The following is a 70,698-nucleotide window of genomic DNA, read 5'->3' as shown; positions in this document are numbered from 1 at the left end:
AGGAGGGTGGGGACAGGAAATCTTGGTGTAGACATGGTGGCGGTCATATGGGATAAACCTAGAAGGTAGAGATCTTTGCATTGCACGGCATGCCCCCCAGAAAGCATCCACCCCAGCAGAAGCACTAGGCAACAAGGTGGACAAAATTACTTATGACAACATCTGGCCTTTATCACTGGCCACACAAGTGCTGGCATGAGGGTCACATGAGGTGAGCCTGCTTGCAAGAAAGGACACTGTGTGTGAGACTCACCTAGCAAAGGGCACGTAGCTGCTGAAACTATGGAATTCCCAGCTTGCCAGTGACAGAGTCGATCCTAAGAAGCATTTCTTTAGGAGACCACCCACCCGCTGGTGGTAAACTGATTAAATCAATCCCCTTTTACATCAGAAGGGAAAAGCAGTCCATCCTGATTAGAAATGATATGTATTGTGCATGTGAATTTACCTTTCTCACCTTCAGGGGCTTAGCCATCTCCACTCTGTGAGGGGCTTTGGAATATTTGTTCCTCCATTACAAGAATGGACTAACATTAATTCAATTAACTCAGTAACATTAACTCAGGGAGGACCCATTTTACAACAAGAGAGGGGAATGGGTCCTGCCCAGTACATCCACTGTTCTGATCACAAGCCATACCATCCCAGAAACAGCTGGCCTGTGGAAGCATCAGGAGGAGCTGGTAATGTGACAGGTGATACCATCCACCAGGAGCCTAAACTGTACAAAGATGGGACACCAGGCTCCAGGAAGAAGTGCACATTTTAGTGCCATGTCTCCAACAAGAACATGATAAGAGTCTTGGCCAAGGTGCAAATGGAGGGGTTCCTCGCTGTCACCCCCAGGGACCCACTTAGGGAGTCTGACCTCCTGTCCCTGAAACTCTGGGCTTTGTAGGTTTGGAGGTCTTCATTAAGAGAGAACACTTCACGCAGGGGCTCATGAGAAGAAAGTTCACCTTAGATTCTGTGCCAATGGAGCTGCGGACAAGAAGAATCTCTCTTCTAGCAGGTATAATAATGGCCTGAGACCAAGGGGAAGATAGGGGGATGTTGTCACCGAGTGGCATGCAGGTGACACACTTGGATGTGTCTAGGTGCCCATTGCCAACACTGGATGGTGAATGAACACGCACAGCAGCCTCGGCCTCAGCAGCACATACCCTCAGGGATGAGAGTCTGGCTCATGCTAACGAGCCAACAGGTGCCAGTTGAAGATGAGGAGCCTACAGTGGACGGTGGGAGTGGGAGATACCCAGAGTGGCTGCCAAATCAGCCTCTCTCTGGAGTTGGGGGGCTGCTCCTGTACCCTAGAATGCCCCCCGCCATGTTCCTCTTAGACAGGGCCTTTCACTGGGATCTTAGTGGGGCTTCTCTCAGGACAGGAAGGACTTTCTTCCAGGGGAACAAACCTTGTCATATGTGCCACTCATACCCTTGAGGATAAAGATGTATCGCAGTGCTTTCTAGCAGATGGCCCTGCAGGTATCACCTCACCCGAAACCACCACCTGTCCCAGACCGTGCCCCCACCTGAAGCAGCTACGTCCAGGAATGACCAGCAGGGATCTGAAGAAACTGGCTGAGATGACCCAGCCTGGGCCGCCACTGAAGGGGTGCTGTCCAGACCCCTAGGGCATTGTCAGCCCTCCACAGCCCCGACCTCTGCTGGCCCAGCTCTTGCACCGTCTCTGCCTCCAGATGTACTGACCTGAATGCACAGTAGGAAATGTTTGTACAGTAGTCCCTACATCAGAGGCTACGACTTCAAACTCCCATTTTCTTTTTTTTAATGTATGGGTTTTGTTTGTTTGTTTGTTGTTTGGTTTGCTCTTTAATACCTAGAGTAAAATATAAGTACCAAAATAAAGTAGAAAGAGTCTAGTAGAAAAAGAAAAAAAAATAGTTTAATATCTTTTTCTTAATTCCACATTTTGGCCTATTCCAATCCATTCTTGCTCCAAGTAGGTTCGTGCAAGATCTTTACCAAGGTAGATCCTGAGTTTATCGATATTAAAAGTGATAATCTATTATTTTAAATTGTCACATCCTTCTTAAAATAAAAGCATCATCATTCATTCGTGTTCCGAATCACTTGTATGAGAACGAGGTAATTTTCGCTCTTCTATGCTAAGTCATTCCATGAAAAATCATGACAAAATCACTTGTCCAAGGAGTAACATATTCAGCAGTTTTAAATGATGATAAACTATGAAAAGGTAAAAACCAGATGCTCTATAATATGCATGTTTATACCCACAAATAAATCTAAATGCATGAGTAGACTCTCAGCCGCTTTCTGAAGAGCTGTCCTTAAAAGGCTGTTTTCTCATTAGATCTAAGATTTCTCTTGTGTTGAGTTAAGAGACATGGCTACTCATGACCAAATGTGCATGCCTAGGGTCCCTTTGCACTTTAATAAAATTGGCCATTTAAATGGAAATATATCAAAGGAGAACATTATAAAGGATTTCACTCACACTTTTTTTTTCAAATAATATCCCATTTACACCACCACATATCCAAAACCTTCTGTTAAAATTAGAAGTGTAATAGTTGAGTCCATTAATGAAGAGCTTTGTCTTCTGAGGGCTGTCAGGATAAGTAAAATAACAGTAGGCATAGAAGACATACAGGCTTGATGAAGTCTCCTTTATAATCCGTGAGCTACGGTCTTGCAACCTTTTGACAAAAAGTAATTACTTCCTTTATTTTGCCCAAGGGCTAAATTTCTAACAACAACAAAAAAGGAAATAAAAATTACGGAATGCATGTTGAGTTAAATGCATAAATGGAAAGGAAGGCATTACTACTAAACAGTCATATAAACTCAAACCGAGATTAATTGCTTACTTATATGCTAAAACGCAGAATAGGGATCCCTGGGTGGCGCAGCGGTTTGGCGCCTGCCTTTGGCCCAGGGCACGATCCTGGAGACCCGGGATCGAATCCCACATCAGGCTCCCAGTGCATGGAGCCTGCTTCTCCCTCTGCCTGTGTCTCTGCCTCTCTCTCTCTCTCTCTCTCTCTCTCTCTGTGACTATCATAAATAAATAAAAAAAAATTTAAAAAAATAAAAATAAATAAATAAATAAAACGCAGAATAAAGAGAAGTGTTTTCTTTCCATCTACATTGCTGCTTTAAATTATAGCAAACATGTCCAAACATTATGTTGTTTTAAGAATTATGAATAATTCAGTTTGACTCACAATGATTAAAGATTTGAAATGAAAAAGAGAGAAGTTCTATTTACTGATAAGTAGATTTTTATTGCAGCAAACATTATTGTCTGAAATAAATATGTACGCCGTGTGTGGGATTTCTAGTTCCAGAGTTTATGAAAAAAATTCTAACTTCTGATTGCAAATAGGGTTTGTTTAGGAATCTGGTACACATGTGGTGTTGCGATGGTCGCTGGCCCTCTGGGGGTGAATGGAGGAGCATCACAAACAGGAGTGTGGAGAGAAGAAATGTGTTTCACTCTGCTTGCCTCACTTGACACTGATGTCACAGACCAGTGGCCAGGAGGTCACACAATATAACTCTGAGCTTCACGGGTACCCCAGTAGAATAAACTTTACACAGCTGGGTAATTTCATCCACTAATCCTCTGAGATCATGGATCCAGAAAAAAGACTCCGGGTCCAGATTAGATCTTCTAGAAATTGAGCAGAGACAAGACAGAAAGGCTCTGTCTTTCTGACCACCCCGAGATGGGATATGTCACCATCTCGAAACTGAGAAAATGAATTGGAGGCATGAAAACCCACTGAAGAGGAAGACCCTGGGCAGAAGGAAGCAAACCAGGTGTCGGTGTACTTTCTGGAAAGCTCAGTTTAGAAAGCGAATGAGGAAAGGGATCTTCGGAGGTGGGCATGTGGTGATGTAATATGCAGGCTGGGTCCATAGGAGAAAGGACAGCCGAGCATTGTAAATGGGCAACACGAAGCCTAGTGGGGCCTCATGCCCCTGGTGTGTCAGTTGGCGTGCTGGGGATGGAAGTGGGATTGGAGCCACGCCACGTGACCCTTGAGGATTTTTCCAGAACGTAGATGCTTGGAGACCGACCACAAATATCTAATATTTGTGTCACTGTGGTTCCAGAAGGAGAGGAAATAGAAGAGGGGCCTTGGAAACAGTCAATGGTTAAATCTTGGCAAATTTTGACAAGACACATAAACTAACAGATTCAAGAGCTGTGGGCAGCCAAACAGGGTAAATCTGTGCCAAGATATCATGATTAATTTTTTTTTGAAAATGAAAGAAAGATTTAAAATCTTGAAAGAAATCACAGAAAAATCCTATAGGTGAACAGCAATTAAAATGACCATAGTGTCCTAGGGATCCCTGGGTGGCGCAGCGGTTTAGCGCCTGCCTTTGGCCCAGGGCGCGATCCTGGAGACCCGGGATCGAATCCCACGTCGGGCTCCCCGTGCATGGAGCCTGCTTCTCCCTCTGTCTGTGTCTCTGCCTCTCTCTCTCTCTCTCTGTGTGACTATCATAAATAAATAAAAATTATTAAAAAAATGACCATAGAGTCCTGATCAGAATCTAAATATTCCATGAGTCAAAGAGGAAGTCTCACGGTGAGTTCAAAAATACATTGACTATGGGGCACCTGGGTGGCTCAGGCGGGTAAGCATCTGGTTCTTGATCTCAGCTCAGGTCTTGACCTGTAAGAGACAAAGAGACAACATCAATTCACTACACTTCATCAAAAGTAAACACTTTTATGCTTCAAGTGACTGTTGATAGGATAGAAAAACAGCTACAGAGTAAAGGAAATCCTTGTGAACCATATACCTGGCAAAGGATTAGTATCTAAAGCATGTGAAGAATCTCAAAGCTCAACAGTAAAACAAATTCCAAGTAGAAAATGGGTAAGAGGTATTTCACCCAAAGGGTACATGGAAGGCAAATGACACGAAAAAATGTTGGGCAGCCCTGGTGGCGCAGCGGTTTAGCGCCGCCTGCAGCCCTGGGGTGTGATCTGGAGACCCTGGATCGAGTCCCGCATCGGGCTCTCTGCATGGGGCCTGCTTCTCCCTATGCCTGTGTCTCTGCCTCTCTCTCTCTCTCTCTGCATCTCTATGAATAAATAAATAAAATCTTTAAAAAAAAAAGAAAAGAAAAAATGTTCGACACCATCAGCCTTCAGGGAAATGCAGATTAAAATAATCAGGAGCCACCCCAGTGCACCAATGAGAATGGCTAACGTGACAAATAGTGATGGTTCCAAATGCCGGTGGGTATGCAGAGAAATGGGATCCCAGAAACGCTGTTTATCAGAAGTGGTACAGCCGCTCTGCAAAACAGCCAGGCAATTTAAAGCACAAGGCATGCCCCTACCCTAGGACCCAGTCCATCCAACCAGGGCTCTTGTTCCTCAAGAAACCAAGACATAGACCAGCAGAAATCTATGCAAGTATTTACGACAGCTTTGTTCACAGCAGCCCTAACTGGGAACAGCCCAGCTGCCTTTCAATGATGAGCAGGTAAACAGAAGGTCGTACATCAGCTCCGAGGGGCACTGCTTAGCAGCACGTAGGACTAAGCCAGTAATGCACGCCATGACGTGGATGGACCTTTAGAGACTTGCTCTGAGGGAAGGAAGGAAGGAAGGAAGGAAGGAAGGAAGGAGGGAGGGAGGGAGGGAGGGAAGGAAGGAAGGAAGGAAGGAGGAGGAAAGAAGGAAGGAAGGAGGGAAGGAAGGAAGGAAGGAAGAGGAAGGAAGGAAGGAATAGGAAGGAAGGAAGAAAGGAAGGAAGGAAAGAAGGAAGGAAGAAGGGAAGGAAGGAAGGAAGAAGGGAAGGAAGGAAGGAAAGGGGAAAAATCCATCCCCCAAATGCCTGCAGGTCTTCCCATCCCATTAAGGCTCCTGAGTGAGGAGACCATGGGAAAGGAGCCAGGATTCCGCGGCCCCAAGGGGTCAAGGAGCAGGGAGGGGAGGAAGACAGGTGCGTGGTGATAATGTCCTGCTTCTGGACTGCGTCAGTACCTACGGCCTCGTGGAGGTGTTGTGCAGGAGAGCCGCAGGAGGTCACGGGCGGGGGAGATGGGGAGTGAGCACACGGAGCCTCCACGTAGTGTTTCTTACAACCGTATGTGCTCTGTAATGCTCTCAAAATAGAGAGCTTAATTTAAAAAAAGTGCTGTCTCTTCCCAGGAGCAATTTAAACTCCCACTAGGAATATGATGAGCGCCTTTACTCCCACTGTCATCAGCAGCGGGTATTGCCAATCTACGCCTTACTTTTTGCCAACCATCAATCTCTATTATTACATATTTATATTTCTCCTTCATTTGCTTGTTCTTGCTTTTGCCTTTTATTTAAAAAAAATTGAGAGATTTTTGTTTTATTTATTTGAGAGACAGAGAGAGAGACAGAGCACAAGTAGATGGAAGGAGAGAGGGAGAGGGAGAAGCGGGCTCCTCGCTGAGCAGGTGTCGGGCTCGATCCCAGGACCCTGAGATTGTGATCTGAGCCAAAGGCAGATGCTTAGGCGACTGAGTCACTCAGGCACCCAAAAACGTTCTTAATATCCAACATACTTATGCATCTGATTTTCTTTTTATGTAATAGATTTATAAAATGCTTTTCGTGGTAAGATTTGATTTCTTTTTTAAGATTTGATTTTTCAATCAAAATATGTTTGATCAAAATTACATGTGATAAATACTCGCTTAGATACATGGTGTCTGGCTCTTAGTCATGGTTGGGAAATAATGCCCTAGAAACATTAACAATCCCAATCTAGACACATTTTAAATTGTATTGCAGTGGCACCCCGGGGTCCCTCCCAACGAAAATGTCTGTCATCGGGAAAGCAGACATAGCCCTTGCCCAATACACTGCATGTTTTTGGAAAATCATTTATATTTAAGCTCTCAGTCTTAATGTCCACAAACGAAAACTGAGAATAAGGACAGCACCTGTTCCCTACGTCTGTGGGAGGAATCAATGCGAAAAGCCTTCCAAAATGCTTCAGATCCTGCTTCACGCTTGCAAAGCTCTCGGCAAGCATGTGCTGTGCCACCAAGGCCTGCCGGGCCGAGCGAGGACCGTCCTGACTTCAGGTCGGGACTCCACGCAGCCTGGCCTGCACACGGTGCCCACGCTGATGCCCGCGGACTGCCGGCCCGTCCCAGGTCGACTGCAGCTCATCGCCCAGGGGTCTCCCCGATTCCCTCTCCAGTCTGCTTACTGCGGGTTCACTCCCGTCCTCGGCCTCCTGGGAACCTGCGTGTCCACCACCTGCATCCCGGGCCATGTCCTCCTCCGGGCCCGGCGGCCCACACCATCCGGGCCCGGCGGCCCACACCCGCCAGCCGGCCCTTCCCAGGTGGCCGCCACCTGCACCTGTCCCTGCCCCGCCTGCTGCACAGGTGCCCGCACCTGGCCCGGCTGCAGCACGGGATGCTCCGGCCTGCGACCCCACCAGCTTCCCGGCTGCACCTGCCCAGCACAGCCCGCTCCCTGCTCTCTGGGATCTACGTGGAAGTCAGTGTCACGGGGCTCAGATGGCTCACAGGCCCCTTCTGAATTCATGACTTCCTTTCTAAGCATTTGTTGAATTCCATCTTCCCATCCCTAATTAGTGCCCCCCAATACTCTTTCCACATGTGCAGAATTGTTTGCGGTTAAGGTTTTCTGAGGTTGAAGAGTTTTCCTATTGTCCTCCCTATTCAATATACCATAAATTCAGTAAGTTTTGTCTTCGGTGAATAACATATTACTTTGTTCTCCTTTAAACTCAGTGAGATGGTTGTGGGGAAGTCTCCAAGCAAATAGCAGAAGCTGAGACTTGAAAGATTACTTCTAGGTAACTAGGTCAAAGAGCCCATTATGGGAAGGGGCGAGGGTGCGCTCCCGAGGGAGCAGCATGCACGCAGACCCCATGGTAGGAAACGGTGTAACTCATTCAAGAAATAGAAGGGCCACGGGACTGTCCCATGAGAGCAAAGCCAGCACCAAGAGTCAGCTGAGACAAGGCTGAACAGATGGCTCAATTCCATTTAGGGCATGTGAGTCCTGCGGAGGACATCAGTACCCATTCAGGGATGGAGCAGGGCGACTGAGGAGTACGCAGAAATGCAAGATGATGAGGTCTTCATCCTGATGTGGACTCTGGCAAGCGTGGCCAGGAAGCCAAGGCAGGGGTCGCACAGTAGACGCATCCAGGGATGAACGTTGTTAAGAGTCTGTTGTCTGGTGTGTCAAAACGGAGAGAATAGAATCCGGTGGAAAGTCAGAATGCAAAATGGAAAGTCCTTTGTAATGAACCGGATGCTGCGGTGGGCAAGAGGGAGAACCGTTCTTCACATCTGAGGTACAGAAGTGACTCAATAAAACAGAAAGCCCTCAAGAGGACCCGAGTTGGGAGGGAAGATGAGGCATTTGGCTGTGGAGAGGGTGCACTGGAAGGAAGCTTCAGGATAAGTGACTGATATCAATCAATGAATTCCTTTTTTCTTAATCCAGCTTGACTTACGTGCTCGGGTTGTATTTCTGTGTGACGCACCACCCCAGAGTCCGGACAGTGAAACAGCAACACTAGTCGTGCTCACAGACTCCGAGTCAGGAAGCCAGGGGGCTGCAGCAGGGTGGCTTGCTTCACACCCACAATGCCTAGGGTCTCGGGCCCAAAGAAAGCCCAGAAGTTGGGGTCCCGGACCCCTCCAGGGGCACATGGGCTGGAGGGACTCAAGAATGGCCTTCCTGCCTTTATAGAAGCCTATAGTCACACGGGCGGGCCTCGGGACACTGGGACATCTTTTCTCTGGCTTTCAGGCCAAGTGCTAGGATCCCAGGGACCAGGTGCCCCCTGCATCACCATCTCTGTCATAGGCCCAGGAGTCAGACAGCATCTCATAACATTTCTTTTCCAGAGACTCACGAGCCCTCTGTCCCAGCTCCGCTGCCGGAGGCACAGCCCTCACTTCTTGGTTGAGGAGCATCAAGGCCATGTCGCCGAGGACCAGGAGAGATGGAAGGTGCTGCAGGCATCTGTGGGAACCACCAGGGGCCACTTTGCTTCTGTGCCTCTTGCAGCCAGAGCCTGGGCAGCCGGAAGGGCAGTGTCTCCTCTCGCACATCTTTTGTTTGGCGCCGTCCAAGACGCTCTCTTTCATACCAACGAAACAGGTGTTTGCAGAAACGCCGAGCCTGTCCTCTCTCCCTTTCTGGTTTGTTTCTTGTTCTTTTTCAACTGTGTATCACACGGTGCAATTTATAGGAAAGAAGCATAGGACAGAACATCGGCAAAAAGTAAACATGCAAAGAACTCATGTAAAATATTTCAATCTAGAGCGAATCGCTACGGATAATTTGATGGACATTGGACCTTTGAGAGATCCCTTCTCGGGCTTCCTTCTGAAGTCAAATTCGGTTTCCTGCAGTGGTTACATCCTTCTCCTCTCCTTCAGCGGTAGGTGAATAGTCATGCGTGTCATTAAAATGGCTTCATGAATACGATTTTTAAATAACATGTGGTCAGAGACCTACAACAAGAAGAGTTCCTTACATACAGCATTAAAACCATAAAGAGGGAATCGGTCAAATGCAGAGAGAAACACCTCTTGCACGCAACGCATGAACGGAGAGGGACGTCCAATCCCGGCGGCTTGGTGACCGGATCATGGAGAGGATGAGAATTGAACTTGCTTCCTTTCCTGCAGGTGCAAGAAGGGGTCACGCTGTGTCCGAATGCTGGTGGTTGATTTTGGAGACACAGGGGATCGTCCCTTCTGTTTCTTTATTTCAACCATCAGAAATACACACATTTAGTACCTTTGTTTTCTGAAAGAAGCCATAAAGTGAATATCCACTTTTTTTCTAGAAATCATCCATAATAATGAAACAGTTGCATGAGCCAATCTATGCCGCTGATGTGCTTTTGTTACATCTGATTTCTCTCCCAAGGTTTCCCTCTGAGCGAAGTGCAGAAACAATACCTCAGTCCCAATATCCCTAAAGCCTACATGGCCTCAAGGTGAAATCTGTTGCAATCTGTCAGAGGCGTATTTTTCTTCTTGCTGTAAAAAAAAAAAATCCAAACATTACATTTTTCAAATCTTTAGAAAATACATTAAATAATTTAAAAAACCCTCTAAATATGAATTGGGGAAAAAAAAAGTTCTTGATCACAAACAGAAACCTGCTCTTGAGAAATACGGGAAATTCATTTTAACTAGAAGAATGTTAATTTATTTTCATTGGAAGAAAAAAGCAAAAAAAAAAAAAAAAGAAAAGAAAAAAGCATTCAATTTATTTAAGGAAAGTATCTTCCAAAGAATTTAACGAACACAGTAATGGAATCGCTTAAGATTTCAACGTATTGGGGTTATTAGGGGTTGAGTGGCGACCCCCACAATCCTTATACAGGAGTTCCAACCCCCTGAGAGCTCAGAGATGAACTTGTTTGGAAACAGGGTCATGGCAGGTAGAGACCCAGGCAGAGGGAGAAGCAGGCTCCATGCAGGGAGCCCGACGCGGGACTGGATCCCAGGACCCCGGGGTCACTCCCTGAGCCAAAGGCAGGCATCTGCTCAACCACAGAGCCACCTGGGCATCCCAATTTTACATCTTTCTAAAGGGGCTTCCCTTGGTCAGAATCAGAGACCCTGCAGGGTCCAGCCAGACCCCAAGAAGTGAGCAAATCAAAGGGGAAAGTAAGGTCATTAGAGACCGAAAGCTGACGAGACCGGACCGCGCTGGGTCTCGCGCTGAGCCTGCAGGATGACCCACCTTTCCCGCACCCAGTGCAGCACCGAAGGCGGCGGGACAGATGCAGCGTGGGGGTGGCTTCGCCTCCATCTTTCTTGTTTCTCTTGCTCCCTTCCGTGGGCCGATGTCGGGGAGCACCAGCTCCCCGTTCCCCGTGGGCATCGCGAGCACAGGGAAGCAAGCCCCCCAGTCTCAGTCGCCTGCTTCCCCCAGTACCTGGGTGGTAAGTCCTTGGATCAGGCGACCCCCACTTGAGCCGAGCGCTGGAAGGAACACGGGGGACGAGGCCGGGCCAAGGTGACCCAGGAGGATGGAGGCGGCCTGGTCAGCCCCAAGCTATCCCTGGATCGGTGGCCCCCGCCTGCACCAGCACAGTCACCTGGGGCGGGGGCTCCTTCCCTGGGTCCTCTGACCCTTCTAACGACCAGACCCTCTTCGGAGGGAGCAACAGGCTGGTGCAGGGAGGACAGAGACACGATGGGCCCCAGTGCTGTGGTGGGGCCACTTCCGCGCCTGCCAGGGAGAGGGCCCGGCTGGCCCGAAAGGCCTGCGAGGTCCCTGGGCCTCTCCTGGGGGCACGGGGTGCAGGGACCAGCGGGCTGTCTGGGTTTGGGTGATGCTGAACCCTTTGGGCAGGTTGTCCCTTGGCCCCTGGGGCTGTCCCCATTCCCAAGTTACGGCCTGGCTGTGTCCATCCCCCAGCTCCTGCGTGTGGGGACGGGAGCCAAGGACAGGCAGCAGGTGCAGGAGGACGGGCCCCAGTGCAGGAGGGCGGAGCATCACCCAGATGCCGTGACTGCGGGGTGAGCACTGTGGGACTGAGGATCCAGTGCCCATGGGCTGCCGTCCTCCCCGGACACCCGGTGGCCTGTGTGCAGCTGCTCCCACTCAGAGGACACCCCTCTGCCTGAACCCCACCACCCATGGCTTTCCTGACAGCATCTGCCCCCGCGCGGGACCTGCTTGTGGCCCCGGGCCTGCTGGTCACCCGAGGAGGGGCCCCTGCCTGTGCAGGCCCAGCCCCCTGGTGGGACAAGGACACTGAGATGGCAGGTGGGCGCCCCAAGCAAGAGGGCGCTCAGGGGAGGCTGGGGCAGGGGCAGCTGCTGCTCTCAGGGCCGCAATAGGTGTACCGCACCCAGCACGATGCTTCTCGGCCCTGGCATGGAGGCGGCACGAGGTTCCTGGGTCCTCTCGGGAGCATCTGTGTCCTGTGAGCCCAAGGGGACCCGCCTCCACGTCCCCGGAGGCAGTTCCTCAGCCTAGTCCCTGCGGGGCCCCCAACCCCGGGCTGCGGCAGCTTGGGCAGCCTGTCCCCTGCCAGCCCCGCACTCTGACAGGCAGCCCGGAGGGGGCCGCACCATCGTGCCCTTGAACACGAACTCAGCTCCGATCTCTTCCTCCCTGCGCTGCTGACCTGTGCAAGCAGCAACTCACGATTCTTTTTCTTTCTGGAATTGTTTCTTAAACTTCTGCTTCTGCCCACCAGGCCCCCTTTACCTAAGTTTAGCAAAGCTGAAAAGGAACCTGGAGCAATATCGTTTTCAACTGAATAAATTCTTGGTGCATAATGGTGACACTTTCTATGGTTTGTACGTGTCTCTAAGTGTGTGTGTGTCCAAGTCACATGCGCGTGCATGTGGGTGTGCGAATGTAGCACGGTCACGGCCGCGATACCGTGCCCTTTACCCGCTGGGTGAACGGACTAATCAGCAGGTGGTGTTGTCTGGAGAAAATGAAACATCGCTTGGTCGCAGAAAGACCCTAGAGCCAGGAGGTGTGTCCTCTGGAGCAATCCCCTCCACAGGCCCAGAGGGGCCCGGCTCCAGGCCCGCGGTCCCCACGACCCCTCCTCCTTCCCTGGGACACGAGGCCACACTGCCCGCTGCTTGCTCAGCATCGCCTCAGGGCGCAGGAGCACCTGTCCCCGCCTCACGCACCACCCGGGGCCCCAGCACCACTGAGGACACTTGTCCAGAGATTTGGCCCCATCATCCGTTTGCTGAGCCTCTGTGTGTGTTGTGCCACCAACTCCTCTGGATCGACGATGCCCAAAGGAACGTGATCCGCACCCCCGCTCCCTGCATGGCCCGGGTGGGGACCGCCTCCAGTTCTTGGTCCCCGCGGAGACTCACCGGGCACCGGGCGCCGACTGCCACCACGGGGCTGTAGGGGAGATCTGTCAGGGTTAGGGGGAGATCTCATAGTCTCCCATTTTTATTAACAGTCTTTCATTTCTATCGATTTTTTTTATTCTGTGAATACCAAAATCACTTCAACATGAGCCGGAATCCAGTCTCACTACGATAGACAAAGCACAGCAAAGTCTCCAAAGACCCCAACTGTGTGTGACGTGCCTTACGCACAAAACGACCGTCGTCGGGTCCATCCGTGGAAAAACTGAATAGTAGGTGTTTTCCACCTCTTTGGGATCCTCATTCATTCCTACACCGCAGTTTGAGAATTTCAGTCATGCTGTGACTTTTCTTTCACAGCCTAGGCGGCCTGTATCGGCAGCTGACGCCCGCCGCACTCCACGGGGCGACCCGGCCCAGCAGTCCTTAGCACGGTCACCCCTCTTGCTATTGGTCCAATATTTGTTGAGATACCTGCTCTGCCCTGCGGAGGAGATGCATTTTCCGAATCCGGGACGAGAGCAGTAAAGGAAACGGACACATCGTTCTCTTTGGGGAGACAAGGAGCAGATCGTAAAATTGTAGTTTATAGCACGTTGCAGGGCAATGACTACGATGTGCAAAAATAAAGGAAATAGAAAGAAAAGGAAAGACGGGAAATGGTCGCAATGGGCCTCTGCGCTGATGAGAGTGGTCAGACCCTCCCGGGCGGCAGGGAGTGGCAGGTCGAGGGCCACCCCAGGCCCTGGCCCAGAGGAGCCACCTGCGGGAAGCCCCGGGGAGGGGACCTGCCTCCTGGGGGCAGCCGAGCGGAGGGGGGGCATTGGTTGACGCCGTGAAGAAGCCACTTTTGTTGTGAGGGACGGAGGCCAGTGCAGAGTTCTTAATGGACAAGCCGGGGGCTTCCGTCACGCTCATAAAGCGATGGTGACCCGTGGCGTCCCTTGGGAAGTTTTATGAACATCAGTCGGGACCTTAGTTCTAGGCCACCAACGCGACCTGAGATATTCCGCGGACGTAAACTGGGTGACCCCGGCCCCGGGAAGCTGTCTATCTGGTGGGCGAGCCGGTGTGTGTGTCAACCAGGAGCACTTCTCGAGGGACCGCTGCGTGTTGGGCATCCTGGGGAGCGCGTGTGCTGAAGCCCGGGCGTGTCACCTCCGTGCAGTCACGGGGACCCGTGTATGATCCGCATAGACTCAGGCATCTGGAGGGATGACTGACATCCCGCTGCGGTCTGGTCTCTGGTTGTGCGTGTGAGCATCGTTACGGTCTCCTCCCCACGTCACGCACACCCGCACACACCGCACACTCGCACAGACCCAGCGCACTCCTCTCTGTGAAACAGGGCCTCGTGCGAGGCGACGGGGAAGAGCACGCACAAAGCACCAGCACTTACCCGCTTGAGGAGGCGGGGCTGAGGCCGCGTGCAAGGAGTCGGGACACATTTCTTGGGGACCGTGGCTCCCGTGCAGGGATGGAGGGACGGTAACCAAGGTGAAGCTGGTGAGGGGGTGCAGGTCTTTACCTCGAGGCTGGAGGGGCCACACAACCCGGAGCCCTGTTCCCGGAGGCGACAGCCGACAGGTGGCACCAGACAGCCCGGACCTTGCCAGTGGGCGCCCACGGGAGAGGCGGGCAGCAACCACGGAGGATGCCGTCCGGGAGGCTTTCCTGCTCGCGCTGCTGCTGCTCAGAGAGCTGGACAGCCCTGCCCGCCCTCGAGGCTGTGCGCCCCCCCAGCGGCAGGAGGAAACCCTTGCGGCCACGGGGTGCTCTTTCCCTTGATGGTGCTGCTGCTTTGTCCCGCGTCTTCACCCACCCAAGCTCACCCACCGCGCACGTTAAAAATGGGCCACACAGTTCTCTCTCGATCACATCTTAATAAAGATGTTAATTAAAATGAGAAGCATATCCGAGCCCAGCATCCGACGTGCACAAATAACGACGAGCTCAAAACCGGCCACCACTGTCAACGTGCGTGAACGGGTGCGAAGGGCAAATTCCTTGGTGCAGTGACTATGGATCTGACCTGAGCAAAGTCACTTGGTTGGTGTTTAAAGGGGAAATGCCTTATTTCTGGTGTATTTCTGATTTTAAAAAAAACTGTTTTACACTGATTTATAGTAAATAAGGGGTTAGGAAATAATCACACTGGGCATATGTATAGGATTTAGAGCAAATGGTTCATTAGGTCTGTTTCACTGGAAAAAAAAAGAATCGATGCCCCCGAACAATGAACAAAGTCTGCAAAATAGTACAGACTATTTGACAGGAACACTGAAATCTCCCTGGGTAACTGGTGATTGCAGCAGTGAGGATCCACAGACGCCACCAGCCCAGCGGCGGACGATCAGAAACAAGCGTCATGTGCTGTTTTTGTCCTGTGCTGTCTCCCATGACATCGCAATTTGTCAAATTGGAGAGTTTCAATGCCTTAAATTATGTCTCATGGCCAAAGATTTGGGGGCTGTTGTTTAATCTGAATCCAACCTGTCTTGTCAACAGTAAGAAAAGCCCATACTTGTGTCAAATCATCCCAGTGAAACCCACCAGGTATCTGCTGAAGCGCAATATACATATTTGTGGGTTTGACGCATACTTCACAATTAGCATCGGTCATTTTTTTTATATATTTTTATTAGAGTTCCATTTGCCAATGTATAGCATAACACCCAGTGCTCATCCCATCAAGTGACCCCTCAGTGCCTGTCACCCAGTCACCCCACCCCCTGCCCTCCTCCCCTTCCCCCACCCCTAGTTCGTTTCCCGGAGTTAGGAGTCTCTCATGTTCTGTCTCCCTTTCTGATATCCCCACACATTTTCTCTCCTTTCCCCTTTATTCCTTTCCACTATTTTTTATATTCCCCAAGTGAATGAGAACATATAATCTTTATCCATCTCCAATTGACTTATTTCACTCAGCATAATACCCTCCAGGTCCATCCACGTCGAAGCAAATGGTGGGTATTTGTCGTTTCTAATGGCTGAGGAATATCCCACTGTACACAGAGACCACAGCTTCTCTATCCATCATCTGTCGATGGACACCGAGGCTCCTTCCACAGTGTGGCTATTGTGGACATTGCTGCTAGAATCATCGGGGTGCAGGGGTCCCAGCATTTCACTGCATCTGTATCTTTGGGGTAAATCCCCAGCAGTGCAATGGCTGGGTCATAGGGCAGGTCTATTTTTAACTCTTTGAGGAACCTCCACACAGTTTTCCAGAGTGGCCGCACCAGGTCACATTCCCACCCACAGTGCAGGAGGGTTCCCCTTTCTCCACAACCTCGCCAACATTTGTGGTGTCCTGCCTTGTCAATTTTCCCCATTCTCACTGGGGTGAGGTGGGATCTCATTGTGGTTTTGATTTGTATTTCCCTGATGGCAAGTGATGTGGAGCATTTTCTCATGTGTGTGTTGGCCACGTCTATGTCTTCCTCTGTGAGATTTCTGTTCATGTCTTTTGTCCATTTCCTGAATGGGTTGTTTGTTTCTTTGCTTTTGAGTTTAATAAGTTCTTTCTAGATCTTGGGAAGGCAAAAAAACATTTTTTTTTTGACAGTAAGTTTATCACCCCGTGGACACAGGCAGCGTAGTGCATGGACAGATGCGCACGCCACTGGGGACGGCTCCCACCCGGCCAGGCTGCTCACAGCATCACCTCGGAGAAAACTCGTTTTGTGCGTAAGGCACGTCACACACAGTTGGGGTCTTTGGAGACTTTGCTGTGCTTTGTCTATCGTAGTGAGACTGGATTCCGGCTCATGCTGAAGTGATTTTGGTATTCACAGAATAAAAAAAATCGATAGAAATGAAAGACTGTTAATAAAAATGGGAGACTATGAGATCTCCCCCTAACCCTGACAGATCTCCCCTACAGCCCCGTGGTGGCAGTCGGCGCCCGGTGCCCGGTGAGTCTCCGCAGGGACCAAGAACCGGAGGCGGTCCCCACCCGGGCTGTGCAGGGAGCTGGGGTTCGGATCACGTTCCTTTGGGCATCGTCGACCCAGAGGAGTTTGGCGGCACGACACACACAGAGGCTCAGCAAACAGATGATGGGGTCAAAGCCTCGGACAAGTGTCCTCGGAGGAGCTGGGGTCCCGGGTGGTGCGTGAGGCGGGGACAGGTGCTCCGGCGCCCTGAGGCGATGCTGAGCAAGCAGCGGGCAGCACGGCCTCGTGTCCCAGGGAAGGAGGAGGGGTCGTGGGGGCTGCGGGCCTGGAGCCGGGCCCCTCTGGGCCTGTGGAGGGGATTGCTCCAGAGGACACACCTCCTGGCTCTAGGGTCTTTCTGCAACCAAGCGATGTTTCATTTTCTCCAGACAACACCACCTGCTGATTAGTCCGTTCACCCAGCGGGTAAAGGGCACGGTATCGCGGCCATGACCGTGCTACATTCGCACACCCACATGCACACGCGTGTGACTTGGACACACACACACTTAGAGACACGTACAAACCATAGAAAGTGTCACCATTATGCACCAAGAATATATTCAGTTGAAAACGATATTGCTCCAGGTTCCTTTTCAGCTTTGCTAAACTTAGGTAAAGGGGGCCTGGTGGGCAGAAGCAGAAGTTTAAGAAACAATTCCAGAAAGAAAAGAATCAGGAGCTGCTGCTTGCACTGGTCAGCAGCGCAGGGAGGAAGAGATCGGAGCTGAGTTCGTGTTCAAGGGCACGATGGTGCGGCCCCCTCCGGGCTGCCTGTGGGAGCGCGGGGCTGGCGGGGGGCAGGCCGCCCAAGCTGCCGCAGCCCGGGGTTGGGGGCCCCGCAGGGACTAGGCCAGGGAACGGCCTCCGGGGACGTGGAGGCGGGTCCCGTGGGGCTCACAGGAAACAGGTGCTCCCGAAAGGACCCGGGAACCTCGTGCCGCCTCCATGCCAGGGCCGAGAAGCATCGTGCTGGGTGCGGGACACCTATCGCAGCCCTGAGAGTGGCGACTGCCCTTGCCCCACGTTCCAGGGGTCGCTCGGGGCGGACCAGGCCGCCTCCATCCTCCTGGGTCACCTTGGCCCGGCCTCGTCCCCCATGTTCCTTCCAGCACTCAGCTCTAGTGGGGGTCGCCTGATCCAAGGTCTTACCACCCAGGTACTCGGGGAGGCAGGCGACTGAGACTGGGGGGCTTCCCTGTGCTCGCGATGCCTGCGGGGAACGGGGAGCTGGTGCTCCCCGACATCGGCCCACGGAAGGGAGCAAGAGAAACAAGGAAGATGGAGGCGAAGCCACCCCAACCCTGCATCTGTCCCGCCACTGTGGGTGCTGCACTGGGTGCGGGAAAGGTGGGTCATCCTGCAGGCTCAGCGCGAGACCCAGCGCGGTCCGGTCTCGTCAGCTTTCGGTCTCTAATGACCTTACTTTCCCCTTTGATTTGCTCACTTCTTGGGGTCTGGCTGGACCCTGCAGGGTCTCTGATTCTGACCAAGGGAAGCCCCTTTAGAAAGATGTAAAATTGGGATGCCCAGGTGGCTCTGTGGTTGAGCAGATGCCTGCCTTTGGCTCAGGGAGTGACCCCGGGGTCCTGGGATCCAGTCCCGCGTCGGGCTCCCTGCATGGAGCCTGCTTCTCCCTCTGCCTGGGTCTCTACCTGCCATGACCCTGTTTCCAAACAAGTTCATCTCTGAGCTCTCAGGGGGTTGGAACTCCTGTATAAGGATTGTGGGGGACGCCACTCAACCCCTAACAACCCCAATACGTTGAAATCTTAAGCGATTCCCTTTCTGTGTTCATTAAATTCTTTGGAAGTTACTTTCCTTAAAGAAATTGAATGCTCTTTTCTTTTCTTTTCTTTTCTTTTTTTTCTTTTGTTTTTTTTCTTCTAAATTAACATTCTTCTAGTTAAAATGAATTTCCCATATTTCTCAAGAGCAGGTTTCTGTTTGTGATCAAGAACTTTTTCTTCCCCAATTCATATTTAGAGGGTTTTTTAAATTATTATTTAATGTATTTTCTAAAGATTTGAAAAGTGTAATGTTTGGATTTTTTTTTTTTTTTACAGCAAGATGAAAAATACGCCTCTGACAGATTGCAACAGATTTCACCTTGAGGCCATGTAGGCTTTAGGGATATTGGGACTGAGGTATTGTTTCTGCACTTCGCTCAGAGGGAAACCTTGGGAGAGAAATCAGATGTAACAAAAGCACATCAGCGGCATAGATTGGCTCATGCAACTGTTTCATTATTATGGATGATTTCTAGAAAAAAAGTGGATATTCACTTTATGGCTTCTTTCAGAAAACAAAGGTACTAAATGTGTGTATTTCTGATGGTTGAAATAAAGAAACAGAAGGGACGATCCCCTGTGTCTCCAAAATCAACCACCAGCATTCGGACACAGCGTGACCCCTTCTTGCACCTGCAGGAAAGGAAGCAAGTTCAATTCTCATCCTCCCCATGATCCGGTCACCAAGCCGCCGGGATTGGACGTCCCTCTCCGTTCATGCGTTGCGTGCAAGAGGTGTTTCTCTCTGCATCTGACCGATTCCCTCTTTATGGTTTTAATGCTGTATGTAAGGAACTCTTCTTGTTGTAGGTCTCTGACCACATGTTATTTAAAAATCGTATTCATGAAGCCATTTTAATGACACGCATGACTATTCACCTACCGCTGAAGGAGAGGAGAAGGATGTAACCACTGCAGGAAACCGAATTTGACTTCAGAAGGAAGCCCGAGAAGGGATCTCTCAAAGGTCCAATGTCCATCAAATTGTCCGCAGCGATTCGCTCTAGATTGAAATATTTTACATGAGTTCTTTGCATGTTTACTTTTTGCCGATGTTCTGTCCTATGCTTCTTTCCTATAAATTGCACCGTGTGATACACAGTTGAAAAAGAACAAGAAACAAACCAGAAGGGGAGAGAGGACAGGCTCGGCGTTTCTGCAAACACCTGTTTCGTTGGTATGAAAGAGAGCGTCTTGGACGGCGCCAAACAAAAGATGTGCGAGAGGAGACACTGCCCTTCCGGCTGCCCAGGCTCTGGCTGCAAGAGGCACAGAAGCAAAGTGGCCCCTGGTGGTTCCCACAGATCCTGCAGCACCTTCCATCTCTCCTGGTCCTCGGCGACATGGCCTTGATGCTCCTCAACCAAGAAGTGAGGGCTGTGCCTCCGGCAGCGGAGCTGGGACAGAGGGCTCGTGAGTCTCTGGAAAAGAAATGTTATGGGATACTGTCTGACTCCTGGGCCTATGACAGAGATGGCGATGCAGGGGGCACCTGGTCCCTGGGATCCTAGCACTTGGCCTGAAAGCCAGAGAAAAGATGTCCCAGTGTCCCGAGGCCCGCCCGTGTGACTATAGGCTTCTATAAAGGCAGGAAGGCCATTCTTGAGTCCCTCCAGCCCATGTGCCCCTGGAGGGGGTCCGGGACCCCAACTTCTGGGCTTTCTTTGGGCCCGAGACCCTAGGCATTGTGGGTTTGAAGCAAGCCACCCTGCTGCAGCCCCCTGGCTTCCTGACACGGAGTCTGTGAGCACGACTAGTGTTGCTGTTTCACTGTCCGGACTCCGGGGTGGTGTGTCACACAGAAATACAACCCGAGCACGTAAGTCAAGCTGGATTAAGAAAAAAGGAATTCATTGATTGATATCAGTCACTTATCCTGAAGCTTCCTTCCAGTGCACCCTCTCCACAGCCAAATGCCTCATCTTCCCTCCCAACTCGGGTCCTCTTGAGGGCTTTCTGTTTTATTGAGTCACTTCTGTACCTCAGATGTGAAGAACGGTTCTCCCTCTTGCCCACCGCAGCATCCGGTTCATTACAAAGGACTTTCCATTTTGCATTCTGACTTTCCACCGGATTCTATTCTCTCCGTTTTGACACACCAGACAACAGACTCTTAACGACGTTCATCCCTGGGTGCGTCTACTGTGTGACCCCTGCCTTGGCTTCCTGGCCACGCTTGCCAGAGTCCACATCAGGATGAAGACCTCATCATCTTGCATTTCTGCATACTCCTTAGTCGCCCTGCTCCATCCCCGGATGGGTACTGACGTCCTCCGCAGGACTCACATGCCCTAAATGGAATCGAGCCATCTGTTCAGCCTTGTCTCAGCTGACTCTTGGTGTTGGCTTTGCTCTCATGGGACAGTCCCGTGGCCTTTCTATTTCTTGAATGTGTTACACCATTTCCTACCATGGGGTCTGCGTGCATGCTGCTCCCTCGGGAGCGCTCCCTCGCCCCTTCCCATAATGGCTCTTTGACCTAGTTACCTAGAAGTAATCTTTCAAGTCTCAGTTTCTGCTATTTGCTTGGAGACTTCCCCACAACCATCTCACTGAGTTTAAAGGAGAACAAAGTAATATTTTTCAGTGAAGACAAAACTTACTGAAACAGGATAAATACAGCTTATTTTACGAAAGAAGGCTTTTCTTAGGGAAAAGGAAAAGTGCACTGACATATACGTGAAACCCACAAAAGAATGCAGTTATTTTGAAGTCGGAGAGAAAATAGGCACCCTTGATGTTGATTGGCTTGCAAGAGGAGGAATGTCTTTCATCAATACTTAACAGCCCACGTGGACCAGACCCCTTTTCTTTGAATCTGATAAATGCTGCTGATAGAATTCATTTGGATGAGACTTCTAAAGTAGATATAGGAACATATGCAAGTGTCCTGTGGCACTCAGTTGCGACAGCGCCTTGCGGTGTGGACGCTGTCCCACTTCCACCACGGGCGCTGACGCCTGCCACCTTGTTCCTCTGCACCAGGAGATGACAGGTGGACAGCTCTCCTGGGCTGCCGTGCTACCTGCCGCCACAACCAGCAGGAGACTCAGCGCCATCGGCCTACAACTTCAGGACCAGGGTACCTGACGTTTAGTCTAGATCCTGAGCATTCGTGTGGCAAAATGAACTTTCATGTGCCCAATCCTGGGTTGGCACTTTCATATATATCATTTAATCATTGCAAAAATCTGGGAGGAAGGGGATATGGACCTTATGCGTGAGAGCCACTCGGATCCACTCTGTTATTTGGCAAGTGCTTATCAACTGGCCCTCGTGTTCACGTAAAGCGCGGGAGACAGAGGGTGCACGTGATTCCTTCACTGAATTTACAACAACCCAACAAGATCAATTAAGAATATCCATTAAGATAAGCCTGCTAGGTGCTTAAATATAGGGATCTGGAGGAGACATCATTACATGTGGTTTAAGAGGTTTCTAGTATCAATTGATATGTCAAAGGACATAACTATGAAAAGTCTTAAAGGATGATATGATTCTAACTAGTAGATTACTTCATCGGTGGTGCTGGATGACGCTCTCTGGTCCCGGGTCCTTGTTGCCCTTGCCTCGTGTATCTCTTGTTCTGTCTGGGTCCGCCCCAGAGTGGGCACTCCCTTGATTTGGGACCCTTGTGGTTACATGCAGAACAGTTTATGAATTTCTGTTCACAGTCATGAGTGGCAGGTATTTTTTTTACTATATTGTTACTATTTTTTTGCTTTCCTGAAGTAGCAAAAGTATCTTGACTGCCTGTCTTATTTATCACCCAAAAAAAGAAACATGGATGTCACATCTTTGTTTTCTTTTTCACATTTGTTTAAACTCTGGGTGTCTTTTTCAACTCTGTGATGTTTTCCATCCAAATGAGGACAGAAACGTGACGAGGTAGCATTTATCGAACAGCAGGCGTGCCTGGCTCCTTCCCCTGCCTGCGTGTGGCCACCTCCCAGACAATCCCGGGAGCGCTGCTGTTTAACCAGAATCATGGGAGAGTGCCCTCGGTGCTCCAGAACCCACGTTCTGTGATTTTGTGTGATTTCCCTCGGAGAGGGTCATAATGTCTCCCGGGATGGTCCCGCCCACATGGCACAACTCTTTAAATCCAGGGTCGCCCACCATAACCTTTCACGGATTCCCTTTCTGGTAGCCCACAGAAACATAGAAAGGCAAGCTTGACCTCTCTGGGAACTCAAATGCACTCTCTTTACATGCAAGCAGGATGCAGACCGTCCTAGGGCACAGAATTTCACCTCGTCTGTCTGACTTTTGGGATGCCTGACCTAGCCTGAGCACTCTGTAACACATCAATCCTTCGGGTTAGACACAAAGATGGGAACTGTGTGTATGTAGTTATTGTCTCATTCAACATCTTAATTTACCAGATTTTTATTATTGTGTGTGTGTGAAAGGCTTTTTGCTAAATGCCGCAGTGGGTCAGAGGGCAACGGGCATTCTGTCACCCTTCCGTGCACTCGCACTTTTCTGAGTAGAAAAGTGTATGTTTTGATGTCCTTTGTTTGCAATACACACATCTCCCTTTTTCCAAGTCGGGTTTAAACGTGGATGAAAGGGATCCCTGGGTGGCGCAGCAGTTTAGTGCCTGCCTTTGGCCCAGGGTGCGATCCTGGAGACCCGGGATCGAATCCCACATCGGCTCCCGGTGCATGGAGCCTGCTTCTCCCTCTGCCTATGTCTCAGCCTCTCTCTCTCTCTGTGTGTGTGACTATCATAAATAAATAAAAATTAAAAAAAATAAACGTGTATGAAAGATGGTTTCTCCTTTAAAGAGCTTAAAGGTGTCTTGCACATGGGCAGGAGAGGTGAGAGCCACACTTCTTGGGGGGTCACAGGCTGGGATTGGGAGGACATCCCAGAGGAAGCGCAATCTGAACGGGCTCTTGGCCCAGGACACAGAGACAGAAGAGGCCTCGCATCCATCCAAGCCCCAAACCAGCCACTTATCCTCTCCACGTCTCCATGTGTAGACAGGAGCCCCTGGACACAACAGTTCCCAGAAGTGCTGGGGAAATGAAAAAGAATCCAAAGAGTGCCGAGTGCTGTCGTTGTGAGGTCAAGCAAATGTGGCTGGAGGAAGCAGGGTGCTCCCGACGGGGATGAGAGGTGCTTCCTGGGTGAGCCAGTGGAGAACCCCAGGCTGTGCCCCGCATTCAGCGAGAGGAGCATGTTCTTCAGTGGTAGACTGGGGGCCAAGGTCTCACGTGCATCACAGAGTCTGTCTCTTTCTCATTTTTTTCTTTAAGATTTTATTTATTTATTCATGGGAGACACACACACACACACACACACAGAGAGAGAGAGAGAGAGAGAGGCAGAGACACAGGCAAAGGGAGAAGTAGGCTCCATGGAGGGAGCCCCACGTGGGACTCGATCCCGGGTCTCCAGTATCAGGCCCTGGGCTGAAGGCGGAAGTAAACTGCTGAGCCACCCGGGGTGCCCTCTTTCTCAGATTTTAATCAGATTAATATAATACATTGCTTTAAATTCGTTAGTTTGTCAGGACTTGGACTGTCGACCAACACTGAAAAGTAACTGTGTGCCATTCACAGGAAGGTGGAAGCACCTCAAGTGTCCGCCCACAGATGAATGTATAAACAAAACATGGTCTATCCCTACCATGGAAGCTCTGACAGCTAGAATTGGATAAAATGGCATATTTGGTGTTGTTTATATTTTACCATATTTAAAAATCTCTCCCCCCCCCAATGATGCAATGGTTAACATGGACAACAAGGTAGTTATTCTTCTCCTAGCTTCTGAAAATGTGCGGGTTGATAGACACCAGGATAAAATTAGGGACCTCCGAAGGTGCTCTGTCTCCCATTTGATAAAGGTTATAAAAAAGAGGGGAGAAAAGATCCATCCATGAGTGTTCCCCAAACTTTCCTGACTTACCATTTGAGAATTTATTTTCCTCTGTGCATAGATTTGTTCTAGGCCATTCTGGGGCTATTATTTTGCTTATGTGATAAAGATCCTCTTCTTTGGTGATGAGTTAACAGTAGCATTTCTCTCAAGGCTGCTACACCTCCCTTTCTTTATATAAAAGGAGAAGCAAGTGCTTGCAGAAGGAACCCATTTCTAGTGAATTTAGGTAAAGATACAAATATGAAAGCTTTGAATGCAGATTCTAGTTTTACCAAAAAGTCTGCACAGAATAGAGAATCCAGAAGTGGACTCTCAACTTTATGGTAAACTAATATTCGATCAAGGAGGAAAGACTATCCACTGGAAAAAAGACAGTCTCTTCAATAAATGGTGCTGGGAAAATTGGACATCCACTTTCTTGCACCATACACAATGATAAACTCAAAATGGATGAAAGATCTCAATGTGAGACAAGATTCCATCAAAATCCTAGAGGAGAACACAGGCAACACCCTTTTCGAACTTGGCCACAGCAACTTCTTGCAAGATACATCCGTGAAGGCAAGAGAAACAAAAGCAAAAATGAACTATTGGGACTTCATCAAGATAAGAAGCCTCTGCACAGCAAAGGATACAGTCAACAAAACTAAAAGACAACCTGCAGAATGGGAGAAGATATTTGCAAATGACGTATCAGATAAAGGGCTAGTTTCCAAGATCTATAAAGAACTTATTAAACTCAACACCCAAGAAACAAACAATCCAATCATGAAATGGGCAAAACACATGAAGAGAAATCTCACAGAGGAAGACATAGACATGGCCAACATGCACATGAGAAAATGCTCCGCATCATTTGCCATCAGGGAAATACAAATCAAAACCACAATGAGATCCCACCTTATCCCAGTGAGAATGGGGAAAATTGACAAGGCAGGAAACCACAAATGTTGGAGAGGATGAAGAGAAAAGGGAACCCTCCTGCACTGTTGTTGGGAATGTGACCTGGTGCAGCCACTCTGGAAAACTCTGTGGAGGTTCCTCAAAGGGTTAAAAATAGATCTGCCCTACCCAGCAATTGCACTGCTGGGGCATTACCCCAAAGATACAGATGCAATGAAATGCCGGGGCACCTGCACCCCAATGTTTCTAGCAGCAATGGCCACAATAGCCAAACTGTGGAAGGAGCCTCGGTGTCCATCGACAGATGACGGATAAAGAAGCTGTGGTCTCTGTATACAGTGGGATATTCCTCAGCCATTAGAAATGACAAATACCCACCATTTGCCTCGATGTGGATGGACCTGGAGCGTATTATGCTGAGTGAAATAAGTCAATCAGAGAACAAACAGTATATGGTATCATTCATTTGGGGAATATAAAAAATAGTGAAAGGGAATAAAGGGGAAAGGACAGAAAATGCGTGGAAAATATCAGGGAGGGAGACAGAATATGAGAGGCTCCTAACTCTGGGAAATGAACTAGGGGTGGTGAAGGGTAGGAGGGCAGGGGGTGGGGGTGAGTGGGTGACGGGGACTGAGGGGGGCACTTGATGGGATGAGCACTGGGTGTTATTCTATATGTTGGCAAATTGAACACCAATAAAAAATAAATTTATATAAAAAAAGTCTGAAAAAATCCCTCTCAACCATCATCTTTGCCTTTATTACCAAACGAAGAGGTAAAAAACAACAACAACAACAACAACAACAAAAACAAAAAGAACAACAAAAAGCAAAAAGAACAACAACAAAAAACTCATCTTTATTCCCTGAAACATCAAGTCATTCTTATTGCTGAAAACCACTTTGCCGTGCAAGGACAAGACCCTGGACGTCCTTCTAAATCACTCTTAAACTACCGTTAAGGACGGTGGCCAGGACCGAGGAGGGGGATGTGTTCCTTGTTGCAAACATTGTCCTTTGCCATTGGAGGGAAGAAGCATGTGTGCGCCATCGGGGAAACCCGGCCTGCGCTTCCTGCCCACGGTCGGTCTGTCCTCCCGTAAAATGCCTCCATATCAGCTCCCAAGTCAGCGAGGAGCCACCAGGGCGGTCAGCTACGGCAGGAGGAAACACGCAGAAGTGGAGTCAATAAGTGTCCTCTGCTTTATATTCATCATCCTCTGTCATCCTCGCAGGGATTTCCCAAGGCAGGTCGTCTGAGACAAGGGACAGCTGAGCTTGTCTCACGTGCGTCCAAAGCACCGGAGCCCCTGGTTGAACCGAGGTGTGAGGGGGCCCAGGGAAAGTCCCCGCCTAGCATCTTCCCGGGAGACCAGCATCGTGGGACGGCCACGGGGTCCCTGGAGGGATCCTGCAGCTCGCGCTCCTGATCTCCTGCACCCTCGGTCCGAGGTGCGGGTGTGCGACAGCTGCCCTGGGCCAGAGACCAGCCTAGAGCCCTGATCTCTCGCTGCCTCCGCCGGGACTAATACAGTATCGGTGAACAGTACAAAGATGGGGACATTTCATCCCTAAAGAGAACTTCTCAAAATTCGTATTCGTAATATCTGTCCTCTGGCCGTGTTGTCATTCCAATTCCATGCTGACGCCGGGGAATGGTGTGACCTGGGGCTTGTATCCACACGCCCCTGCCACCAAGTCTGAGTAGCTGCTGGTAGGCTTGGGGGGGCGTTGGGTTCTCCCACGATGTCCTCTTTATAAGGTGGACGTGCGTGGAGTAGCTCGATGTTTGAAAAGGATGCAAATCCCATCCTGAGTATGCATTTGACTCCCAGGGGCGCATGTAAGAGTCGGGCTTTCCTCTCTGGGGTCGTGTGAACCCGAGGAGGGAAGCGGGGGCTCTCTTGGGAAGAAGCTGGGCTGACCACCAGAAATCAGTGGGTCCACAGAACACTCCTCGGGCGGGACGTGAATTAAAACGGGGTCTTGTAGAAACATCACCTCTCTCTTTCCAGAAGACTTCCTGGCCGAGCCCTTGCTACCCTCCTGTTCACTGTTCTCCCATCACCGAGGCTCCCGTGGGAGGGGGATTCCTCTTGCCCTGCAGTCCTCTTGGGAATGGACGTACCGAACGCCAAGATGCCTACAGCTAAAGACACGACTGTCCATTTGTCATCCCCGTCCGTCCACCGCCGGAAATGGAACCCCTCATCAAGCGCCATGAATGCTCAGAGGGCAAAACTCACGACCCGGCTGTGGTCCCACAGTCGTGGAAAATGTGCACTGAGCTGTGAGAATTGCCAGAAGTCTTGTGTTTCTGTTTTCTTTCATTGTGTTTTTTCTTTTGCTCTTCTCTGAACCCAGCCATTGGGGACATTGTGGCATTTTATCAAACGTGCCATCACTAAATCTTACATTTCAACATTCTTATATTCTCTAACCTTCCAACAAGTTGGGGAAAGAGCTCTCAAAGTATGGATTTTCAGGTGGTAAATACACGGAATCTCCGAGACTCAAAGAGAAATGCATGTTTACAATTTGCGGTTTTGACGGGAAGTGGTGTTTTCTGATTTGGTTCTCATCGTGCTGCCGCATTGCAAATGACATAATGATACTGAATCTGAGCACAGGCACTTGTAATGATAGGATGCGAGGGAATCATAGAAAGACGGTCCCCTGTTGCAAGGAAGTGTTGTGCCTCCGCTGCAGCTGGAGAGGGCAGTTGGCAATTTGCAACCTCTTCGCGGCTGAAGATGTTTAACAGATAAGATGGGATCGCTTCCCCAGGTGAGCTCCAGGTGGAGAAAATACTTGGCTTCCCATTCCTTCGAGAGGGAGGAAATGGCAAAAAAAGAAAACGCTGAGAGAGAGACAGACAATAAATCAAAAGCTAAATGACACCCGAGAATGGATGTTGAGTCCTTAGGAGCCCAAACATCAGCACTGCCTCATTAGGCACATGCAAGGGGACATGCAGCGGAATTAGCGCAGCCGCACAGGCTCTTCCAGGCAGCAGCCTGGGCTGGTGGTGCCTTCATTCAGCGAGGAGGGAGCCGCCGGCCCGGGCAGGAGCTGTGCCCGCCACTGGGAGGACGGGGATGTGGGGACAAGGTGTCACCCTCAAGGGCTCGCCTGGGAGAAGAGCGAGAGCACAGAGCATCCCGTCCGCGGGGGGGCGAGTGGCCTTCGAGACGGCCTTCCTTTAAAATCCCTCGGTTAAGGACATCGCAGCAAAGAACCGTGGATAATCCGCAGAGGAGAAATGAGCGTGACGTGGGTCCAGCCTTCGATCTCCAGGGTCGGTCGGCGGGACCCGGGGCAGCGGCCCAGGGAGGTGCAGGCGTGGGAGCTCCCCGGGGCAGGAGGGGCCCACACCCTCGAGCTCGGGCACCGGCGGGGCTTAGCCCGGGGACGTGCCGGGCCACTCAGGAGAGGAGCACGTGGGCCCGGGGCTCCTGGAGGCATCAGGCTGCTCTCGGCAGGTGTGTCCACTAGGGTCTGCTCCACCTGCAGGGGCCCACGATGCCGGGGGACCCTGTGGCCAGCACGGCCGCCCGCCGTCCCGAAATGGAGCCGCAGCTCAAGGCCTCTGTGGGACGAGGACATGGAGGCAGAGACGGTGCAGTTTCCATGGTGAGCCGTGGGCACCTGCCGGCGCGGCTGCATCGGGGCCTTTCCCGGGACGTGGGGCCCCCTCAGCACCAGGAGCTGGGGCGCCCAGTGGCTCAGTGCGGGAATCGTCTGCCTTGGGCTCAGGCCGTGACCTCAGAGTCCTGGGATCGAGCCCCGCGCCCCGCGCAGCGGAAGGTCTGCTTCTCCCTCTGCCCTCCCTGCCCCCTGCTCATGCTTGGTCTCTGCCAAATAAATATATAAAATCTTAAAAAAAAAAAAAAAGAAGAAAGAAGCCAGAAGCTTTTTATTCCTTTCAAGCAAGTTTTAACTGCGCGGATAGCCCCAAAGCCTTGCCGCAGGATTGTGTCCTCAGCGCACATCAGCCTGTCCCGCCACCACGTGGGATGTCCCATCTGCAGCACCATCCTGCTCCTCCCGCCCCAACTTTCTGCCCCGCATACAGTGATAGAGAGCAGCAAGGGCGCAGGCCTCTAAGCGGGGCACAGTGGGGGGGGGGCCCTTCCTGCTGCTTCTTCAGCTCCCGGGGGGTGGGGACATTTGTATGTCACACCCCACATTATTGCCTGATTTTTTCCTAATTAAAAAAAAAGATCGAAGGAGGGGAAGATGGCAGAGGAGTAGGGTCCCCAAATCACCTGTTCCCACCAAATTACCTAGATAACCTTCAAATCATCCTGAAAATCTACGAATTAGGCCTGAGACTTAAAGAGAGACAAGCTGGAGTGCTACAGTGAGAAGAGTTCGGCTTCTATCAAGGTAGGAAGACGGGGAAAAAGAAATAAAGAAACAAAAGGCCTCCAAGGGGGAGGGGCCCCACAAGGAGCCGGGCTGAGGCCGGGGCGAGTGTCCCCAGGACAGGAGAGCCCCGTCCCGGAGGAGCAGGAGCTGCACCAACCTTCCCGGGAGGAAAGGGGCTCGCAGGGAGTTAGAGCAAGACCCAGGAGGTCGGGGATGCCCTCGGACTCCCTGAGACACTAACAGACACCTGCGCCCCGGGAGAGTGCGCTGAGCTCCCTAAGGGCTGCAGCACGCAGGGCGGGACCCAGAGCAGCTCCGAGGGGCTCGGGGGCGGCTCCGCGGAGGGGGCCGCGGGGCGGGAGCAGCTGGGGGGGGCAGGGCAGAGGAAGAGGCTCCAGGGAGAGGGCTGCGGGGGCGGGAGCAGCTCAGAGGGGCTCAGGCGGTGTCTCCGCGGAGGGGGCTGTGGGGCAGGAGCAGCTGGCTGGGGGGCTTGGGCCGGAGGAAGAGGCTCCGGGGAGGAGGCTTCGGGGCGGGAGCAGCTTGGAGGGGCTCGGGCGGAGGAAGAGGCTCCGTGGAGGGGGCTGCGGAACGGAAGCAGCTTGGAGGGGCTCAGGCGGAGGAAGACGCTCCGCGGAGGGGGCTGCGAAACGGAAACAGCTTGGAGGGGCTCGGGCGGAGGAAGAGGCTCCAGGGAGGCGGCTGCAGGGCGGGAGCAGCTCAGAGGGGCTGGGGGCGGCTCCGCGGAGGGAACTGCGAGGCAGGAGCAGCTCGGAGGGGCTCGGGCAGAGGAAGAGGCTCCGGGGAGGGGGCTACGGGGCGGGAGCAGCTTAGAGGGGCTCCGGCGGAGGAAGAGGCTCTGCGGAGGGGGCTGCGGAGCGGGAGCAGCTAGGGGGGGCTCGGGCGGTGGTTCCGCGGAGGGGGCTGCGCAGCGGTGCAACTTGGAGGGGCTCGGGCAGAGGAAGAGGCTCCGGGGAGGGGGCTGCGGGGCGGGAGCAGCTCTGAGGGGCTGGGGGCGGCTCAGCGGAGGGGGCTGCAGGGCGGGAGCAGCTCGGCATCTTGAGCAGAGGAAGAGGCTCCACGGAGGGGGCTGCGGAGCGGGAGCAGCTGGGGGGGCTCCGGCGGCGGCCTCGCGGAGGGGGCTGCGCGGCGGGAGCAGCTTGGAGGGGCTCGGGCGGAGGAAGAGGCTCCGGAGAGGGGTGTGCGGGGCGGGAGCAGCTCGGCGGGGGCTCGGGTGGTGGCTCCGCGGAGGGGGCTGCATGGAGGGAGCAGCTTGGAGGGGCTAGGGCAGAGGAAGAGGCTCCGCGGAGGGGTCTGCGGGGCGGGAGCGCAAATCCAACAGCGCAGGCCCCACAGCACAGGGCGCCAGGACACAGCCCGGGATCTGGCCTCCCCCGGGACAGGCAGAGGCCCGGAGGGCCCAGGACAGCGAGGACGCTCCTGCCCCAGGCTGAGCAGATCAGCGGCCCCGCCCTGGAGCCTCAAGGCCCTGCAGACCAAGAGCTTTGTAGTTACTGCAGGAGCTGACTCCAGGGCTCCAGACCTGCTTCCGCCACTGCGGTTGTTACTCCAGGGGCCTCACGGGGTAAACAACCCCCACTGAGCCCTGCACCAGGCAGGGGGCAGAGCAGCTCCCCCAAGTGCTAACACCTGAGAATCAGCACAACAGGCCCCTCCCCCAGAAGACCAGCTAGACGGACAACTTCCAGGGGAATTCAAGGGACTTAAAGTATACAGAATCAGAAGATACTACCCCGTGGTTTTGTTTTGCTTTGTTTTGTTTTCTTTTGTTTTGCTTTTTTTAAATTTTTTTTATTTATTTATGATAGTCACAGAGAGAGAGAGAGGCAGAGACACAGGCAGAGGGAGAAGCATGCTCCATGCACCGGGAGCCCGATGTGGGATTCGATCCCGGGTCTCCAGGATCGGGCCCTGGGCCAAAGGCAGGCGCCAAACTGCTGTGCCACCCAGGGATCCCTTGTTTTGCTTTTTGATTTCTGTTTGCTTCCCCCACCTTTTTTTCCCTTTATTCCTTTTTCTTTCTTTTTTTTCTTTTTTCTTTTTCTCTTTTCTTTCCTTCTTTCTCTCCTCTCTTTTTCTCCTTTTCCCAATACAACTTGTTTTTGGCCACTCTGCACTGAGCAAAATGACTAGAAGGAAAAACTCACCTCGAAAGAATCAGAAACAGTCCTCTCTCCCACAGAGTTACAAAATCTGGATTACAATTCAATGTCAGAAAGCCAGTTGTCAGAGAGCTGGAGAAAAGACAGCAAATAGATCCTACACCCAGCAGAAGAAGAGGGTTAAAAACGATTTGAGCAGAACTCAATGAAATAGAGACCAGAAAAACTGTGCGACTGATCAACAAAATCAGGAGTTGGTTCTTTGAAAGAATTAGTAAGATAAACCATTAGCCAGCCTTATTAAAAAGAAGAGAGAAAAGCCTCAAATTAATAAAATCATGAATGACAAAGGGGAGATCACTACCAACACCAAGGAAATACAAACGATTTTAAAAACTTATTATGGGCAGCCATATGCCAATAAATTAGGCAATCTAGAAGAAATGGACAGATTTCTGGAAAACCACGATTAACCAAACCTGGAACAGGAAGAAATAGAAAACCTGAACAGGCCGATAACCAGGGAGGAAATTGAAGCAGTCATCAAAACCCTCCAAAGACACAAAAGTCCAGGGCCAGATGGCTTCCCTGAGGAATTCTATCAAACGCTTAACGAAGACACCGTACCTATTCTACTACAGCTGTTTAAAAGACAGAAAGAGATGGAGTACTTCCAAACTTCTTCTATGAGGCCAGCATCACCTTAATTCCAAAACCCAACAAAGACCCCACTCAGAAGGAGAATTAGAGACCAATATCCCTGATGAACATGGATGCAAAAATTCTCAACAGGATACTAGCCAATAGAGGCCAACAATATATTAAGAAGATGATTCAAAATGACCAAGTGGGATTTATACCCGGGATGCAATGCTGGTTCAACACACGTAAAACAATCAATGTGACTGACCATATCAGCAAGAGAAAAAACAAGAACCATCTGACCCTCTCAATAGAGGCAGAGAAAGCATTTGACAAAATAGAGCATCCGTTCCTGATCAAAACTCTTCAGAGTGTAGGGAGAGAGGGAATATTCTTCAGCATCTTAAAAGCCATCTACGAGAAGCCCACAGCAACTTTCTCAATGGGGAAGCACTGGGAGCCTTTCCCCTAAGATCAGGAACAGGACAGGGATGTCCACTCTCACCACTGCTATTCAACATAGCACTAGAAGTCCTAGCCTCAGCCATCAGGCAACAAAAAGGAATAAAAGGCGTTCAAATTGGCAAAGAAAAATTCAAACTCTCCCTCTTCGCAGATGACATGATACTTTACATAGAAAACCCAAAAGAGTCCACCCCAAGATTGCTAGAACTCATACAGCAATTTGGCAGTGTGGCAGGATACAAAATCAATGCCCAGAAGTCAGTGGCATTTCTGTACACTAACAACGAGACTGAAGAAAGAGAAATTAAGGAGTCAATCCCATTTACAATTGCACCCAAAAGCATAAGATACCTAGGAATCAACCTAACCAAAGAGGTAAAGGATCTATACCCTAAAAACTACAGAACGCTTCTGAAAGAAATGGAGGAAGACACAAAGAGATGGAAAAATATTCCATGCTCATGGATTGGAAGAATTAATGTTGTGAAAATGCCAATGCTACCCAGGGCAATTTACACATTCAATGCAATCCCTATCAAAATACCATGGACTTTCTTCAGAGAGTTGATACAAATCATCTTAAGATATGTGTGGAATCAGAAAACACCCCGAATAGCCAGGGGGATATTGAAAAAGAAAACCATATCTGGGGGCATCACAATGCCAGATTTCAGGTTGTACTACAAAGCTGTGGTCATCAAGACAGTGTGGTCCTGACACAAAAACAGACACATAGATCAATGGAACAGAAGAGAGAATCCAGAAGTGGACCCTCAACTTTATGGTCAACTAACATTCTACAAAGCAGGAAAGACTACCCACTGGAAAAAAAGACAGTCTCTTCAATAAATGGTGCTGGGAACACTGGACATCCACATGCAGAAGAATGAAACTGGATCATTCTCTTACATCATACACAAAGATAAACTCAAAATGATGTAAGATCTAAATGTGAGACAAGATTCCATCAAAATCCTAGAGGAGAACACAGGCAACACCCTTTTTGAACTCGGCCACAGTAACTTCTTGCAAGATACATCCATGACGGCAAGAGAAACAAAAGGAGAAATGAACTATTGGGACTTCATCAAGATAAGAAGCTTCTGCACAGCAAAACTGAAAGACAACCTACAGAACGGGAGAAGATATTTGCAAATGACACACCAGATAAAGGGTTAGAAACCAAGATCTATAAAGAACTTATTAAACTCAAAAGCAAAGAAACAACCAATCCAATCATGAATTGAGCAAAAGACATGAACAGAAATCTCACAGAGGGAGACATAGACATGGCCACCAAGCACATAAGAAAATGCTCCACATCACTGGCCATCAGGGAAATACAAATCAAAACCACCATGAGATCCCACCTCACACCAGTGAGAATGGAGAACATTAACAAGGCAGGAAACAACAATTTTTTGTCTGCTTTTTATTTAAAAAATGACCATGATTCTTTGGGAGGTGATACAAGATTGCTTTCCAGTCAGATCATAATTTCCACAATTTCTGTAATAACTATAAATTTGAAAGTTTCTCACTCTCCCCACCCCAATTCACTTTTGGCACCTGTGTGTGAAATGTCACTTCCAAAAAAAGGGGGAAAATATGCTGAATACTGGGTTTTCATCACACAGTACTCCTTTCGTGAGGAAAAATGTTCTGGTTGCTAAATTGAGAATATTGATACAAGAATGCTTAACAATATCTCATCAGTAAAAGCCTTTTTCTAACCAACTCTATGGCTGTCTCAGAAGAAAATTACATAGAAATAGCAGCCAATTCCTAGAGGTAAAAAGGCAATGGCTTATCTTCTCCTTTTCCACTTCTCCTAATTTTACATTTAGAATTAGAGCAAATCTATGAGAGGTAGCAGAAGGTCTGGCACAGGCTCTGGCTTCATGATTTGAAAATACAATTTCAACTCATCACATTCTTCAGAAGAACTCATTATACTTAAAAGAAACACACAAAGAGGCTCTCTTCACCTCTGCATGCAGAGGTTGACCAGAAGGACATACATTGGTTACCAACAGAGAAGGATGAGCCTACGATCTGGCAATTAGGAGATGGTGTATCCAAAGATATAGTCTTGACCTGGTTAGAAAACTGTGTCATTTGTAAAGTATATTACTCTTGAGTCTTCACTTACTTGCTAAAAAGAAGCTTCTACACAAAAATCAGGATGCTACAGGAGAGAAATAGCTAACACAGGCTATAGTTGGCTAATATTTAAATACAAAGAATTCAACTTTCATTTTTCATATGTGTGAAGGGTTTGTGAGCTTGTTACTGACCTATTTGGCCCAATTCATATTTATTTTTATTTTATCCACCGTGCTTCAGATCCATGGGGTATTGCCAAAAAACTTATCCCAAAAATCTCTCAGTTTTTATTAGAGCTTAATGGATTTATTTGAATACTTCTGTTAAGCTGATAAGAGTTAGGGAGAGTCTTATCCTACTCCCTTCCCCAAACCTAATTAGACATTTTTATTTCAAAACAAAAGATGGTGATATTATAAAACTAGGGAGGGAAATAAGATGCTATGACAGTACACTTCTTTTTAGTTAACACTTATTTCTTACCTATAGCACTACGTATGTGATAAAACTTTTGGGAAGGAGAAGGGAAGAAGGAAATTCCAAAGCCTCCCAACAAAGTAGCCATTCCAATGCATGGACAAGGGCTTATTTCTCCTGCCAGCCACTGATTCACAAATATTTTCCCCTTTTAAAGAAGTATGTGTGAATGAGGTTGGGGAGAGCAAGGAACACATCAAGGCGTCAACTATACTCTTCTCTTAATGAGCCCGCCCTGTGTCCTTAGTGGCGACTGACTTCATCCGCCATCTTGGCTTTCACGGTAAGCAACATCTTTCTTTAAAACTTTTCTTGTTCTTGCTGCTTTTCTTGCCGTTCTTGTCTTTGTTCTCGGACATGTTTTTGGCTCTGATTTCTCTCATTAGGTCAAAGAATACCTTGTCCACATTGGCTCGCGTTTTAGCTGATGTCTCCACGTACTGCACACCCCACTCCTCTGCTTTAGTCCTTGCCTCTTCGATGGGCACCTGCCTCCGCTCCTCTAGGTCGGACTTGTTTCCCATGACAAGCAATGGACTTGCCTTTTTTTTTTCTGGACCACATATCCATAATGGACATACAGTGCCCAAGGCCCTCAGATGCAAGAAAATATCGTCCTTGTCTATGCTATACACCAACCAAGTAACAACTGCTGCCACATCCTGGGCTCTCCTGGAAAGAGAGGTTCCTATAGACACTGGCGTGTGACCGTCCACATCCAGCTGTCCATTGAGCCTTGGGAGGCATAGCTACTGAGGTCTCCTCAATGCAGGAGAGAGTCGAACTTGAGGCCGCGGGCTTATCCCACCTGCAGGGGAGGTCTCCCCTGTTCTTCCTCAGTCCCTTGCTGGATGCCACCATACCAGAGAAGGTCAGCCCTCCCCAGTCCCCTTGGCTATGTAGGGAGCCCCCATGACATCAACTGAGTGAACTGCAATGGAGTTTGTCTACTTTATGGATGGTATGAGCACCATGCTACAGGGGGGGAGCTCATGTGGAATATTTATGTCCCTAATAAAGGACACAACCCACCCAACAGTCAGCAGTAGAAGCCAAGCTTTAGGCTGCCATTTAGCTCTGGATGCCCTGGTCAGCAAATGGTTCCATCAGCACCTCTTACAAACTCTTGGGCCACTGTCTAAGAGTTGTTCCTTTTAGGGTAAGGAACTCAGGGCACTCTTGCCTCAGAGATACCCCAAATATAAATCAAAATCACAGATGTCCCCACATGCAGTAAGGCCACAATGCAAGGCCTCCCTGGGACACCACTTGTCCTCCTTGGTGTTCCAACATTACAGATCGTGGCCAGACACTCATTTTGCTTCTCAGGATACATAATGCTGGCCCTACAGGAGGGACTCAATAAGTAAAATCCCACCTCCCCTGGAGACCACAAGCAGCCAGTGGAACTGAGAGGCACACACTGGTCTCCTCAAACAACTCCTATTTAAGCTTCAAGGTGTCAAACGGGCCTCCAGTGGAGGCCATCAGGGGCCTTGACAACACAGAGTTTCAAGACAAAAGGATGCACGTGCAGTTATCCACAAGCCGACTTCGGACTGCCCCTGGGATGGGAGACCAGAGTGGCTGCTATCGGCGTGGGAAAGAGGGGCACTGGTCCAAAGAGTGTCCAGTAGATCGCACAGGTCGTGTGGCAGACTTTACTGAGCAGCATAACGGACAGTATGGAGCAGTGCGCACGCCGTACACCCTGGGCTGCGGGGAACCCACGTGTTACAACGATGCATATGGAGCATCGACTCTTAGAAGCGCTACCGGGTCCGCTCTTATGAGGCAGTGGCGGCGGCAGCAGCAGCCTCTGCGTACAACTGCGCGGAGCAGTCCATGTCCCATCTGCCTCACGACCAGAGCACAGCTGGGACCAGTCACCCCAACCCCACTTCTGTTGATCCCTACGACAGACACCTGTTGCCGAGCTCAGGGGCTGCTGCCACTTCGGCTCTGTGGCTGCTGCCGCTGCCAACACCTCGTCCTACTATGGAAGGGACAGGAGCCCCCTTCGTCGTGCCACAGCTGTGCTCCCCACGGTTATGGGCCAGAGAGTGAGCTGCCGCAGGCCTCAGCAGCTGCACGGATTCTCTGTATGGCATGGCCCAGTGTGAGCGGGAGCACATGTGGACCGAGCACGGTGCTCAGCCTTTTGAAACTGGAGGTAGGATCATTGCGGACTGAACCCTGGGCTGCGGTCATATATGAGAACCTGCTCCGCGCGTCCCCTTGCCACGATGTTTCCATTGCTTCGTGTTTGAGTAAACAAAGGAGTTTGTGACCAACTGTGTTTTCTTTCTTAATTTAATTCTTATAAGTTGACTTTTCTTTCCTCTTGATACTAGTCCCTGTAGCCTTTCACTCCGTTCCTTATATTCTCAGCCTCTGAGCAGCCCTAGGTAAGGATTATGCTGGCATCCCCTTTTTCCTGTACCGTGGATCCCCCTCTTATCTTGCTTTCCTTAGGAATTGAGCCCTTCTCCCTGTCTACCTGCAACATCTCCTTTCCCTTTAAAATGACCATGTAGTGGCACGAGACCTTTTACTCTTCTGTTAGCTCTGGGCCCTAACGTTGAGGCTAATCTTCTGAAACTGCTAGGACCATTGGGGTTTTGGGGGTGGAGGTTGTTGTTTTGTTTGTTTTGCTTTATGTCTGACCTGTGATCGTGGTACAGCATTAGCTGAAATTTAGCCTCGTTTTATTTCACTCCTCCCACTTTTTAAAAAATATTTTGACAAATAAACGTTTCTAACACTTAAAAAAAAGTGAGAGAAAGAGGGAGAGTACGAGCAGGGGGAAAGGCAGAAGGAGAGACAAAGCGTTCCAAGCAGCCTTCTTGCCGAACATGCAAAGCTTGGCATCTGGCTTTATCCGACAACCAAGAGATCATGACCTGAGCCAAGATCAAGCGGGATGCGTAACCGACTGAGCCACTCAGATTTTATTGATTTATCCATGAAAGACACAGAGAGAGACAGAGACACTGGCAGAGGGAGAAGCAGGCTCCATGCAGGAAGCCCAATGTGGGACTCGATCCGGGTCTCAAGGATCACGCCCTGGGCCGAAGGCAGGTGCTCAACCACTGAGCTACCCAGGAGAGGAAAAAAGGGGTTTCTGAGGCAGAGCAGCATAAAGAGACACAAGGAGACATGAAATTATATGGCTTGCTCACACAACGCTGGTAGTGAAGTATGGCTGAAACCTCAAAGGCTGCAGATGGAGTGCTAATATGTTTTCAATGACGCATTTACAAGTTTTGACTTATTCTATAGTCAAAGAGTGAGTTATGAGCAGACGACATGATTCTTTCTGTATTTGTATTCAAATTAAAAGGGAATGGAAGAAAAAAATAGGGAGATTACTGTCTCTCTAATTTATTTGTTACTCCTTGCTGTTTCTTAAACTTCAGAATAGAATTACTACCATCATTTTTTTTACAGTTTTTTTAATGTCTTTTATTTTTAATTCTTTTAAGTAATCTCTCTGCCCAACATAGGGCTTGAATTCATGACCCTGAGATAGATAGAGTTGCATGCCCTACCAACTGAGCCAGCCAGGAGCTCCATTATTCATTGATCATCTTCATAACTACAACTTTTTATATTCTTTGTTTTCCTCATCATCACTTAGCTGCTTTGTTTTCTTTGCAGCCTGTTCCACTAAGGAGCAGTTGGTGGCCTCTCTTATTCTTTAACTTGAACAAACAGAAGGAGTAGCAATGTAAAAGGGTCCAGGGCCAACTTGACTTCAAATTCTTCCTCATTTCCAATGTGTCTTACAAGACCTCTCTTTTTGTTTCATTCTCTAGGATTAGAAGAAAGCCTTTGTTGTAATTTTAGTTAGCCTTATTAATGACACCTTTCCTTTATTTCAAATATTTGAGAATGTTTATATTATATGTAGGGATGAAGTTGAAGCCCACTGTTTGGGAGCCAAGACTGTATAGGAAAGACAGTATATAATACTTTGTGATATGAATGATTTATCTATCTCAGATTTCAGGTTACTGTTAACACTATTCTAAAAAGACAGTATCCATATATAGAAACATTTCTTATTGATAATGTTTTATGTAACTAAGTATTATGAAGATGAGTCCTTTTTGGTTTGATCTTTTTCCCAAATTAGGAATGAGTATTAAGATTTAGCATCAAGTTTATGATATATTTGAATTTTTGCTCCATGCATGCAACTTAATTTTTGTAAGTTAATACTGAGTTTTATAATATTAAAAACGGGTGTCAGCCTCACATGCCCAGCTGGTGACAATGTGGGAAGCTAGTAGGGATGGGTCAGCTTAGAGCAAGTTAAGTACTGCATGAATGTATTCCAATTCAAAAGAAGAAAAACCATTCTGTCTGCCAAACAAAATATATTCTGAAGGCTGGCTGTTTTGTAATACTTGATCTGAAATTTTTGGGGTCTGAAATTTATAAAAGAATTAAATTATAAAATGCTAAATGGCTTGCCTTTATTATGAAGTAATCAGTTACTTTATTTTTTTATTTATTTATGATAGTCACACAGAGAGAGAGAGACAGAGAGAGAGAGAGGCAGAGACCTAGGCAGAGGGAGAAGCAGGCTCCATGCACCGGGAGCCTGATGTGGGATTCGATCCCGGGTCTCCAGGATCGCGCCCTGGGCCAAAGGCAGGTGCCAAACCGCTGCACAACCCAGGGATCCCAATCTGTTACTTTAAAATCAAAAGAGAAGAAGAACTGGGGGTGGTGGAAGGGGAGGAGGGCGGGGGGTGGGAGTGAATGGGTGACGGGCACTGGGGGTTATTCTGTATGTTAGTAAATTGAACGCCAATAAAAAATTAAAAAAAAAAGAAATAAAGCAAATATCATGAAACCTAGTTATTACAAATTGCCATCTGTATTTATAATAACATTGGTAGCTATTTTTTTCTAATAAGATGAGTGGAATTTCCTTGATTATAGGTTTATTTTTATTATTTTCTATTTTGAAACGGCCAATATGCTTATGAGTAAGATTTGTGTGGTCAGCTTCTGTTCTTTCATAAACTTCAGATAAAAATCATTTTAGCTGTAACCAAAACCTGAAGTCTTTAAAAAATGGCAGATGTTAATTTAAAAACAGCATATACTAATTTAGTTTGCTGTGTGATTATGGTCTAATGGAAGTTTCATAAGCTTTCTTTTCCCCTAACTCAGAAAAGTATATGTCAGAGTTTTGGAGTATGTCCTTAGCCAAGAATTTTATCCACTTAACATATGTTTACAAACTTATATAAAGCAAAAACGAATGTAGGTAACTATAGTGAGCAAGAAATATAGTTTTGCTCATATTATCTGATGTTTGCCAAAAGAAGAATAAAAGATGTATGAATTAAATCATACAGAGAAAAATACACGTTTGAGGAAATTCAACAAGAAACAGATATCCCTGAAAGAGAACTTGGTAGAGCCCTGCAGTCCCTCGCCTGTGGTAAACCAACACAGCGGGTTCTTACAAAAGAACCCAAGTCCAAGGGAACAGAAAATGGCCACAGATTCACAGTTAATGATCAGTTCACATCCAAAGTACACAGAGTCAAGACTCAAACAGTTGCTGCCAAACAAGGTGAATCTGACCCAGAAAGGAAAGAAACGAGGCAGAAAGTAGATGACGACAGGAAACATGAGATCGAAGCTGCTATCCTGCGGATAACGAAATCCAGAAAGAAGATGCAGCACAGTGTGTTAGTAGCAGAGGTAACTCAGCAGGTGAAGGCTCGATTCTTCCCAAGTACAGTTGTTATTAAGAAACATATAGAAGGACTTATTGAAAGAGAATATTTGGCACGAACACCTGAGGATTGCAAAGTATACACATATGTAGCATAAAATGCGTTCAGAAATTTGATTTATCCTTGGACTGTACTCTTCGCATGGACTGAGAAGTTCTTTTAAATCATTAAATATTAAGACGACCATCTCTTCTATTAAATTACAGCACATGTTCTAGACCATTCAGATCAAGCCTTTACTCCCTTTGAGAGTTTTCAACATCAATTGATTGAGCTTCAGGCTTTACAGAGTTTATCCCTGTAGAGATCAAATTTTTTTTTTCTGGTTCTTCAAAATTTTATTAACAAAACCAGGGAGAGGGGAGGCAACAGTGAGCAAACTGCACAGTCCCACCCAGGCACAGAGAATGGAGAGACAGAGGGACAGACAAGGACAGAAGAAAATCCTGAGACCCTCTGATACCGGCAGCGGGGTAGTCAAATGGTGGGTGGGCACAGGGAGAAACTCAGGGACCACTGGAGAAACAGATGAATGGCAGAGCAGCCAAACGGGGGATTCGGGCGGCTCCCGGGCCTGGAATGCAGAACGTGGGGACTTCGGGGCCAGTGAGGCTCAGCGGTCAGCACTGGAGCGCGGCTCGGGAGTGAGCGGGTCATGCTGGATCGTGAGGTGCAGCGTCAGGGCCAGTGATCCTGCCCGTCAGTCCCAGCCGTGCGAACGGTGCGTTCCTGCTCAAACAGCTCGTCCGGCTTGTACCACGCGTGCACACGCTCCAGGGCCACTCCAGCAGCCGCAACCTCTCCCAGCAGTAATGCGGGTACACTGGCGTTTGGGCAGGAGGCAGAAGTCACCCGCGAGCTAAAGACATCACGCACAAGAGGACACCCACATACCTCATCAGCTGGCACTTCGGGGTCCCGGGAGTGCTCGGGGCACAGCACCTGGAGCCGTTTACAGTATGTCTTGCTCTGAGGGTTGTAGACATCACAGAAGAGTCGTGTAGCTCCCTCAATGTGTGTGGGGTACGTGGACCCAAAGGACGTCTGGCTCTCGTACTTGGCAGCAGCGCTCCATGTGGCGCAAGGCAACACGTGGGTTGATAGGGTGCCCGCAGGAGATGCAGAAGATCTGCAGGTCCGTGTCATCACTGTCACCCTCATTGCTTTTCCAAACAAGGGCCTGTTCTGGGATTGTGGGTGGACATGAAATGGGGACACTTGTCGGCCCATTTCATAGAAGCCTCCAGAGCTCTGCTACTATCGGCGGGTCCACCCCCCAGGCTTCCTTGGCCTCCCACCTTCCCCTCCAGCCTTGCCACACTTTCAGTGTGGGCTGCGGGGGCTGCTTCCGTACCCCTGTGGGGGCAGTGGGGTGAGTGGGGTCACCGTGGATCCACAGCTGTTCTGAGGGATGGATGCCTGGTGTGGGAACGCTTCCCTGATGCCACATCTTCCAACCTCCCCCAGCCCATGAGGCAGCTTGTGGATTCGACTGGCCTTGCCATCTGCCCCGGGCAGGAGGCCAGGCTTGCCTTTGCTCCAGCCCCAAGTGGCCAGGACAGAGGCAGCCTTGGCCGCCCCACTTTGTCGCGGACAGGCCTCTGACCTGTTCACATCCACTCTCTCCGGGGAAGCTGAGGGGAGCCGTATAGAATCCTTGTTCCATTGCATCATTACTGGAGTCTTGGGGCAGCTGCTAAAACCACTCGGTTTTAGTATTCCATGCGGGGAGTGGGGCAGTGTCCCATGGTGGGCTGGCCTGGGACCTTGTGCTGTGCTCCGTTCTGTCACCCAGTCACTGTAGATATTTTCTACCTTCCTGCATAACTCAGGTTCCAGGGTACGTGATCTGTTCTCGGTTCCCTTAATAAACAAAGTCAGTCCTCCAAAAAAAAAAAAAGAAAGAAAGAAATATGATCATCTCCTTTTTTTTCCCCCAACAATACCAGCCTTTGAGTTCTTTATTAAGCACCAGATTTTCACATGTGTCACTATAGGAGGGAGGCTTCAGATTCAACCAGACTCTGGCCCGTAGTCAGGAGAGATGTGGTGTGCTGAGGTATTCCTGTGTCTAGAAACAGGCACATGGCTTCAAGAGCAGCAGAAGTTGACTATGGGCATCATCGTCTTCCTTGAGAGAGTAAAGGTAAGTGTCGTTCAACCCAGGGAACTGAGGCTCCATCCCCAGGGGGAGGGCTTGGAGAGGTGGCCATAATGTCTTCAGGGATGCTGCCCTGAAGCATCCAAAGATGACATCCCATAGGCTTTAGAGAGCAGATCAAGAAGCTGCTTCTTTTCATCTTCTGGGAGGAAACTAAACTTTGCCGCATTGATGTTCAGTCTCTTAAACTCCTCCTCGGCAAAGTCCATGCCCTCTTTGGGCATCTGGTAATCCGTTCCAGGGTGGACTTGAAGATGAGTGGGTCATCCGTGTTGAGGGAGTAGGTAGCCTGGTCATGTTTGAGCCGAACCACTGCATGCTCCGTGTCCGAGTTCCAGGGGCCTGTGAGGTAACGGGACCAGGGGCAGATCTCGAAGTGCATGTTTTCCTGCTGCAGCCTGTCATAAAGGGCCTCGTCCTGCAGCGTGTGGTAGCCATGGCCCAGCCTCTCCATCTTGAGCGTGTCCACAGCCTCTTTGACCACCTCCGCTGAGCCCACTCCCCTGCATGCACAGTGCGGTGGATGCCTCTCCTCACAGCCTCCTGGTAGCCCTTCACGTGTCCCAGGAAGACACTGCTCCCTTTAATGGTCTCGTCTCCTGCCAGGTCGATGGCCACCACAGTCTGCTGGTACTTCGGACACAGCTCCACCACCTCCAGGGGCCAACTGGGCTGGTGGCGCAGGTGGCACAGGATGGACCTCACTTTCACCTTGAAGTCCCGTTCTCCCTCCTGCAGGCTCTGGCTCACCAGGGCCACCACCTCCCCTAGGATTTGCAAAATCTCTACATTAAAATTGATGTGGCAGTTTTAATACAATGTATACGAAATAGTCTAAAATTTACAATACCGGAAAACATGATTATTTTTTTTTCTCCTAAAGTTGAAAAGCTTGGAATGTATGTCCAACAGTGAGGTAAAACATTTTGTCTCTCAATTTAAAGAACTGTGCAAGGATAACATTCAAACACATTCAATTAGGGCACTTTTCAGTTTTGACAGGAATAATGAATTACTGTAGCCAACAAGGCACAGTTAGAAAATGCCAACATTTCAAGTCAATAAGAACAAGGCAGATAATATCAAGCAAATCTTTTAAAAAACTTTTCTTTTGAAACAATTTCTTTGAGGACAAAGGGCAGTTTGCTTCACGTGACTGTAATTTCTTGTGCCAGGGAGGAGTCTGCCCTAGAGAGCATCGGAAGGCAGCCACTCACTCATTCCTGCACATTGCAAAAGGGCAAAGAAATAAGGTCCGTGGAAGGCGCTACTCCCACGTGGAGGATGGAAGGCACTACTTTAAGTTTTTTCTTGTTTGGGGTTTTTAAAATCACGCCACCAGTGTTTGTTGCTCACACTCTCGTGCACGGCCACAGTGGCCCTTCGGCCTCCTGAGGTGCACAGCCAAGCCGTCTCCCCTCAAGGACGTGTGACCCATGTGCCTGGGCCAGTGTGGCTGTGTCCAGGACGCAACAGGGAGGCAGCGCTCCACAGGGTCCTGGGGCCATCCAGGTTGTGCCAGGGTCTCACAATGGGCTGAGTTGGACATAAAAGCAAACCTGTAAAAAGAGCAACAGCGTCAGGAGTCCCTAGAGAGAAGACCCTCAGCCACAGGACCTATCCTCCTGCCGGGGCCCCCCATCTGCAGCCAGCACCCCCTCTCATGTAGCGGACCCCCCACCCCCTGTCCCGCCTCCCAGGGTGAGTGGGGAGGCTGGCATGGGTTTTGAAGCAGGAGCTCTGCCAGGAGTCTTGCGACAGGCTAGGCTCACAGAAGATCATTGACCGGACCCTGTTGTCCATCCTGACATGGGCTGGAATCCCAGCAGTCTACACATTGGGACACTCAGAGGCTCTGAGCATCAGTCTCAGGGCACCATAAGATTAGATCCACGCTTGTGTTTGTCCCGAATCTTAATGATGTTTCCACCTGTCTTCAACCTGACACCTGCAATCCCTCCTCCCTGCCCCGCCCTCCCACTGGCTGTGAGAGGATGCATCCTGAGGTCTTCACTATACTGACACTTCACTAGCCAGATAGGATGTCCCCTGTCCTCATCCCATGTGCCACTCCATGAGGACGGCCTCCCATTCATGTGCTTGGCAGGTTCACTGGCATTTGAGTGGATGCACTGACCCCTGCCCCTTCCACCCCCAGGTAAAGTGCAGGGACTGTGGGGCCTTTGGACACAAGGCATCAAGCACCAGATGCCCCATAAAACACTGGGGCACGACCCTTGTTCCCATGGACTTGGGCTCCAGGAGGCTGAAGGAGAATGTGGAGCCGGGGAGTCAGCGGGACCAGCGGCACCAGGCTGGGCTGTTGGACCAGGCTGAGAGGGAGAAGGCAGAGAGACGAAGGTGAGGAATGGGGCTTGTGACCCGATCGCCAGGGCTGACACGACAGACCCCGAGTCCGTGTGCATGCACAGTGTGCAGGGCGGCTGCAGGCAGAGCCAGGCTGGGCGAGGCAGGCAGAGGAGCTCCCAGACTAACAGGGTCCACATTTGGGTGATGGAGCTGTCCCTGCTGATTTGGTGTGGGATTTGTGGCTGGACAAGTGTCCCTGCACCAGTGAATGTATGGAGCTTGGCACATGCCAAGGCAGACCCTTTCTGACTCTGCATGAAACAAACTGCCAGGATGACCTGGTGGGTCACTGTAGTCAGGGTGGGGCAGAGGTGGGCAGAGAGTGGCTGAGGAGGGAAAGGACCAGGTTGGCCCAAGCCCCGAGCAGGTGTCTGGCTGGAAGCCAGGGAAGGGAGTTCCTTCTCCTTTCCCTGCTTTGATTTCTTGTGCAGGCAAGAAGCCGAGCAGAGGAAGGCCCTGCTCCACGGGTTCCCCAGGAGACCCCGGGAGGGGCAGAAGCGCACCTGGAAGGAAGACACAGAATCTTGTTACTATGTGAGGGTGAGTGTGTGCTGCTTCCCCGGCTGTGCCCTTGGGCACTCCCTGGGCTCCATGTGCCTCCTGGGGGAGGTGGGGCTCCACTTCCTCTCTGACCAGTGGCAGTTGAGCAGCGTGGTCTTTGCACCCTTTTTTTCCTTGGTGCCCATGATATTGCCTTGTGCCTTGTATGTGTGTGAACCGTGGCTGGTTGGCATGTGATGGTCATTGGTGGGCACTCCTGGAGCACATACCACCTCAGAGAACAGGCCTCTGTCCTTCATGACACATTACCCCCCTGCCCATCCCCTCTCAGGAGCTGCCACCATGACTCTCCAGCATCAGGACTCTTATTGCCTCATGAGCATAGTGGATGGAAGAGCTGGTCCAATAGAAGAAGCATCGCTGTGAGGCAGGACTTTGCGTGTCCCCCCATAATGTCTCAAGGGCATCAAAAGCATCCAGTCATACCTTTGTTCCGGACCAGCCCTGCAACTGCATTCCCTACTCCCAGGGTGAGTCAGATCAACAGATCCCATCTTTTTCTTTCCCTGTTCCGGGTGAGGGGGTTGTTACTAAGGTCTTGGCCGTTAGTTGGTTTCTTTCTTTCTTTCCTGAGTGTTCATTTTGCCTTAGTGCTGGGGCCAAACTCATGGAGTCCCAGGTGTTCTCTATTCCCACAGTGTCCACACATGCCGATGCCTGTCTACACCACCAGGAGGCCTTCTATCCCTGAGCCTGCCCTGCTGATGGAACCACGAACTGACAATCCGGTCATGAGTGTCTGGTCCCATTCCACATCTCATCTCAGAAGCCCTCAAGTTAGCCTCAGCCCACCTGGTGGACCGCCTGGTGCCCAGGAAGTGCCGATCACTGACACCCCTCAGCCGGCTCGCCAACCCTGTGTCAGGGCTGACAGCCTGGTTGTGCAGCAGAGAGACAAGAGGCCCTGCAGAGTGTCCCTCGAGGGTCCCCAGGCTGGCTCCCAGGGCCATGGGCTCGGACACACCCAGGCACCACCCAAGTATCCTGAGGAGAACACCCGTCCCGCTGTCAGCAACGCATTGGCAGACAATTCCCAAATGCCCCCCCCAGGCTCCAGGCAAGAAATGTGCCCACATGCCCCTAGACAGGACCCTGAACCCCCGAAAGAATGCGTGGTGGAGCCCCAGCCAGCACACCTGCAGGAGCATCCAGGAGGGCCTGTGGGGAATTCAGGGAATCTGTGTGCTCCAGGAAGCAGACATGCCCGTGGATGCACAGCCAGGCCCCCGCATCCCAGGAAGACACCTGCCCTCCAGCCAAGCAAGGGCCCCCAGCCCACACCTGCCACACCTCACTTGGAGACACTGCAGCCATGCACCGAGCCCCCATGGCCGCACTCTGCGCGGGCCCCCACTCAGCCCCTGGAATGGTCTTCACCAGATTGGACAGAAGCTGCTGGAGCTCCCGGTTCCTTGCAGCTCCCTCATTCTTTCCTCCCGAGAAGCCAGGCCCTGCTCAGGGCCCTCCTGCCCCCCACCTGTTGAACGGAGCCTGTGTCTGTGGCCCCTGGAGTGTCCTCCACGGTGACCTACAGGTGTCCTCATCCTCAGAAGACTGCACACCAAATTGTATGTGGGAATTTTTTATTAAGAATAAAAAAACACACAACTTTGTAATAACATTTTAGAGCAAAAACAAACAAAGCAGATGCAATATTTTACATAACAATTTCAGAGAAATAATATCAACAAGTACAGAAAATGTCTTCTAGGAGAAAACATGGTGTAATTTGCAAAACTCTGGATGGGATCTTTTTCTAAATCAGAAATTCAGACATTTATAAAACAATTTCAGATTAACTTGTTAATTTCTGTTACAACCAAGTTACAAATTGCCAGGATGATTTCCCTACATTTGTTAGAAAATGGATTTCACCAAGACAAACTGACATTCCAGACTGGGAAGCACGATTTGACATTCTTATAGATTTACCTAAAGAAAAACTGCAACATCTGTGTAGTGGGGGGAGTGTATGTGTAGGCGCACAAAAGCAGGACACTCAGCACGTGGTGGACTTGACGGTTTTCATCCAGTTCAGCGGGGGAATTGCTGGTTCACCACATCAGTCCAGGTGGGGACATATCCTCATTCCCACAGACACCTCCTCAGTGTCCTCTGCTGTGGAGGACAAGTCCCCGAGTCCATGAGCTGTCTCATTCCCTATGACAGTCTTCAGAGGACGGGGATACCTGCAGATCCTCTTACGGAACTCTTGGCAAGACATGCACACAGGCTCCCTCACTCTTTACGACACAATAAACTGTATTGGCCATAAGAAACACAATTCCCAGACATGAAAGAAACCCTGACACCTTAGATCTCTAATTTGTCTTAGGTACATGAAAATCTCCAAAAAAGCCTGATTTCTTCTGCACAGATCCTATTGTCCCTTACTATCCAGTAAGGGTGGCATGTCCAAGTTTGAATACAGAGTGAAAATAACATTATGATGTGATGTTACAACTGCACAACTACGGTCACACTCAGAGGCGTTTGCTGGTCATGCAATAATTTCCATTCTACAATGAACTTGTCAAACTCTTCTAAAGAAATGCAATGATAACACAGAACTCCTATAACCTGACCTCAAAACGCTTTGGTAGACTCATGAACTTGGCACTGTTTTCCAGAGGTATCAACCCAGGTCCAAATTTGAATTTGAACTGGTCTGAAATCCAGAGTCCACTTCTTCTGGGTCAAGAGATGCCACAGAGAAGACGGTAGCAAAATAGTCATAAAAAGTTATGTTCAGTGGGAGGCTGGGCATTTCCCTTTGGAATAAGAGTCCTTGTTAGTTTGCTTCTCTTCAGTCTTAATGTGGGAGAGAGTGAAGGGAACATAATAAAATCACTGTGGTTCAATCAGGTCTGGATGCAGTTATCGCCCCAAAAATAAGCACTTAATTTCCATCTTACAATTTCCAAGCAATGACCAAGACACATCGCTAGCAAGACCCAATACATACTTATGTTCGGAGAAATATTCTTTCAATATAAATAGAAGAAAAGCATTGGGAAGTGGGGAGCATGACGAAAGGGTCAAACATACTGACTTCAACCCCAGGTCCTCAGGATCATATCCACTCTCAACCCTGATTGCTCACTGCCTCTCACCTGCAAGTGGCCCCCACTCTCCCCAAGGCTGAAGGAGAGGCAGGTTCCTCGATACACCCCATATGAAATCCACACTATCCCAATAAAAGATCATGACAATGAACCAGGTTTAAATATCAGTGTCCTCAAGTTTCAGTTGAAGGCCATATCCCATGAACACACCAGATAGATGGTTCTTCCATACATATAGAACACACACTTCACATAACACAAAATATTTCCAGTATGGGACTGTGTTCGGGTTTGGAGTGAGTGAGTGACGCTGTGTGTGTGGGTGTGTGCGCCCATGTGCACCAAAGTTAGGAGACACATCCCTGGACTGCTTCCCCAGAACTCTGTCCCTTCTTGCTCATCCTCTTGGTAGGTCGGGCTCTCCCTGGCACACGCGGGACTTTGGCCACGTCCCCGGCCACCTGAGGTGGGAGCATCCCAGCCGCAGTGGTGAGCAGGTCGACGGTCTGCTGAGGATGATTCTTCGGCATCTCAGGTCTGTATTTGGAGTGGTGAAGGATGACTGCGTTCGCAGGAAGAGCAATTTCTCTTCCCCTGACATTGAGTTCAGGCTTAGGTCGATTGCGTTCCTGGAGGCATCTCCACTGGTCTAATGTCATTTGTTGCCTTGAGGTCTCTTCCCCACGCTCCTCCAACTCAGGAAGGTTCACGGAGGGATCCGTTGCCGGCTCTCCTGAGGCCTCACCCACCACTGTGGGGTCTGCCTCGGGAGATGCGAGTCCTCCCTCCTCGACTGACTCCCTCCCAAGGTCTCTCTCCAGATCAGTCTTCTGCATATAAAAGAGGACATAGGCAGGTTGGCGCAGCGCGCAAGTCACATCACAGGCGCTGACCTTAGCATCATCCATTTTATACCACTGGCCATTTCCTGCCTTTACAAAACAGAAGTAATGTCCGCTGTGGCAACTCCTCCCAGCATGCACCAGCACGGCATAGAGCACATAAACCAAGGGTCCTGCCCTCTGCTCAGACAGGTAGTGTTGCATGTCAAGGCGCTCAGGATATTGCACCTCCTTAGTCATTTTGTTGCCTGTCAAGTCTGAGAATCGTCTCAAGACCAGGATGAGGACCTTCGGGGAAGTGTGCAAAGTCAACACCTTGGACGCAGGCACCTTCTCCAGACACTTACTACAATGGTAGGCATTTTCACCTTCCAGCAGTTCGGGCTTCACCAACTGCTCCAAAGCTTGGCTGACGCTGTGAGCATCCCCGATGTCCAGGCTGATGTCCAGGTAAGGTTCCAGAGTGCTCGAAATGCCTTGGCAGTGGAGACACTGGATTTGAGACCTCCAGTACCCCCCAAAGAGTTGCTGGATGAGGGTGCTGTCCTGAGGACACTCAGGGTCTGAGAGCTTGTCCTCAGGCAAGCACGCTTGCTGCATTGCATCCAGAATGAACATGAGATACTCATGGGCATCTTCCTGCTTGTGTCTGTGGAAGGCGGCGAGCAGGAGTGGCAGGGGCCGGAGCACACGTCCAGGATGGCAGAGAACCCGCATCAGGTGAGCCTGCAGGGTACACAGCATGCAGGATGTCTGCCTCCTACAGGTGGTCCCGTGCTGCTGGGACAGCATGTAGCTGGCGAGGGGCTCTGTGTAGGTCAGACACTGTAGGGTCGCATTCACATAGCAAGTGTTGCCCATGTTCTGAAGCCCGGCTCCCACCTGGGAAAGGCTCTTCCAACTCAGAGGCGTCTTGGTGGGAGGCAGCCCTGCTGATGCGGGAGCCAACGGGTCAGTCGGGGAGGAGAGAGTCTTTGATGCAGGAGATGTCCTCTCGGGCACAGAGGGTCCTCCGTGGACTTCAGCACCGCCTCTCCTTGACCAGTATGACTGGGGTTTGGGAGAGGCGCTGAACTGAGGCTCCTCTGAGGGGTGGAGGTGGGCAGCCTCCATGTCTGCAGAAACAGTGTCCACAAGATACATTCAACCAGGAGCTTCAGGTCGCAAAGGGATGCTCCTCTCACTGAGCCGTTTTCAAATGGCAGATAGTGAACCTCTCCTCCACCTTTATGGCTTTTGGGCCCTGGGATAAGGCACAAAGTCCTCTAATCCACTCTAATTGCTTGATTGGATTACGGGATTTGGGTGTGGTCCCTCCCTGACGGAGACCATTCAGGTCAGCCCAGCTCCTATTCTTGCCTCCCACAACAGGCAACTTTCAGATTATTCTCAACCACCTCAACTGTCCCTGCACCTTTCTCAACAGAATTTGTTCAGAGTTTCTATGTTCAGAGGAAACCTTTTTGAATGTCCTTTCCTTTGAGTAACCCCAAGGGAGCCAAGGAGTGTTAGACGTTAGTGCTCTAGGACAGGGAAGATCACTCTCCCAAAGGAGCTCAGGTATCACATAGGAACTCGTTCTCCTCACCAGCAGAATGTTTGTAGCTGAAACCAATTATTTGGGAATATGGCATCCATTGCTTGGCTTCTCCACTTCTATCTCTCTGGACTATGATTCCAATCTACAAAGATTGTGAATGTTTTGATGAATACCAGTTTCTGCCTTGGTGTGGCCCGGGTCCACCACAACAGGAATTCTCTCACTGGTTTAATGTTTTTGGGAAACATTCCTTTGAAACTCCCTTTCCTACAAGAGTCTATATCCTAAATCCAGTGTTTATATGCCTCATTTTACCTGTACAAGACCGCGGGACCTTGAACACAAGGCACCAAGCACCAGATGCCTGGTAACACACTGGGGTGCAACCTTCCTTCCCCTTGCCTTGGGCTCCAGGAGGCTGAAGGAGAATGTGGAGCCGGGGAGTCAGCGGGACCAGCGGCACCAGGCTGGGCTGTTGAACCAGGCTGAGAGGGAGAAGGCAGGGAGACGAAGGTGAGGAATGGGGCTTGTGACCCAAACGCCAGGGCTGATACGACAGACCCCGAGTCCGTGTGCATGCACAGTGTGCAGGGGGGCTGCGGGCAGAGCCAGGCAGGGCGAGGCAGCCAGAGGAGCTCCCAGGCTAAGAGGGTCCACATTTGGGTGATGGAGCTGTCCCTGCTGATTTGGTGTGGGGTTTGTGGCTGGAGCAGTGTCCCTGCACCAGTGAATGTATGGAGCTTGGCACATGCCAAGGCAGACCCTTTCAGACTCTGTATGTAAGAAACTGCCTGGACGACCTGTTCAGCTCCCTGTAGTTAGGACGAGGGGCAGAGGTGGGCGTAGATTGGCTGAGGACGGAAAGGACCAGGTTGGCCCAAGCCCCAAGCAGGTGTCCGGCTGGAAGCCAGGGAAGGGAGTTCCTTCTTCTTTCCCTGCTGATATTTCTCGTGCAGGCAAGAAGCCGAGCAGAGGAAGGCCCTGCTCCACAGGTTCCCCAGGAGACCCCAGGAGGGGCAGAAGCGCACCTGGAAGGAAGACACGGAATCTTGTGACTATGTGAGGGTGAGTGTGCGCTGCTTCCCGGGCTGTGCCCTTGGGGACTCCCTGGGCTCCATGGGCCTCCTGGTGGAAGCGGGGCTCCACTTCCTCTCTGACCAGTGGCAGTTGAGTAGGGTGGATTTGCACCCAGTTTTCCCTTGGTGCCCATGATGTTGCCTCCCACCTTCTATGTGTGTGAACACTGGCTGTTTGACGTGTGAAGGTCATTGGCGGGCACTCCTGGAGCACATACCAACCTCAGAGAAGAACAGGCCGCTGTCCTTTGTGACACATCATCCCACACTGCCCATCCCCACTCAGGAGCTCCCACCATGACTCTCCAGCAGCAGGACTCCTATCTCCTCATGAGCAGAGAGGATGGAAGCGCTGGTCCAATGGAGGAAGCATCGCTGTGAGGCAGGACTTTGCGTGTCCCCCCCATGTCTCAAGGGCATCAACAGCATCCTGTCAGGCCTTTGTTCTGGACGAGCCCTGCAGCCAGATTCCTACTCCTAGGTCAACAGATCCCAACTCTTTCTTTCCCTGTTCCGGGGGAGGGGGTGGTTACTAGGGTCCTGGCCATTTGTTGGTTTCTTTCTTTCTTTCCTGAATGTTCATTTTGCCTTGGTGCCGGGGCCAAACTCATGGAGTCCTGTGTGTTCTCTTTTCCCACAGTGTCCACACATGCCGATGCCCGTCTACACCACCAAGAGGCCTTCTATCCCTGAGCCTGCCCTGCTGATGGAACCACGTACTCAGCCCCCTGACATAAGACTCCCGTCCCATTCCACCTCTCATCTCAGAAGCCCTAAAGTTAGCCTCAGCCCACCTGGTGGACCTCGGGGTGCCCAGCAAGTGCCGATCACTGACACCCCTCTGCCGGCTCGCCAACGCTGTGTCAGGGCTGACAGCCTGGTTGTGCAGCAGAGAGCCAAGAGGCCCTGCAGAGTCTCCCTTGAGGGTCCCCAGGCTGGCTCCAAGGGCCATGGGCTGGGACACACCCAGGAACCACCCAAGTATCCTGAGGAGAACACCCGTCCCGCTGTCAGCAACGCATTGGCAGACAATTCCCAAATGCCCCTCCAGACGCCAGGCAAGAAATGTGCCCAGATGCCCCTAGACAGGTCCCAGAACTCCCGAAAAAAACCGGGATGGAGGCCCTCCCAGCACACCTGCAGGATCATTGAGGAAGCCCCTCTAGGGATATTGGGGAGTCTGTGTCCTCCAGGAAGCAGACGTGCCCATGGATGCACAGCCCGGCCCCCGCAGACCAGGAAGACACCTGCCCTCCATCCAAGCAAGGGCCCCCAGCCCACACCTGCCACACCTCACCTGGGAACGCTGCAGCCGTGCACCGAGCCCCCACGGCCGCCCTCTGCGCGGGCCCCCACTCAGCCCCTGAGAATGGTCTTCACCAGATTGAACAGAAGCTGCTGGAGCTCCCGGTTCCTCGCAGCTCCCTCATTCCTTCCTCCCGAGAAGCCAGGCCCTGCTCAGGGCCCTCCTGCCCCCCACCTGTCGGACGGAGCCTGTGTCTGTGGCTCCTGGAGTGTCCTCCACGGTGACCTACAGGTGTCCTCATCCTCAGAAGACACTGAGAGCGAATGAGCCAGCTCCTGGCCTCGGACATTATCCTCCACCCCAAGCACCCTGAGGGGGTGACTGTGGACCTGAGGACGTGGCCCCTCCTGGACTGATATGGGGAATCAGCACTTGCTCAGCTCCTTTGCATGGGAATCCTGGGTCCACAGCCTGCTGCCTCTCATGCTCCTTGATAGGTTCAGGGGATACGTAGACATTGAGGGTCTCCTGCACACCCAGTGTTCTGCGTGAAGTACTAGCCAGGCAATGTGGATCCCTGAGCATCCAGTATGGGTGCCATGTGCTCCACATGGGGCCGCGGTCGCACGTGGTCTGTAATGGGATGAGTTGACAGTTTCATTCTTTATATATCCTGAAACCCACTTCAATGTTGGGTAATGATGCTTCCTTTCAGAGGCCTGAGCATGGAGATTTATCTCTCTCCAGATGATTTCCTAAGAAGGCAAAGTTTGACTAGTGGGCATGTAATGGTCCAAATAGCACAGGACCCAGGACTGGGTAGTTCCCTCTGACTGTCTGTCTTTCTCTCTCTGTCCCTCGTTCTCAGGCATATCTCTGAAGTGGGCCAATGGAAACAATACAACACCATGTGATACCAAACCAAATGAAACTCAGCAAAACCAAACCAACCCAAACGAAACCAAACCAAAGCACATCCATAGTTGTGTCGTGAGGATTTCTTTTTTAGGAAAAACAACTGACTGCTCTTTCCTCACTCCAGAGCTCCTGTTCAAGGGTGTTCCCTCTCTCTGTGCATATGGAGGGTAGAGGAGCTCCTCGATGTGCACACTAGGCTTTTAAAAGTCAGAGGGCAGTAGAGAAGCCACGGTGTGGGATCCTTCTCCCACCCTCAAGCCCTAAGTAACTCCCATTCATGCAATCATTATGTGACCCGGGTCAGATTCTGGTCCCTGGAGCCTCAGGCCCCTGTCTCATTCCATGAAAGCTGCCCTATTGCTGCCTCATGGCTTCAGAGGAAAATGCAGCTTCCTGGGCACTCAAGGGATGCATGCCACAACAGAAATATTCCCTACTTTCTGGAAGCCTATGAGGATCCCAGGGGTCCAAGGGTAGGAAGGCCTATCCTCACAGGGGATGTCGGGATTGGAGCTAGTGAAGTAGCCTAAGGATCCTTGGACCTGCAGGTGTATAGGGCACAGGGGTGAGGATGCAGGCAGGCTTGAGCAAAGGGCCTTCAGGCTGGGCTCTCCAGCAGAACTGGCACTTCATGTGCTTGAAGGGGATTTGGTCCATGTGCCCAGGGAGACCAGGGAGAAAGGCTAGCGGAAGAAGGTCTGAGCAGGCCTGTGCTCTCCCCTCTAGTCACCTCACGTGTCTTTGCTTCCCTGCCATCAAAACACCAAACCAAAGCAAACCAGACCAAATCTATCTTCCCAATGGAAAATCCACTCTCATCCAGATATGGAGGAAGACAGAGTTATCTGGACAAGCTGGCATAGGTTATGGATATACCATGAGCCTGAGACACTAAATCTCAAATTGTCAAGAAGCAAAACTTATATATGGAGAACAATAAAATTCATTCCAGTGACAAGAACCAAACATAAAGAATGTATCTATAAAATATGAGTGTAAAAAATTGAAGTTACCAAATGTCTTAAAATCAGAGTTGAGAAAACACGAAACCAGTGGAAAAGGGGAAAAAGACAAAAAAGCATCACGGAATTTTAAACTGCAGATATAGGAATCATTAGATGAACAGTCAAATTCTCTATACTGTGTTGTCCCCACCTGGAATACGCAGCCCTTTGATGTCCATACACATGGTGTTCATGGCATCTTGTGAGCTGATCTCCTGGGGGAGGGGCCTGCTGCACTGATGCTCAGGGTCTGTTCCTGGTCCGGCTTACACGTCCCCTTGCCTCGGGGCTGGGCTCACTGTGAGCTCTTTCTGGTTTTCCTGTGTGGCTTTGTTCCCTGAAAGCCCCCTGTGCCTCTTTAGGAGACCAACACGAAATGGCTGGAATCTGATCTCCAGCCTGAGAGCAGAAAGATCAGGGTCCCGCTCTTCAGTAAGCACTCAGGGCCAAGCAGGAGTCACTGGGGTGTGCCAGATGCTGCAGATGCCTGTGGTGGGTGCCCAGACCAGTCTGCCAGGAGAAGAGAGAGGGTTGCCCTGTTACTGTTCCTTCCAGGGTCTCTGCACTGAGAGCTGTCCCCCGGGGGTGCACCTACACTCTCTGCCTCTCCCAGGGGAAGGGGCAGGGTCCCCACTTCCCTGTCCTTTGCAGGATTCCCATGTGGAGAGTGGTCAGCCGATTAGGCAAAGTGGTTCCAGTTTTAGGGCCAACTGAGCTGTGAGGCACCTTGCACTCTTGTTGGCCATGACCAGTGTCCACACCCCAAGGCTTGGGAACTCCACCCCCGTGGGCACCCCCATTCTTTCTGGGACTCTGAGAATTCTGAGACACTGTGTCCAGAGTAGTGTCTGCCCATTTCACCACCTGAGCTCATTTCAGGCAAGGTTGTGTCTCACCGGATCAGATTGCTAAGGCAGATTGAAATGTGGGCTCTGTGGCCCTTCCCTTTCCCGATTCTGGGGTGCGTAAACTGCCCGCCCTGCCATTCACCTTCTGATATATCACTTTGGATTCACGTCTCGCATCTCCCACCTTGCAGAGGGTGGTCGCTTTTCTACTGAAGAGTTCCAGCAATTCTTTTATTAAACGTCAGGTGGGATTCCTACCTTTTCACAACGATCGGATAGCATCTACCTACCATCAAGGATCCAGCTGAGCGGAGGTCCCCAGTTTTCGACAATCTTGCCCCTTCACTATCTTATTTCTTTGCAATTGTAATTTTGCCAGTGTTTTACACAGTTGAGCTCACTGAATTTTTAAATATATTTATTCTTGCGATAACAATAATCAATTATCTCAGGTTCCTCGGGGAGTTGGTACATACACAAAGCCTAATATATTCAGTAAGTAATTATGAAAATACAAGTATTGTGATGAATCAATTTTGAGTTTATGATGTGCAGAGGAACAGGGTTAGAGGATGACAATACCTTATTTCAAATCCAACAGTAGATACGGATGCATTTATCGGAAGCCGGAACGCCCACCGTCCTCCTAATTTCTGTTAAATACACCGAATCCTATTTGGGAATTTTCAAATCGGATATAGAATACGCTTCTTGCTCAACTGTTGTTTAACTGATGTAGCAGGATCTGATGACTCTACCTTTGCTTATTTAATAGAGGATGCTCAGGCATAGCTGGTGGTTTTCCTATCCTGAGGAATCCACACACATGTAGAGAAAGTATCCTCTTCTCTTTTATAACGTAAAATAAATATGTGTCACTTGCTTCAAAAAGTTAAAATACATTGACACCAGACCTAATGAGGTATGAATACATGTGGAAAACCATTTGACTTTCTAATACAGCATTTATAATCATTCATTTATGTATGAATGTGTGTATTCTTTGAGTATCTGTGTGTTGGGGGTTTGTTTCAGGAAAGAGGGTCTACCTGGAGGAAGAGCAGACCTTGCCCATCCCACACCCCTGTCCTCCAAAGCCCCAACTACCCTGAAAATTCTAGTGATGAGTGACCTGTCACTCTTCCTGAAATTATCTCTCTCCGACAACAATCATGTCTAAGTCGAGTTGTGACTCTGAGCCTGGGCTGTGGATCTCCTCCTAAATAGTTCCCTCTGTGCCCTGAAATCCTGTGTCAGTCATTCTGGCCGGAGCCGCTTTGGAAAACCAACCATCCTCTACAGCCCTAGATCCAGGAATTCTAGATGAATGAAGACTGACAAGTATTTTTGGAATTAAAGGGTTTAAATTCACAAAGTGGAGTTAGATTTTGAATGACTACATCCAATGAAGTGTCTTTTATTGTTGATTTGATCTGAACTGACAGGAATCTTAAGTGAAATGGCAATAGGGCAGGACACATGAATGATGAAGGAAAAAGCCACAGAAAAATCCACATATGCAAGTCAATGTGTATAAATTTCTGTATCCAAACCTCTGCTGGATTAACATCTGCATTCAGACACACACACACACACACACGCTCACACACCCACACTATGAAAACCCACAGAATCATCCATTCAGCTCCCTGCACGCTGTGGCCAGCACCTCCCGGATGACCTTCTCCCACCTGTGCTATCCACACCTGAGCAAGTCCACCCACCTATTCCCATTGCATAGGGGAGGTCACAGGAAGGAGCCTTGCACCGTGAGCTCAGACCAGCAGAGGGCGACGCTGGCCAGCCCAAGTTGTTCCTAGGCTTCCAAAGGACCCCACTTTGTGCAGCTGCTCAGGCTGGCAGGTGTGCAGCTCCACACTTTGGGCTGCAGCGTGTGCATTTGCTAGAGCTGCAGAGGCACGATGAGTATTGACAGAAGGTCTGGGGACGTGGTTCCCACCTTGCAACTCTAATGTTGCCACAGCTGGACACTGCCTGCTGAGGAAAGGAGAAAAATCTTTCCTGTGCTGTGCTTCCAATGCTCCGCAGTCCTTTCTCATCCCCTGTGCAGCCCCTGCACCTGGGGAAACCATGGCTTTCATTGGAAGCCTGGAGGCCCTACTGGGAGGTCAACATTGGTTTGGAAAAGAGTAGATCAGGTTGTGACCCTGTAAGTGCCAGGAAGTTTCTGATAATATTGCCCTGCGAGTAATGGGTCCTCCTGCTTCACCCCTGGCCAGGACCTTCCAAGCAGGGAAGGAGGGCTGAGGAATAGCTCTCAAGAGCAATGTTACTCCCTATCTATTTCTCCATCGACTGTGTGTCCATCTATCGCTGACGAGCCTCCCTGTCATCCATCTCTCCTCCATCATCTCTCCATCATACACCTAGAAATTTCTCATTCCTCACAATGCACATATTCACTTTCACATAATAGGAGATGAGATGACTTTCCTGCCACTCTGCACCTGATTTCACAGAAACTACTAAGGCAGGACTGTCTTGGCCCAGTACATGGTAGTTTTTAAACGTAACTGTCTCGTGTTTTCAAATGACTTAGCCTGTGAATAAATCCATTGAAAATGACATTGGCACAGGCATGTTGACTCCTCTCTTTCCTAGAAAGTCCTGCCTGCAAGGCTGCTGCTTCCTGGTGAATAGCTCCATGTCCAAGAGAAGAGAAAAAGGAAACACAGGAGCCCCCATTTGGACAAACACCACAATGTCCTCCATTAACCTGGTCATGAACATGTCTGCACGTGGCCTGGCCCAGAGCCTGATCCTTTGTCCTCCTGAGCGCTTGCCCCATGGCCCATAGCCTTCCCCATCGCTGTGACACAGTCAGCACACACGAGCTGCACTGGAGCTTCAGTTCTGTGAAAGCAAGCGTTCCAGAAGACATAGGACAACCACCCCCTTCTGGACTCTTCTAAATAGCACATGAGATAGTGAACATGCGTGTCAGCATAGATATCATTAAATTTGGAATAATTTGTGTGGAGTCAGTCTTCTTGGATGTGTAACTCATGAATCGAAAGTTGAGGAATAGATCGGTTTTCTGAAATAGCTGCAGTTTTGAACACCTGACCCAGGGTCACAGGGCACAGAGGGTCCCATTCGGGAGCAAATCCACAACCCGAGACTCAGAATCACAACAGGAGACCAGACGACACCTTCTGCAGGGTTTGCCTTGGATTCAGGAGCCTAGGATCCTGGGAAGCTGTTGCCCATCCCTGCCCAAGGGGACTGTCACCTTCTGGGCCTCCAGAATGAGGGTACCGGTGCCCACGTGTGTGCACAGAGGACCTCGTGGACCTGGACGCATGTACACACCAAGGAAGAACGTGTGGGTGGAGGTATGTCCTGCAGGTGACACCCGCCTCCAAGGTCATAGATATGAGGCCACAGTGGCCTGGGGACATCTGGGGGAAGCACCCGCTAGGATACTCCCTGTCCCACAGTCAAGACGCCGACCATCCCCATGGGCACAACGGCTTGTTGGTGTCAAACCGGGGAAGACTGGACAGTCATGTCTGAACCCAGGCGTGTGTCCAGGCTGGGGTCCTGGGTGCACACAGTCCTTCCCTGGGGCCTGTGGACAGGGCTGCGGTCGTGTCCCTGTGTGCACAGGCCATCGCCTGCAGGGAGGGGGGAAGCATTGGCAGCACGAGCACTGCCCCTGCAGCTTCCTCCAGGAGTGGGTCAGGGAGGGGGTCCCAGGGAGTGAGGTCACTTCCGTGTCACAGAGCCCAACAGAACTTGGAACCCCCGTAACCAGGCACCCGCATCCAGTGCAGCCCCAGCTCAGGCTCACTTGGCTGGAGACATCTGCTACTGGAGGATGTTCTCTTGCTGCCGGCCCACCTCTCGGGGCTCTGGCTCCCAGGAACCCCGGGGGAGCCGCTTGTTCCAATGCTGTAGGCATTGGCTCCAGGATAGATACCAAGGCGTCAGGGCGGTGATCCGGAGGCGCCGTCAGGTAACACAGCGCAGGCCAGGCCAGGCCCCCTGTGCCACCATCCTGGGAGCCTCATCCCCTCCTCCTCAGGTTCAGGGAACCAGGGATGTGTGGGCAGGTCCCATGCAGGCTGGGGGACCTGCAGGGCGGCACATTCCCCGGGGATCCCTTCAGGGTCACCCTGATGTCACAGTGGGCAGGGGGGAAACAGGGTTCCTGAGGTCCTCTACCCCCCCCGGAGTCACCCCGAGGCCCTGCAGCCACATCCCTTTCCTCTCTCCAGGGGCGGTGGGTGCCAGCTGCGCTGTGGTGTGTCTGGGTGGAGGCAGCTGGGGGTGCAGCCCAGGCGAGGGGGCCAGACCAGGCGCTGAGGCCTCCTGCCTGGCTGCCGGGCACTGTCTCCACAGAGCTCCACCCGGGACGTGGGGCGCGAGCGGGAGGAAGGGGTCGTCTGCCCCACCGCCTCCAGGAGCAGGGAGGTGCCCTGCGCAGCTAACAGAGGCCAGCGCGGGCTCAGGGTGAGTGCAGGGGCTGGGCCCCCCGACACCCGGACCCTGATGCGGCAGGAAGGACACCGGGTCCCAGAAGCCAGCCTGCTACCCCCTGGGCCCCCCGACACTCCTGCTCCCACATGAGTCTGGATCCCCTCCTCCCCACACCTGCCCCCATGGCCCTGCCCCTGCCTGGGCCAGATGCAGAGTCCCTGCGCACAGATGTGTGGGAACATCAGAATAGAGCCCTCAGGGGAGGCCTGGTCACCCGGGGGTTAGCGCCTGCCTTCCGCCAGGCCTGATCTCCGAGGCCCGGGATCGAGCCCGCCTGGGCTCCCTGCACGGGCTGCTTCTCCCTCCGTCTGTGTGGCTGCCTCTCTCGGTCTCTCTCTCTGTGTCTCTTGAGGTCCTCGTATTGATCCAAATATTTTGAACATTTATCCTCTGAGATTGTTTCTTTATTGCATAGTTGGTCCTGTTTGTGTAAGAGACAGGCAGGGAGCTTGAGCGGGAGAGGGAGCCCCAGCTCCTCAAGCCCACGGGGCCCCAGCGCAGGGCCTGCCGGGGCGGGATCCCAGGTCTCCTGGCGGCTCCCTGCAGGCTGCACGTCCCCTCTGTCCCACCTCAGGGTGCTGGGGCCGCGGCCGGGAAGGGGCATCAGATTGTCCCGAAGAAGCTCAGCCGGACGGAGCTGCTGGGGCACGAAGACCGACAACTGCTGCTCGCCTTGCAGCGCAGAGATGTCATCTCCATTTGCAGCTTCTTAGACGACTATCGTGGATTCGCCACCACGGACGAGGTGCTGGACCTGCTGTTCACCGAGTGAGCACCTGCCCCTCCTCAGCCCAGTGCTGTGCCACCTGCTGCTAGGGAGGCTGGGGATGGTGTGAGCTTCCCGGCCTCGGGCTGCTCCCCCGCCTGGAGCAGGGTCCCCCAGGGCCTAGCGGGGTCCTGGAGGGCAGCCCCGGGGCCTGGCCTGTGGCGGGTCAGCCAGAGGGTCTGTGCCTGTGCTCAGCAGCTGTCTTCCTCCCCCATCATGAGGCCTGGGCCTCCTCCACCCCGTCACCAGGGTCCTGAGCGGCCTGTTTCCCATTTGAAAGGGAGGTTTGAGAGTCTATCGGGGGTCTGTGTCCTCGGGCAACCAGACCGGGGGACCCCGGGGCACCCCGGGCCCACTCGGTTATGGGCCATGGGCCTCGCCGAGCCCTTTCATGCTCAAGCCTTCAGGAGGCCCCAGCAGGTGCGGGCGCTTCTCCGGGAGCTGCCCGTGGCCCCACGCCCAGAGCTGACGGCCCCCGGGGCTCCGGCCTAGTCAGGGGTCAGAGGGTGACAGCCCCCATTATGAGAGGTCACGTCCACAGGACGATTCATGGGATGCCCCCACCCTCCTCTAGATATGGGTACATCATAGCTGCATGTGGTGACGACGACACGGTCCAGCGTTGGAAACTGTGAGTGACTCCGGCTCCTGCAGGAGGGCCTTCCCTCTCCAGGAGGGCAGCGAAGGGGCTGTGGGGCGGGGGGGCGGCTGCACCCTCACCTCACACATCTGCAATTCCTGTGACAGAGTAAAGGTCTAAGGCCCCTTCTGGAAAAGAGGGCAGCAGAGCCAGGATGGGGTGCGGTCTTGGTGGGAGACACTGGGAACCCTAATGAGAACTTCTCCATGCCCCCCAACCCTCTCTCTGCCCCACACCTGGGGCCCAGAGCAGAGGGGGTGGGGAGCATCGCACTCCCCAATCTGGTGGCACCTGGACCAGGGGGCACAGCAGGTGCTCAGGAGGGCTGGTGAGGCCTCCAGACCAGGTGGCCCCCACCCTGTGGGAGATGAGAGATTAGAGTCAGTGGAAGGACACCCCCGGGGGCCCCTCTGGAGGGAGGCAGGCCAGAGCCACAGTAGGGAAGGTGGCGGTCCTGGGCGGCTCCTGGCAAGGCCTGACAGGACACAGAGCCCGAGCCCTCCTGCCTTGGAGCTTCCCAGAGCGACAGTGTGTGCAGTGAGGGCAATGACAGGCCAGACGCCCCCAGTCCCCGGACGCCTGCCGGTGGACTCAAGGGGCAGGTGGGCAGGGACCAGGCTGAGGAGGGAGTCCCGCTTCCCCAGGAGAGACGGTGATGGTCACCCCGCTGGGCGTGGGCTCCCCAGAACAGAGGCTGCATATCAGCCCCTCCTCAGGGAGCAGGCCTGTGGCAGGCAGGTCCGCCAGGTGGCAGGGGCACAAGGAGCAGGACTGGCCTCTGACACCCCGCACGGGAGGCCGGGTCCCCGGGTCCTGCACGGCTTCCCCGGGACACCTGCATGTGACAGAGCCCTGTCTTCTGACACCTGTGCCCGCCTGTCCCTCCACAGGGCCATCTCCTGCATGCTGGAAATATGGCTGGATTATTATGGGGACGACTTTTGTCAGCTCCCCGAATTTCCCTCCCTTATGAAAATTCTGCAATTCGTAAGACAGCACATGCCAGGTTCAGACGTGGAACTCCGTGCCCGGCGTAACCTCCAGCAATTCAGACGCCTCCATACAGTGGAGCCAGAGGCTGGGGGTGAGGAGGCCTGGGGGTGACTGAGCTGGGGACAGGGTGGGCCCCGCCGATCCAGCCTCCATGCAGCTGGGCTGGGAGCAGGGGGTGGGCTCACACTTCACCCCACGGGCTGCAGCCTGGGGACACCTCCCAGGGCTCATGCCCTCACGCACGTGGAGCAGTGGGAAGAGTGGTCTTGACTTGGGAGGCACGTGGAACGTCCGTCCTAATGGGGATACTTTGCCTTCCTGGAGCTACAGCTTCAGCCCAAGGAAAACACCCTGAAGCAGCTCAGGAGCAAGTCCCAGCTCTGACCGTGGGGACTGCTGCCCCGTCGGGGCCTGCGGGGATCCAGGCCGTCCCGGCTGCTGGGGCTGAGGGCTCGGCCCGCGCTGAAGCGCCCGCTGGGGAGGTGAAGCCCCTGCAGATAGTGGTCACTGCTCTAGTTCACTGCTCCGCCCTGGAGGAGCCCCCTGCACCCGCGGCCACCCCAGAGGAGGAGCAGGCCCCGGCACCTGCAATCGGGGTCCCCAGAGTGCCAGAGCCGCCACCTGCATCTGGAACAACTGGCTTCGACCCCTGAGCTCGCCCCAGCTCCCAACGCAGGGCTCGTGGTGGCTGCAGCCCAACGGAGGCTTGCCCTCCCCTGGCATTTCACTGTTTCTATATTTTCCATTTTTCTTTAACCTTTAACCTGTATAATGGCTTATGAGTTTTATTGTAATAAAGGATAAGTTAACTTCACACAAAATTGACTCTGATGCTTTTAAATGCTACATTGTTGTACTTTAGGTCCTTCACAGTGTGGCAGGCCCGGAGCCCAGGGCACCGGGGGACACAGCCCAGGATCCGGTGCTCCCCGGGCAAAGGCAGAGGACGGGAGGACACAGGACATCAGGTCACTCCTGCCGCCGGGCCGCGGCAAAATTTTGAGGGTACTCAGGCCCCTGCTAATTTGTTTTCCAGTATTTTTGGATTGCAAGAGCAGTTCCAGGGCACCCAAATGACATTAGAAATTTTATGCGGGCTCTAGTGAGGCAAGGAGGGTTGTGTGACTCTCCCAGGTCTACAGGGAATGGTGCTGATCTCTGGACGGAACGTGTACATTTTTCTAGGATCTGTCAACCTGGGGACATTATCCACTTGGCTTCCCTGCCCTCATGGAGGGTATATGCCTCAGGAGAGGAATGTGGAACATGCTGAGAGGGTTTCCGCATGAACGGAAACCAAGCAGTGGAGTGGGAGAACTGTAGCCTCGTTGTGTGAAAGTCTTCTGGGGAACAATCAGAAATGGTCTCCAAATATCGGACCCTCCTCTTGAATAGAAAATGTAGTCAGTGTTTTATAACAACCACCCATGAACAATCCATAATAAGACACATAACAGTAAAAGTAATAATCAAGAGCAATGTAATGATTGGAGGACGATCACAATGACTTTAACGCTATTAAAGCAATTAATACTGCCAAGTCTACTACAACAAACCTAAGAAGTTGGGAGATTCCGGTACATATTTCTCAAATTCCTTGTCAAATCACAAGATATCAGGACCTTCTTCCTGGGGTATCTCAGGGTCTGAGCCCCATGTTCTGATCAAGAAAATTATTTCATAAGGCCAAAACAGGCAGCCTCTGGCATAGAAAGTCAAACCAACTAGGTCCAGGTAATGGGAGATCTTGGGAACTTGTGTGCACATCCCAGTGGGGGAGCTTTAAAGAATGGAGGTGGAAGGGGGGCTGTCTGGGGCTGGCCAGCCACATGATACCCATCAGATTTCAAGTATTTGGCCAGCCCAGGGTGCATGCAGAGAAGGCAGGAGCCAGACTCACAGCCAGGGTGCATGAACCAGGCTATGACTCCCACTAAACCCCAGCATTTTCTTAGCCTTAGCATCCCATTGTCCTTCTTCCACCTCTTCCATCCAACCACTGGAGGTCCAGGTAACCATATTTGCATATAGAGGCTCTGGGCTGTTGGAGTGTGAGCCTCTGTCAACCAGACCAGCAGGGGTGACAAAGGCCAGCATAGGAGTTTCATACTGCTTTTGGGTGAAACCAGGAAGTGCTGAAGTTGCTGGAGTAGGTGGGCAGTCACCACCCGGTGCCTTCAAAAGGCAAGTTCCCCTTTTTTGGAACAAGGAGAGGACTTTAAACATATCCAGGGACTCAGGCTGGCTGAGATTGCCCAATAGTGGTTCCCTGACGCTGAGCTGAAGTACAAAATTCTAAGGATATTTGGGCAGGTGTCAGCTGAAACCTCTCCAGGAAGACAAGAGCTGCTCCTTGGTTCCCAAGTAGACTCGAAAACATTTGACGACTCTGGCCATCCAAGAACAAAATCCCTATGTCTTCCCGCTCATCACAGGAGTTATCTGGACCTACAGGAGCTCTCATAAAGTTTTATTAGAGATTCAGTTAGGTCATGGGAAGCCTGGTTGGATTTCAAGTTTTGACACTATCGGTTCTCAGGGTCTGAGCTGAAGCAGATAATTCTGAGGATGCTTCAGTTCAGGATAACTTTCTCCATCATCTTCACAGAGGCGAGTGATCCCTGGGCCCCCAAGTGTTCTTTAAAAACTTTGTGGAGGTTCTGGTGGACCAAGGATGCCCGGAAATGGCCGCAGCTTGCTATGTGGAGACGGTTTCTAGGAGGCGTTCAGAGGGAAAACCAGGCATAGCCCAGTTAACTCCCTGAAATGAGGATGGAGTAGAGATGGAGCAGATAAAAAGAGAAGGGAGAGCTACTTGGGGAGGGAACCTGAGCTCCATGAATAGGGACCACCAACCCCAACTGTCAGAGTAGACAAGCACATCTCCCCACCCCTCACCCCTGCCCCCAGCCTTATCCCCTGGGTGTTCAGGCACAGCCGCGGTCAGTGCTTGCTTTGGAAGTGGTGCTGTTTAGAGAGCGCTACAGAGTTCCTGTCCTGCTCGACGTGACATTCTCCCCAGGGCTCATTCTTTTCTCTTTTTTAATATATCTGATTTTGTTTCCCCCTTTTCTGTGTTTCAATCCTAAGCTCTCTGCCTATTGTTCGACCCTCTTAAAAAGTTCAGTCTGATCAGGTATGTCCATCAATCTCATCATCTTGTAGAACTCTGTCTCAGAGATTTCTGAGGTGTCACAACCAATATTGTTGCCAGCTGTGCATGTTGCTCCCTGTCGCATGGAGATGTCTCTTGGCTCTCATCCTGGGATTCCCACCAGAGTGTTCTCTTGAGTTTTCCACTACTTTCCTATTGTCACTGTAATGAATTACCATACACTTAGTAACTAAAAACAACAGAAAATATTTCTTTTTTTTTCTTTTTTTACAGGTTTGGAGGCCTAAAACCTACAATGAGTCATTTTAATAGTCGTATGGTGGTATCTCACTGGAGAAACCCCTATGGATTCTCTATGTTTCTTACATACTTCATTGTCTCATTTGATGAAAATACTTTGCTGCAGTTTTCACAATTGGCCTTGGTTCTTTAAAAGCAAATAACTTTGCTTAGTAAAATTATATATGGAGAAAATATAGAAGTGATGTATACAAAATTGTTTCATTGAAGATCTAGTAGGTTCCTTGAGAATAGAGAGTGTGCCTCATTTGTCTATATGTCTGCAATGTGTGTTAATAAAAAACTCCAGGACCACCGTCATCATTACTCTTCCCCCATTTTGAGTTACTACCATTGGTAATTAAGCACTGTTGTCACCTCTGTGTCTACTTCATACATTTCAGCAAACCCTAGGTTTCTGTTCATCAAAACAAATGAATAAATATCCTACCTCAAGTGTAATAATATCGCCTATTCCTCCTTGAATATACTTGGCCAGGACTTTTAGATACTGGCTGTTCTCTTTTATACTTCCAGTTCTTTCCTTGGTCAAAAGCAGGGAGTCTGATGCAGGCTATGGTAAGGCATGGTTGGACAGGATGGTTAAGACCTCTAGTTCCTGTTTCTACCCTAAATGTAGAAGGGCACATTCGGTTTGGGAGTCAGCTGGAATCTCAGGAGGAATCCATTTGAGAAGACCAGAGTTGAAAGGTAACAGGGGGAGCCAAGGGTGGAATAAAGCCATAAAAAATGACTTAAGCCCCAAAGATCAGTTGTATGGAGCTAATTTTCTTAGACTCAGTTTTCCTATAAGTAGATCCTTATCATTTCCCATTGCCTGGGCCCCCGAGCTGTATCATGGCTCTGTCATGCTATTATCTGAAAGTCACTAACTCTTGGAGAATATAAGCAGAGGAGGTTTGGAGACAAAAAACACTGTTAGGAAAATGCCCCATTTTCTGTTACCCATCTCCTGTTCTGTTTCACTGATGAAGTACAGATGGTTCTAAACACCTGGAAAGCCCCTGACTGCAGTTCATCCAAGTCCATCTTACCAGACCTAGGATGTGATGCACACAATCAGGAGGGAGCATTCAGGTACCAGGGAATTATGGTCTCTCAAACATTGACTATCCCATAGGACGTAGTGGGATGTAGGTAGTGTAGGTCGTGGAGTCTTTGGCCTATGTGTAGGATTCTCTCAAGTGCTCAGTTTCTCAAACTGAATAAGTCTTTTATAAACTTGTTTTGTTACCTGAGGAGACTTGGTTCAAAAAAGAATAGATTTGCACGAAGATAGTAATGGTTCTCATGGGTGAAGGTGTCCATACAGACAGGTGGAAAATGACTTCATTTCAGTCCGCACTCACCAGGACTAGTAGAATGTCCCTGCATCATGAGGACATTTCAATACCTCCCTACAGGTATCTGGGGACAGGGGTGTCCTATGATAGCAGAACGGCCTTCAAGGGAGGACAGAGAGTCCTTGTTATTTTGGATGCTCATGGAAGTGGGCAGTTTTGAATGGAAGTAATTGTCAAATGGGAACATAAGCTACGGACACTTTGGCAATAAAATGGAACAGCAATCTTTCAGGTCAGTTAAAGTGATTTTGACTAGATTGACAAGAAGTTGGTTTGAACGAGGACAGGGTATTTTGTCTGAGAACTTGTTTCAGACTCTGCTAACTAAAGTGAAACTCAGTCATTCTGTTCTGAGCTCCCACAGGCTTCCCATCAGGCTGTGGAAACTGCCATGTTCTATGTTACTTTGCTGGACATGTATTTTCCAATGAAAGTCTGAGGTTCTAGGGCACCTGGGTGGCTCAAACGGTTAAGCATCTGCGTTTGGCTCAGGTCATGATCCTGCAGTCTGGGATCCAGCCCCGCTTTGCTCAGCAGGGAGTCTGCTTCTCCCTCTGCCTCTGCCTTCCCACTTGTGTATACCAGCTCTCTCTCAATTGAAAAACAAACAAACAAACAAACAAACAAACAAGTAAATCTATCTATAAAGTCTGAACTTCTGTTTCCCGAGCAAGGAGGTGAGACATTGGTTATGTTCCTCTCAATATCTCCTTTTCAAAAAGTGCAGGACAGTGAAATACCACTGGGCTGAAAGACAGAACTTCTAGATTTGAGTGCTGAAGCTCCACTCTGGCTTCTAACTGGAAGTGTGGGACACAGAACCAGGGCACTTTCAAATCTCAGATGCTCCTCTGGTCGGTGATCTATAGTTGCCAAACATCACTATGCAGGAGATTTGATCGGACATGTGGTTTTAAAAATTCAGATTCTTAACTTAAAATTCCGAATATGAAAGTGTGAGAGTCTGGAACAGACCTCTGGTTTTCAAAAATATTCTAGGTGACTAGAATCAACTTTCTAAAAAATATTTTTTTTATTTATTCATGATAGACACCGAGAGAGATGCAGAGACACAGGCAGAGGGGGGAAGCAGGCTTCCTCTGGGGAGCCCGATGTGGAACTCGATCCCAGGACCCCGGGATCATGATCTGAGTCAAAGGCAGATGCTCAACCATTGAGCCACCCAAGCATCCCTAGGTGACTAGAATCAATTTGGCTCTGGAAACACTGATTTATATTACCTCCAAGGCCACTTCTAGCTCTAAAATTTTAATATTCTAAAAATTCTGGTAAATCTGAGTGTGACACTTATCCTTAGTTTTTATGATTGAACAAGAAACCCGGTCTGTGGGTGTGTATGCGTGTGTGCATATATGCATAATATGTAGCATGAAATGTAGAACCATATCCAATCCCTAATTCTTGGTAAATGAGAAACAATGTAGTGAGGAGAGAGAAGGGAGGAAAAGGTATGGCACAATTTGCACACACTGGGGAATAATCTATGTACATTTATGCTGTGAGGGAATTGTGTGATTTGTAAGGGACAAGAAGCCTGAGGAAGTCATTTTTAACTTGAGTGCCTGAGTAAGTGGTAACAATATTTACTAAGATCTAGAACAGTAAATGAAGATCAGTTTTGGAAAGGAAGGGATAAAGTGCAATAAAAACTAGTTATTTGTGGGTGCCCATCAGAGATCCAGTTAGGGAAGACCAATGCCCTGTAAAACTTTAGCATGAAGTTGAAGTCGGAAATACAGTGTAGGATTTTTATCAGACAAAGCTCATTTAGGTCAACAGAAATCATGCTGGGTATTCAGAACACGAAATTTAATGCAAAGGATTGCTTACACAGGTAGCAGATGGTCAAATGTCCACAGAGATTAATAACTACGGGCCCAGAGGAGGACATGGGAAAGGCGCTATCAGCGGCAGGGGTCCGAAATCCTGGTGTTAGCTACCTACAGCTGGAGGCTGGATGTGTGAGTATGGGACACAGCTAAGCTGGTGCTCAGACCTCTAAGTCAAGAACAGCTCATGAATGATGCTTAAGACTTTAAGGAAGGAGTGCTCCATGGCTGGGG

The 70,698-nt window shown here is 50.6% G+C and overlaps 2 protein-coding genes and 3 pseudogenes across 4 annotated transcripts; 2 read left to right on the top strand and 3 right to left on the bottom strand.

The window, feature by feature from the left end:
- The first annotated feature begins 36,497 nt into the window (after positions 1-36,497).
- On the top strand, positions 36,498-37,726 carry LOC119869254 (annotated as a pseudogene).
- Positions 37,727-41,936: 4,210 nt separating this feature from the next.
- Positions 41,937-42,994, bottom strand: LOC119869255 (annotated as a pseudogene).
- A 527-nt stretch (positions 42,995-43,521) lies between these two features.
- On the bottom strand, positions 43,522-47,365 carry LOC119869256 (annotated as a pseudogene).
- A 1,953-nt stretch (positions 47,366-49,318) lies between these two features.
- LOC119869258 (ubiquitin carboxyl-terminal hydrolase 17-like protein 6) lies at positions 49,319-51,435 on the bottom strand. Its single transcript, XM_038559208.1, has one exon. The coding sequence runs from the start codon at positions 51,433-51,435 to the stop codon at positions 49,828-49,830; it is 1,608 nt and encodes a 535-aa protein (XP_038415136.1). The 3' UTR covers positions 49,319-49,827.
- A 9,294-nt stretch (positions 51,436-60,729) lies between these two features.
- Positions 60,730-64,667, top strand: LOC119877109 (ral guanine nucleotide dissociation stimulator-like). 3 transcript variants are annotated; one of them, XM_038560533.1, is made up of 6 exons: positions 60,730-60,933; positions 61,320-61,430; positions 62,032-62,225; positions 62,798-62,854; positions 63,754-63,947; positions 64,187-64,667. In XM_038560533.1, the coding sequence occupies exons 1-6, from the start codon at positions 60,796-60,798 to the stop codon at positions 64,507-64,509; spliced, it is 1,017 nt and encodes a 338-aa protein (XP_038416461.1). In that variant the 5' UTR covers positions 60,730-60,795; the 3' UTR covers positions 64,510-64,667. The 3 variants fall into 3 exon arrangements, with proteins under 3 accessions (XP_038416461.1, XP_038416462.1, XP_038416460.1); XM_038560534.1 differs by lacking the exon at positions 61,320-61,430; XM_038560532.1 differs by lacking the exons at positions 60,730-60,933; positions 61,320-61,430; positions 62,032-62,225; positions 62,798-62,854 and having other exon boundaries at positions 62,916-63,947.
- Positions 64,668-70,698: the final 6,031 nt, after the last annotated feature.

Source organism: Canis lupus, chromosome 16 (genome assembly GCF_011100685.1).
Source record: "Canis lupus familiaris isolate Mischka breed German Shepherd chromosome 16, alternate assembly UU_Cfam_GSD_1.0, whole genome shotgun sequence".
NCBI classification, from domain to species: Eukaryota; Metazoa; Chordata; class Mammalia; order Carnivora; family Canidae; genus Canis; species Canis lupus.
This window is presented reverse-complemented; position numbering and strand designations above follow the sequence as displayed.

Excerpts from the sequence above, each read along its gene's own strand:
- LOC119877109 (XM_038560532.1), top strand. The coding sequence starts at position 63,056 with ATGAGAACTTCTCCATGCCCCCCAACCCTCTCTCTGCCCCACACCTGG. Across the intron at positions 63,948-64,186 it reads AGTGGAGCCAGAGGCTGGGG|CTTCAGCCCAAGGAAAACAC; the intron begins GTGAGGAGGCCT and ends CTGGAGCTACAG.
- LOC119869258 (XM_038559208.1), bottom strand. The coding sequence starts at position 51,435 with ATGGAGGCTGCCCACCTCCACCCCTCAGAGGAGCCTCAGTTCAGCGCC.